The 72,089-nt window shown below is 38.6% G+C and overlaps 4 protein-coding genes and 1 long non-coding RNA gene across 6 annotated transcripts; 2 read left to right on the top strand and 3 right to left on the bottom strand.

The window, feature by feature from the left end:
• The first annotated feature begins 5,062 nt into the window (after positions 1-5,062).
• LOC145057502 (protein PAL OF QUIRKY-like) lies at positions 5,063-6,904 on the top strand. The gene has a single exon (XM_079005365.1). The coding sequence runs from the start codon at positions 5,303-5,305 to the stop codon at positions 6,713-6,715; it is 1,413 nt and encodes a 470-aa protein (XP_078861491.1). The 5' UTR covers positions 5,063-5,302; the 3' UTR covers positions 6,716-6,904.
• Positions 6,905-7,610: 706 nt separating this feature from the next.
• LOC145057500 (putative pentatricopeptide repeat-containing protein At5g52630) lies at positions 7,611-10,197 on the bottom strand. Its single transcript, XM_079005364.1, has 2 exons — positions 9,940-10,197; positions 7,611-9,784 (listed from the first exon to the last, which is right to left on the bottom strand). Exons 1-2 carry the CDS (start codon positions 10,030-10,032, stop codon positions 7,694-7,696), a joined length of 2,184 nt encoding a protein of 727 aa, XP_078861490.1. The 5' UTR covers positions 10,033-10,197; the 3' UTR covers positions 7,611-7,693.
• A 2,169-nt stretch (positions 10,198-12,366) lies between these two features.
• LOC145057499 (serine hydroxymethyltransferase 2, mitochondrial) lies at positions 12,367-16,367 on the bottom strand. The gene is made up of 15 exons (XM_079005363.1): positions 16,132-16,367; positions 16,001-16,051; positions 15,801-15,887; positions 15,308-15,429; positions 15,143-15,219; positions 14,809-14,933; positions 14,619-14,711; positions 14,436-14,528; positions 14,117-14,314; positions 13,835-13,939; positions 13,672-13,737; positions 13,508-13,585; positions 13,150-13,261; positions 12,941-13,051; positions 12,367-12,756 (listed from the first exon to the last, which is right to left on the bottom strand). Exons 1-15 carry the CDS (start codon positions 16,225-16,227, stop codon positions 12,608-12,610), a joined length of 1,563 nt encoding a protein of 520 aa, XP_078861489.1. The 5' UTR covers positions 16,228-16,367; the 3' UTR covers positions 12,367-12,607.
• Positions 16,368-24,871: 8,504 nt separating this feature from the next.
• LOC145059183 (uncharacterized) lies at positions 24,872-26,028 on the top strand. 2 transcript variants are annotated; one of them, XR_013686666.1, is made up of 4 exons: positions 24,872-24,997; positions 25,089-25,500; positions 25,745-25,823; positions 25,966-26,028. It is a non-coding gene; the product is annotated as an uncharacterized LOC145059183 (long non-coding RNA). The 2 variants fall into 2 exon arrangements; XR_013686665.1 differs by lacking the exon at positions 25,966-26,028 and having other exon boundaries at positions 25,745-25,892.
• An 11,574-nt stretch (positions 26,029-37,602) lies between these two features.
• On the bottom strand, positions 37,603-39,483 carry LOC145060461 (uncharacterized). Its single transcript, XM_079008120.1, has 4 exons — positions 39,273-39,483; positions 38,878-39,029; positions 38,327-38,793; positions 37,603-38,239 (listed from the first exon to the last, which is right to left on the bottom strand). The coding sequence occupies exons 1-4, from the start codon at positions 39,481-39,483 to the stop codon at positions 37,603-37,605; spliced, it is 1,467 nt and encodes a 488-aa protein (XP_078864246.1).
• Positions 39,484-72,089: the final 32,606 nt, after the last annotated feature.

Below are 72,089 nucleotides of genomic sequence, written 5' to 3'. Positions count from 1 at the left end.
GAACAATGTCGATAGCCAAATCTTCCCCAAAGTTGACATTCAACTTGCGAAGACGATTGACATACCTATGCATCTTTTGCAAGTGCACGGTAAGAGATTCTCCACTTCCCATTTTAGTAGTTATCATATGTGTTATGATCTCATAGCGTTCTTGCCTCGTGCTTTGGTGGTATCGCTCCATCAAGTCTATATGCATCTCATAAGGATACATGTCCTCATAGGACTTTTGGAATTCGGAGTTCATAGTGGCTGTCATGATGCAATGGACTTTCGTTGCATCACGCTCATGTGTCTCAAACACAGCCATTTCTTCGGGAGTAGCAGTTTCTGGATTGATCTTTTCGAGCTTCTCATCAAGAACATACTCCTTGTCCTCGTAACGAGCGATCGTGCGAATGTATATTATCCATTCGCTAAATTTCGATCCATCGAAAGTCACTTTTTGACAAAGGCTCATTAGCGTGAATGAGCTCGCAGCAGCGTTGTTTGCGTTAGACATATACAAATAGAAAGGAACAAAGTTAATTAGAGTTAAGTCCCTAATTAACACCCAAAATGGAAATTTAGGGCTAGGACCCAACAACATTATTTACATATTAGAAAAGGGATATCGTAATCCAACATGCAAATAATTTTGGAGGTAAGTGAATGACGATTCACTAATTCTTCACCACGAAAAACATAATCTTTAAGTTTTAAATGTATTGAGAATTCCTAGATTTTAAGATTCATTGAACTTTTCAATGGCATGTTTAAATCTCGATATGCCCCTCTAGTTTGTGACTGGGATACCGAGGATCACAAAGCGGGTGTGAATAACCATGCAAATCTACATGGTGCCTTCATTGTTACAATCACCTATTCGATGTGCTGGTAAACCACACACGCTCCATCAAACTATGACAAACAATGAATCACCCTTTGCCACCTTTGCTTATAACCAATTAGTGTGCCAGTTAACCACACACGCTCCACTAATATCTAAACAAGGGTGCAAAGTGTAATTTCATGGGATTGCATCAATTCACTTTTCCTAAAGTAACTAAGATTGGGAATTTTATAAAATAGTTTAGTTACTTTATAGTTTCATTATACTTATTAATGAGAAGAGTTTTGCCCTATCCTACCCGTTCGGCTAACGACCCTCCACCAGTCAAGCAAGCGGTGGGTGTGAGTGTACACCCATTAAGCGTCATTTTATAGGCAGCAACCTTATACCCACCTTATAGACTGGCTTCGTGAATGAGGTCTACTAACAGTAAGACTAGCATCTTTAATCATATATATATATATATATATATATATATATATATATATATATATATATATATATTAATCTTGTAATAATATATTAGTATAGGTTGAATTTTAAACTTGTAAAATTCTAGGGTTTGAAATTTAAATTATTTAAACTTTTAATCACAAATCTAAATTTCAAAACTTGAGGACAAGTTTTAAACTTTTCAAAACATAAGGATCAAATAGCAAATAATGTAAATCAACAATTAGATTATCTCAATTTGATCTTATTCAATATTACTTGCAAAACAATTCACCAATTCAATTCAAATAATCAATTATTATCACATAAGGAAATTATTATTCAACTAATTGGTAATTATCTTTTGTTTGGTCAAGAATATACTCATATATATGGTTAAAATCGGATTTTAATGACCCAAAACAGTTAAGGCAAGTTTCCTCAAGTAAAACAGCAAGAAATCCCGAAACTCCCTTTTTCTGACGCTCGAACTCGCCGAGTTCCCACTATGGACTCGCCGAGTTGGAGCTACTCGCCAAGTCCACAGTGGAACTCGCCGAGTTCATTAGGCAGAGGACCAAAAATCGAATTTTTCAAGTAACAAGCAATCAATCAATGCATCAATTCAATAGAAATCAATCAAAGCTCTGATACCATTGTTGGGTTTGAGCAACAAGAACTTTCCTATGTGCACATGCAACCCCTAATTGCTTGGATCTAGGTTTCTCTAATTGAACATGCATTGAATCCAAGACTTACAATACTAGATCTAATGTAAACAAGTGATTCTAATCATATGAAATCGGATCTAGAACAATACCTTGGATTACTTGCTTGATACTTCTTCTTCTTGGAGCTTAGAGTCACAATTGTCACTCCTCTAATGGCTTACAAAAACCAACTAGCAAGAAGATGATTTGAGAGAGAGGGAGGAGGGTGAGAAATCGGCCCTAGAGTTTCTTGCCTTGCATGAGTGCCGATTTCCCTCACCCTAGGGTCCTATTTATACTATAAGCTACTAGGGTTTCACCTTTAACCCTAATTGAATAACTTAGGCCCTAAGCAATCCAAGATCCTCCTAGATACTAGGCTTGGACGAATTCAAGGTTCCTAAACCCTAAATTTCGTCCACCCTCTTATCCATAAGGATACATAGCCCAAAACAGAACTATCACACATTTGACAGTTTATGCCCCTTTATTCAATTAACCTCTTATGTCACCAAATTAATTCTTAATTAATATATGACTTATATTAATCAAATAACAATATTTTTCCTTTAATATATTATTCTCATAATATATAAACAATAATATCTCTTCTCTCTTAACAAATCATCCTGTCAAGTTGCTATGGTGAAGGCAACCCAAAAGGACCATGCACAACTGGGTCAAGTAATTACCAAATATGGTTACAGCCTTAGACACTAATCCAACAACACCCACAATTATGTTCATTGATTAACTTCATCCATTGGTCTAGATCTGTGCATTCTGGCACATAATAGTTAGTAAAAACAAAATAACCTAAGCATATATATATATATATATATATATATATATATAGAGAGAGAGAGAGAGAGAGAGAGAGAGAGTGAGAGCGAGAAAGAGAGAGAGAGAGAGAAAATCTCCTGAAAAATACGTAAACTTTAACTTTATTAATGAAAAAGTCGTCCATAATTTTTTTTCTTTTGCATTTTAACCCTAAAAACAAACATTAGCCATGTATAGGGATTCTTTTACAAATGCTCATCGGTTTCAATGGTTAAATTAAAAAATAATAAAAATAATAAAACAAATGTGATATTTTGTTAACAAAGCTAAAATATAAAGATTTTTATGTAGATTTCCCTTTTGAATATGTTTTGTAAAATTAATCTATAGTTAGAAGCTATAATTTTTTTTTTGTAAGAAAACATTTGATAGAAATAATTGTTTGTTATTAAATATATAAATTTAGATAAAAATCAAAAAAGCTAAAATCTAAAATAAACTAAAGTAATTTATTTTTTGGAACCAAACTTTTCTATTTTATAGAACTAAGGGGCTGTTTGTTTATCTCTTAATTTCATAATTAAGAGCAAGGTTCTAAAAGGCGTGAGACGTGGCGTGGCGGCAAGGCCAAGCCTCAAGCTTAACGAGTTATGGCGAGCCATAGCGTTTTTCAAGGCGTGATGTAAGGCGGCGCTTTTGTATTAATTTATAATTATATTACCGCATAAATATAAATTTATATCAAATATACCTAGTTTTTAGAAGTGTTATGTCAACAACTAATAATAAAAAGTTAATAAAAAACACAATACTTGTATCTCCGATTAGAAAAGGTATAAAAAAGAGCAAAAAAACGTGTCTCAAACGAAAAAACACGCGTCATAACACGCCATAACGCGCCATGACACGCCATATCACGCCTTGCCACGCGCCACGCCTAACAGCAACGTTATGAAGCTTTTCGTAACGGCGACGTCGCGCCTCACGCCATGGCGCGCCTTTTAGAACACTGATTAAGAGGTAATGTCTTAAACTTTCAGATTCAGACCGTTTGTTTGTGTATTATTTTTCGCTTCTTAAAATTAATAATACCTCTTATTTTTTCAGAGAGTAAACCAAGTCTGAAAAAAAAAAAAAAGACGCGCGTTTAAGGATTCCTTTTTTGCCCTAAACAATCGACCCCTCTTCTTTTCTTCCCTTGCGTCTGCTTGCTTCGCGTATTTCTCCTCATCATCGGACGATGCCAGACGCCGCCCACCCTAATCCCCGACGACGCTACAGCAACGTCGCCTTCCTCCGCCGCCTCCATCTACGTGTCGTTCTTCTGCCAACCGCAGCAACCAACAAAAAGGTATTCTTCAGTTTCTTCTTCTGTTTCTTCATTATTTCCCTCGAATTCACTGTTTCTTCTTCTATTTCTTCCTTCTTTGCCCTCATACTTGAACATAAAAAACTGAAATTGATAGCACACTGTTTCTTCTTCTATTTCTTCCTTCTTTTCCCTCAAACTTGAACATAAAAAACTGAAATTGTTATGCTATCAGTTGTGCATTTGATGTGTTGGATCATGTTTGTTTTTTGTAGTGATTTTAACAACAAAGTTGTCCCCCATGTTGCCCCTCTAGTCTTGATTTGCTATTATAGGTCGATTTAGGGGTTGGAAATTATTGATCAATTGAAAGAAGAACAGGGGAAAGAGAGATCAAGAAAAACAATAGAGGGGTATTTTTGTCCAACATTCTGCTGGGACATTTGTTGTGATGCTGGAGAAAAAGTATGGATGTATTTGTTTAGCTTGAACATTTGTTGTTGTTGTTTTTGCTGATCATTTTTTTTCTAATAGATTTGTTGATCACACCAAGATATTTGTATGTTTTCATGGATTTGAAAGAATTTATATTGTATTTTGGATTTGTGTTTAATTTGAATTTTGTATGATGTTAAATATAAGAAAAAATGGTCATTTTTGTAAACATAAACATTGAATTCAACAAAAAATAATAGAAAATATAAAATGATCATTTTTGTAATTCAGCATAGCAATTCAGAAGTTCCAACCAAACAGCATATTAAAAATTCAGATCTTTAAAATTCAGATCATTTTAGAAATTCAGACCTCTTAAAAATTCAAAGCTTAAAAGTTCAAATCCTGCCAAGCAGTCCTAATTCTAAAAACTAAAAAAGTGAGAGCCAACAAAATCTTTCAAAAGCTACTCACCGAACATGCAACACGCCGATCCTTATAAAGATCCCTATCCTAAACAGCTAAAGTAATCAAATAGCAAAAGCCCACAGATTGAAAAAGTTACACTTTCAGTCCCTGAACTTCCGCAGGTGGGTTCCACAATAAAAGCTATAATTATAAATTATAATTATGCACTATGAAAAAAGATACACCTATCGCCTTGGCTTGATCCTATCCTCCTCCTGATCTCCACCACCTCCACCTCCAATGGCAGCCAATTACGTTAATTTCTCTCCGTATAACCGTTAGGAGGCGACCACCACCACCCTCCGCCATTAAGATTCCGTCAAGATCATACAAAAAATGGAGAATAATTACTCATATTCTTCATATCCAGACTCCAACACCTCCACTCCTCGCTCCCGGGAAGTCGATTGCGAAACCGCCTCATACGACGAACAGCTCGCCAACAACAACCCTAACCCTAACCCTAACAATAATGCTTCCAATTACAAGGTCAAGCTTATGTGCAGTTATGGAGGTAAGATACTGCCACGGCCACATGATAATCAACTCACTTATATCGGCGGAGATACCAAAATCCTCACCGTGGATCGTAACATTAGGTACGCTTTGATTTTACAAAAACTTGGTTCGCTTTCCGATTCAACCGATATCTGTTTTAAGTACCAATTGCCCGGGGAAGATCTTGATGCGTTGATCTCGGTTACGAACGATGAGGATTTGGAACATATGATGACCGAATACGATAGGATATTCCGATCTTCTGTTAAGCCGGTGAGGCTTCGGTTGTTTTTATTTCCTTTATCTCCGTCGAGTTACGGTAGCGGCGGCGAAAGTAAGACGGAGCAGCAGTGGTTTGTCGATGCGTTGAACGCCGTGCAGATCTCGTCTGCGCAGGCTTCATCTCCGGCGTCGGAAAATCCTGATTTTCTGTTTGGATTCGATAAAGGGAATGCGCCGGTACAGGCTCCGTCAAAGGTGCAGGATGTCGCGGCCGTTGTCGTGCCACAGGCGAACGTTTCAGAAGGCGCTCGTCCGGAATCGGAGTGCGGTTCCGAGGATAGTAATAGCAACCGTCTCGTGATCTCCGATCCGGTTGTGTCACCGACGGTAGAAATCCAGAGACAGATTCAGGAATCTCAAAGGATGCAGATTGCCGCTAGTCACGAACAAGCTATGAATATCGACCCCAGGGCTTATTACGGAGACTATTACACTCAGAAAATTCAACCGGCACCGGCGACAGGTCAACCGCGGTACTGGCAAGAACAACGACATATGACAACAGGTGGTTACACTATGTCGGTGGCGGGAACCGACTCTCCAGTTTACCTAATTCCATCGTCGAATGGTGTTTATTCGTCTCAAGCTCCATCCCCGGCACCGGCGGCGCCTGCGGGTCAGACACTCCGACCGGCAACAGTTCAGGTGAATCAAGGTCAGGCGTACTATGGGATGCAGAGGATGGTTAATCAACCTGAATTCTACCGGGAACAGCCGATGTACAGCACAATGACACAAACTCCAGTTCAACAACAAAAGATCGGAACATATCAAGAAGCAATCGGAATGGTGAGACCACAGGCTGAGATGGGGTATGGTCAGGTAGGTATTGACGCCACCGGCCGGCAGGTTTATTATACAACATCGCAGGGAGGAATGCCCACCTCTTACCAACCGGTGGTTGCCGGCCCTGGTTTGGCCGTTAATCAAGAGGGTAAGATGGTTGTGAACCCTAATAAGGCTCCCTAGAACCCGAAGTACCTGATTCATTCCTTGTTTTTAATTTACTTGATCTTATCATGATCATGGATTCACGGTTAATAACTAATATATAATAGGTGTATGTGCCTGTTGGGTGTGCCTATATGTTCTTTGTTTTGCACTTTCTTTGTTGTATATACTTTTTTTTTTTTTTATCTATTTAACTTTGAGAGTTTACTCTTTGCCCGATGAATTAATTGCATGCATCTTTTTAGAAAGGCACAACCACTGTATAAATGTTGTCCTTTGTTTGTAGATTCAACTCTAATATGAAAATTGATGTTCTTTTTAGAAGCAAGACATGTCCAGTAATTTTCCTTTTGAGCTTTTCTAGTTCTTCCTGGACCCCTTTTTTGAGCTTTAAGGCTGTCTTTTGTACAGACATGTGTATGAGTAGTTCCAACGTTATTCCATCTTTTTCTGCAAGATTGAGACATTAAATTTTATAGCGTTTTGTTGTATAAATTAAGATAGAAAATGGTTATTATTATGATTACTTTGAAATTTCTTTATTATGATAGTTTGTACCTTTGTTAAAGTTATATCATAAATATATAAGAAAATAAACTGTTACATTAACTAACTAAACAAGCGTCTGAAACACAAACATGCAGTGGAAACACGTAATAGACAATGAAAACAGACTTATCCACCACCTAGTAAAGAATCAACTGTTACAAAAAATTCATGAATGATGTCATTTAGCTAATTTATACAGTTTTATAGATAGTTTATCAGCAGATTAGACATATAGCAACTTCATCACAAAATATGACAAAATTTAGTGAAGTCACTTGATTGGATTGGTAAAGCGAAGTTTTTGGTTGTTGTATGATAGCCAGATGAAATAATGGCCATACAAATATGGTGATTTTAGTGGGTATGTCTTAATTTTGTGTCTTAAAATTGAACTAAACAAACATACAAATCGTGAACATTCTATATTCCGTACACCACAATCCCAAATCACAAAAGACTACCAAAATCCCCACATGAACACTTCCCCTTAACAAATCTATGAAGTCTTTTACTATCTCTCACTACAATTTCCCTCTCAGTCAACATGGAAACAATCTTAACAAAATTATGACACTCTCTACACATACTCGTACTCTTAACCACACGTATCACTGCTCTTTTTTCCATCTTCAACAAACCAAACACCACAGCAAACTTTTCACTATGATGCTCTTCATTTTCCTTCCATTCATATCCAAGATTTCTCGATTTCTCAACCAAATCCTTCAACAAATCTTGAACCTCTTCACATTTATCGTCACATCTAAACGAAAAAACCTTATCTTTAATGCTAACCCAACTCCAATCTTTCAATTTCATAACTTTTTCATCTTTCATCAACTTCCTTAACCTCGATACATCTTTCCATCTTCCCGCTGAAACGTACATGTTCAAAAGCATAACATACAACTCGGGATCTTTAGGGTTTAAATCAAGCAACTTTTCAGCAGCATAAAAACCCATTTCAAGATTCCCATGACTTCTACAACCAGCAACAAGTAATGACCAAATGAACTCATTTGGTTCAAATTCCATCTTGTTAACAAACTCAAAAGCTTCATCTAACTTCCCTAATCTCACATACATATCGATTATGCACCCGTAATGATCCATAATCGGGTCAATTTTGTATTCGTGTTTCATCATTTCAAAAAAAGTCAAACCCTGGTCAACCATTCCCGCATGACTACATGCTGCAAGAACACCAACAAATGTAACTTTATTCGGTCTGTCGCCTGAGATTCGCATGTCGCTAAAAAGATCCAACGCGTGTCGTGAAAGACCATGTTGAGCAAATGCAGTGATCATTGAAGTCCATGAAATCAAAGTTCTTGTAGGCATTTCAACAAACGCTTTACATGCACCTTCAATTGTCCCACATTTGTTATACATGTTGACTAAAGCTGTCCCCACAACCACATCGGATAAAAACCCAGTTTTTATGGCTTGACAATGGACTTGTTGACCTTGTTCTAGAGCTAAAAGATTGCTGCAAACTGTTAAGATGCTAGAAAAGGTGAAAAGATCGGGTTTTAATCCAGATTTTTGTAGTTTCAAGAAGGTGTCAAGTGCTTCAAACCCGTTTCGGGTTGCCAGAAGGGTATTTTCGGAAACTTCCATCATCTGGGCGTGGCCCGCAATCATCGCGTTCCATGTTACTAAGCTTACGGTTTCCAATCCTTCAAATAGCTTCTTGGCTTCGGTAAATGATCCGGCTTTTAAGTATAAATACATGATGGAATTGGTAACAGGAGTGTTGGATTCATATCCGATCTTGATGGATAATGAATGGATTTGCAAACCGAAATCTTTAGCTTGGATTGTAGAACACAAGCTTAAGACGCTTGTTAAAATGAACTCATTTGGTTCAATTCCATCTTCAAGCATTCGAGTGAATAGATACAAACCGGAATCAGGATTCCGATTGTCGCCACAAGCGGAAACGATTGTTGTCCATGAGATCACATTCCGTTCCCGGATCCTCCAAAATGCTGTCATGGCGGAATCCAGGTTTCCGATGCATTTGGAGTAAAAGTTACAGAGTGTATTCCCGATGCTTGTTTCATCTTCCAGGCCGTATTTAATGACATACCCATGAACTTGTTTTCCCAATTTAAGATCTAATAACGCAGAACAAGCGTTTAAGATAACTCCGAGTGTATAATTTGTGGGATAAGATCCGGTTTCCAACATCTGTGAAAACACTCGGATGGCTGTTTCGGGTTGGGAGTTGTGAACGTAGCCTGACATTAAAGAAGTCCAAGTTACAACGTTTCTTTTAGACAATTTATCGAACACCTTGTGTGCGGCTTCCATGGCACCGCATTTTCCATAAACGTTCACTAGCGATGTCATCACGAATAAATCTTCTTGTGTACCGGATTTGATAATGTGAGCATGAATCATCTGGGTTTCTTGAAGTGAGTTCTTTTCGACGCATTGTTGTAGAAGTGGAACGTAAGTTGAAGATTCGACTTCTCTGAAGTCCAAAGTTAATGCGTCAAAAGCTTTATCCGGATAGCTTGAGCTAAAATTCCTCTGCTAACAAGAAAGATAATGAACTTAGCAAACATGGTTTGATGCAATTCGAAAATCAAACCACTGTACTTTCATCGTCCTGCTAACGAACTAACCTACTGTTATAAATGTAAATTAACCACAACTGTGATAAATGAATTATAAGAAAGCTTTACCTTTTCAATCGAAGGGAAGTTGGCGGTGCGTCTCTTGAACTCTGATTCGAGTTTGATCGTGTTGCCGATTACTACTGAAGGTAGAGATGCCATGAAAGCTAAAGATTCTACTTATCTATGAAGGAATTCTCATGGTTTTATTTGTGCGATCTTTTTTACATTCAGAGTTATGTTGAATTGGATGTGCGAATTTCACGTTATCTTCATCTATGTGTGTTTGGATGAAAATGGATTACGGGAAACAGGGGAGGGATAGAAGGAGAGGGGAATGAGCGAGTCCAAATGCCCAATCCTCATTATTTTGCATGGGGTCCACCGACCAACTAGATAATTAAAAAAAATCAGAGAAAACTTTAAATTTGTTCCATTTGTTTGTCAAAATTTAGGGTCTGTCATCTAAAATTTATATATAATATTTGTACGAGTCTTTGTATTAATTTCTTTTTAATTTCAGTTGTTAGTTAAAACATGTGTCACTTATGTGAGGATATTTATGACATCTTATATCTCTTCTACTCTATTAGCATTATTAGGAAACCATCACTCTCATACCTCTTAGGATTTATCACCCAAGTTGGGACTCAAAATTTCATCCTCATCTTTTTCATTTTTTAACCCTAGTTTCTGTTTTCTACTTTTCGAACTAGTTGGAATTGAAGCTTTCCAACAAACTTTTTGGAAGGATAATGGTCGTGACAGTGTGGAATTTAAGACCTCTAAATCCATACATTGAGGTTGAGAACATATATGGTAATGCCTCTGTTGTTGTTTGTTTATATTCATGATTTCTAGGGTTAGAAAGTAACATATATGACAAGCTTTTGAAACCATTTTCTTTTTATTTTTTTTATAGAGGATCATCCACAATGTTCTCCATGGAACATCATCACGAAGGTAAGCTCACTTGATTCCCTTAAAGAAGGTACAAGAAGGATGAATTCGCATCATTGACATATTGGACATCGATGAATTTTTTGTCCATGAAATGGACAATATAATGGAAGAACTAGGTTATCAAGTATCCCACTTGCGAGAACTAGGTAGTGATGATGATGTGTGTATCCTATCTAATTATGTTGCTCCAAATAAGCTTATAAAAGTGTATACAGAGCATCAGAGGATCTTCATACTAACCTATTTCATGTCTCCTAATAACTCTCATCATGTGATCATTAGAGACTTAGATGAGAGTGAGTGCCTCTTCAAGGGACACATGAAGTAGAGGATGACAATGAGATGGTGGTTGAGGAGAGGGACCAAGTAGGACAATATACCATAGTGTTGAGGGATGATATACGGCCAATTGCCAGCCATGAATTAATGAGGCTTTGAGGGACAATGTCTAGGGGAGGAGCGTCATCATGCAACAAGAAATTGTTCCATGATGATATTGATGTCGGTGAAAATGATAATACACAAAAAGGTACACAAGAAAATGCTCAACAAACAAGAAACAAATTGAGTAAATGTGAACCAATGTTCCTGCTTAATTTCATGAAAACCATTTTGGTTTTAGGAAATAAAGCTCTATAAGAGATAAAAAAAAATGGACAATAAAAATGTTATAAATGATACAAAAAAATATATTTAATATAATATACATATAAGTACAATTTACACAAAAAAAACATATATTACCAGATCCTTAACCTCAATATTTTTATATAAAAACATTTGGCCAAAATATTCAGATGTTCACAAAAAATGGAAATATTTATGAAAAATAACAAGGTGCAAATTGTATAATTAAAGATAACGCCCTAAATCCAAGTTTCATTATCACTATACCTAAGACGTGTTTGGCACAAAGTTTTTGGAAACATTTAGGAGCTTTTAGCTTTTAGCTTTTGACAAAACGTTCTACTTTAAACAAAAAGCTTCGTTTGGCAGTACGAGCGTTTAGCTTTTAGTTTAAACAAAGCTATGTAAATCTAAAAGCTACTTCATGCAGCGTTTAACAAAACTCTACTGAGGTTTTGAAATCAATATCCATAATTACCCTTTATATATTTTTAATCAATTGTCATTTTATGTAATTTTATATATTTCAAAAGCTTCGAGCTACTTTTGCCAAACATTCATATAACAAATAAAAGCTACAGCTTCCCACTACCAGCTACCCGCTTCCAGCTAACAACTACTTTTACCAAACATATCTCTAGGTGAATTCAGAATTTCCCTCAACAATATTTGAATCAGATAAAAATGTATATTCAAAAACCATGTATTTTTCCTATAAAAATGTATGTTACCAAAAAAATCCTAGTACATTTGCTAGATTATAAACAACACAAAGTTAACAAATAACAAAATATAATAATAATCCTAGCAAGAACTACAATAGTTTAATAAATTTCAATTTTTCTATAGTGTGCATTTATTATTACTATACGTGTGATTATCGATAATAACAATAACAACTTGTAATAAACTCATAACAAACAAAATCTATTTCTTATAAAAATAAAGAACCGAACCACCATCCATTTTACACAAACTGACGAACAACAAAAACATGAACTTCGATTACGGCCAAACCTCCAAAACGAATCTTAGCATCTCCCGAGGTTCCATGTGCACAACTTTAAACCACAAACAGGTTTGACAAACAACCTTAAATACTCCAAAACCAGAATCCAACCGATGGTTTTTACTATGTTTGGATTTGTTAATTTTTGTACTTCATTGTTTCCTTCTCAAAACCAATTGTTGGGAATTGTTTAGCATACTCCTCGACCTCCCCCCGAATCTTTATAATTTCTGTTTGAAATTTCTCATCCCCGTTCATAGTTGCAACAAAGTCCTTCAACTTTGTTCCTGGTATCAATTTCATATTTTCAGAATCTTTTTGTTCACTTAATATAAATTAAAAAAAAAAATAAAGGCGTTTACGTCTTTTGCACAGACGAGAGATCTCTGTCTGAATGTCAAATGCAATATAAAACTGTCATGTTCTGTCATTGTCACTGATATGTTATGGGGCCTAGGCTAAAAGTCAAACCTGTGGAAGCAGCCTTAATTTTCAAGGCCAATTTGACAGAAGCATCAAATAACTCGGCAACTTTAACAAAATCATCCTCAAGAAATCCTCTAGATGTTAGAGCAGGAGTTCCTGAACAAAAATATTTCTTCTAATTCAATAAAAGATTCAAAATTTGTAAATATCTAACGATATAAAAGCATGATTTGAAGATGGTGAAATTTATTTACCCATACGAATGCCGCCAGGTACCATGGCTGACACGTCACCGGGAACAGTGTTTTTGTTGGCGGCAATATGCACCAACTCCATAACCTTTTCAACTCTTGACCCGTCAATACCCTGTATCCACAAAGAAATTACTAAATTGCCCATGAAGAATGACAAATATGGGCAAATAGATAATATCACACTAAGCATCAGTTGCTATGTGGATTGGGTAGTGGGCCACACTGTGTACCTGATTAACATCTAACAGGATGTTTTTATGGGGCAAGGACAGTGTGGGCCATGTCAGGTGTTGTTGGAATGATAACCTTTTTTTGTAGAAATAATGCAATTTTTAATTTAATTTTAAGGTGAAACTACCTTGTTTCTTAAATTTACCAAGACCAAATGATTATCGGTTCCACCGGATACAAGATCATATCCCTTCTCTATCAAACTCTGCAATCACATTTTAATTTCTTATTATAAAATATAAATTAGATGGAAATTGGAATGAAAGAAAAAGTTAATGTATTTAGTAAAACCTGTGAAAATTTCTTGCAATTGGCAAGAACTTGTTCTTGATATGCTTTGTACTCTGGAGTTGTAGCCTATAAATTAAACAACAAATATAGTAAATGAGAGTAAATTCAATTGGGTTAATAGAAGAGACAAGTAATGTTCAATTATTAATGAATAAAAATAAACCTGTTTTAATGCAACAGCTAAACCAGTAATTGTATGATTGTGTGGACCCCCTTGAAGTCCTGGAAACACTGCTTGATTGATTTTATCTTCAAACTCATACATCACCTACACATCGACACATATGTAAAAGCTAAATAACAACCTACTTTCATTACTTTTCTTATTAAGGCATTGTATTTTTTAATTTTTTTTCTTATAAAACATTATACTCTGAAAAATCTATCCAATTATAGCAATGAAAATTGTTTTGTATTTGGATTAACATTGCTATAATAAACTTACTTCTTGGCCTTTTTTATTTATCTCTTTTAGTCCCTTCCTGAAAAAGATCATTGCTCCACGGGGCCCACGTAGTGACTTGTGTGTTGTGGTTGTCACAATATCTGCATATTCAAAAGGTGATGGCAAGACACCAGCAGCAACCAATCCACTGATATGTGCCATGTCAGCTAATAAAATAGCTTTTTGTTTGTCACAAACCTGTCAAAATAAAAAAGAGGGATTTGAAATATTATTTTATTTTGTTATGTTCTTGTGAGGGCCTAAACGGAAATATGATATCTTTAAGGGTAAATTAGTCATTTTACATGAAAAGATTTACCTTTCGCATACGGGCATAGTCATAAACTCGAGCATAGGCACTTGCACCAGCTACGATTAATTTTGGCCTAAAAAGCACAGCACTTTTCTCCATCTACAACATACAATAAACTTTTTTCATAAGGAAAAAAAAAAATAATCTTCACAGGAATACAAAATATCATACTAACTCTTATTAACTTACTTGATCATAATCAATATAACCTGTGCTTTCATCCAATCTGTATGGCATTGTCTCAAAAAATATTGAGACAGCTGAAATCTTCTTTGTGTCAGTCTACATAAAAAAAATCAAAATGAGATGCTTTTTAAATATATCTCATACAATATGTGACCAAATTTAGCTCATTTTATTTATGAACTTTTCATTTCACCTGATAACCATGTGAAAGATGTCCACCATGAGGGAGATCTAGGGCCATGATTCTCTCATGAGGTTTCAAAAGTGCAGTATAAACTTGAAAGTTAGCAGGTGATCCGGATAATGATTGCACATTAACTGCAAAAAAGATGGAAGCGTTTTAAGCACAAAATGTAAAATTATCTAATGATCTTATTCTGATTCATCCCTAAACCCCTAAAACCTAACTACAGGCTTTGTAAAGATGCCAGAAACATTTTTAGTTCGCAAGATTGAGTAATTTTGGACAAATTTTATTGAAATGTAAATGGTCAAAAAAGTCAATCGCTTGGGATTCAATGTATTACCTCCCCATTTTGAAGGATCCAAATTGAAAGCTTCTAATGCACGCTTCTGACACAATCTTTCAGCCATATCAATGTACCTTTAAAAAATAAAGTGTAACACAAGAATGAATATAAATGCCACTTAATTATAGGGAAAAATCAAGAATTTTAAGTGGACTTTCATACTCGTTTCCTCCATAGTATCTAGCACCAGGATAACCTTCACTGTATTTGTTGGTCATCACTGATCCAACAGCTTGCATTACTGACAATGAGGTGAAATTCTCTGAAGGTATGAGTTCGAATCCCTATATAGACACAGAGTAATCAAGTTCAACCATATAAGAAATTTAACACGGATGTTATGCTATCCATGCTGCTTATTGTGGTTTTCATATCAAACTATTGCTCATAATAGCTATATAATTTATGTCATTTTGGATGTGAAACAGATTACTTTCGATCTTAACATTCAACTTGATTAATGATTACTAACTGTCAATCGATTGAGCAGAAGATCCAATAAGAGATCGGTGATGAATTACTGAAAAACAAAAGGTAAGCTTTCTTTCTTAAATATAAAGTTTGACGCTCAAAGTCAAAAGGAGGCGAATTAATAAGAAATCGTTTCAACTGTAACTCAAATAAACAGAAAAGATTAATGGAAGTTTAAAGTTACCTTCCATTGCCTAGCTTTTTCGAGCTCAATAATGTCGGCAATTTCAGGATCAATTTCTTCAAGTGGAGCATTCAATTGCTTCGTCCACTGTCGACAGAAATTCACAATATCACAAAAAGAATATCAAACCCTAGATGACAAAATCGAGATCTAGTAACACCGCAAAAATGAATCCAATTGAGTAAATGATGAGTACTGACATTAACACGTGATACTTCGATATCATGAGCTGCTGGATTCGGCAAAGAAGACTGGACAAAACACATGAATACATTAGATTGAAAAGAGAACCAAAACCCCATGAATTACAAGAATGGGTGGAGAAACAGACCATGCAAGCGAGGGAAGATCCATTGGAGGGACGACGGAGATAGTGACGCTTGATGTGTGAAGAACAGAGCCTTCGAAGTGCGATTGCCATGACCATTTTCACTTGGATGTGATTATGGGTATTGGATAAATGGATTGGATCTACCCTCAATTGGTTTCTTTTGGAGGACTTGGTGAAGATAGTGAGTTCGTGAGTGGGTTGGTGGATGACGAGGTAACCTCACCTAAAATAAGAAAGCGATTGTCGTCTCCTTTATCATATTCGTCATTAATAAGTATCAAAATGATCATATATATCCAAATTAAAATAAATTTTTACTCGCACTTTTTTTTTAAATAGTATCTTAATTTTATACAACAGCAACAACCAGACAATTGTGGATAGATTGAAATGAGGGAAGGAGAGATAGATATCAACCATTATGTTTTCATAAGGAGTAGAAATATCTAGCATGTGCAACCGGTAACTATGGAATAATAGAACAAGTGAAAGTAAAAATAAAGAAAAAAACATGAACGAATCAAATTGGAGCATATAGATCCGAGAACCTATCAAAATGAGGCACAACAAAGGAGATTAAGTTTATGTGAATTGTAAAATAGTACATGGATAAGTCACAAACATATGTTCAAGAAGTATGTATTAACGGTACATAACAAACAAAACATAGAAGAGGCAATGTTATCCATCTATCCTGATGAATAGTTTCTGCGTCTTCCTATATGATGGCATGTCATCAAAAAGACCAAGCTCCCTGCTCCTCCAAGTCTAGCCTCATACTATCCTCCATTTTCTTCTAGAGTGTCATATCTACCTCTTACCCTTAATCACCATTGATTCTACCCTCGTTACCATCGTCGATGGAAGTCGTTGTGGTACATGTCTATATCACCTCAATAGTTATTCCCTTATTTTTTTGTGATTTTGCACTACTCTTATTGAGTTTCTTATAGTCGTACTTACTCCTAACGAGTTTATTATAGCCATATTTAGAATCTTAACGAGTAAAGTTTCATCGCAAGTCCACCCCATCATCCTAGTTTCTACAATTTTCATCTTTCTATCGTGGTACTTCTATGCCGACCAATAATGGAATGCATACAACATGGAAAACCTAACTACTACCCTATAAAATTTCCCTTTAAGTTTCAACGTTTCCCTCTTATCACATAAGATTCTCGGTGTCGTTCTTCATTTTATGTTGTCTTTATGTATTGGGTGGCTATCTACCTCCACTCCGCATTCCTTATGTATCATGGACCCTAAATACTTGAAACTATCATTATAGTTAAGAGTTTGGTCCCTTAAACTAACATATACTCCTTTGGTACCCCCCCCCCTCCCTAAAATTACCCGAAATATATTGTGTTTTACTAGTATTGATTTACAACCTTTTATCTTTTAAACTCGCCTTCCATGTATTGAGTCGATAATTCTCAACCCTAGACTCGACTACCAACACAATGTTAGCGGAAAAAATAATACACCAAAGCACTTCCCCTGGATCTTATAAGACATCTCGTCCAAGATCAAGGAGAATATGTATAGGCTAAGATGCAAACCTTGATGAAACCCGATTTCAATCCTGAAGTGGATATATGTCTATGATGGGATCCGAACACCATTCGTACATTGACAATGCAAATCGTGAATAGGCCTGGCATATGTCCTAAGGATTGTTCTAACCTTCAAGGCCCTCTATATCTCCTCAAATTCAACTATCACATAAGTCTTCTCCAGGTCAATAAACACCATATGTAGATCCATATTTTTCTATATATATTTCTCCATAAGATGTTTAAGGAGGTGGGTCGCTTTAATCATCGACCTCCGAAGGACATATGTCCTACAGACCCCTTTAGCATCCAAGTATCTTGATTTTATCATTTACTTAAATCACACAAACTCTATAGATTTGATAAATAAATATTTTTCTGATCTTATTACTACTTGAAACTAGGGGTGTTCAAAAATATATGTATCCGAAAATTCGATGTGAAATCCTCTGAAATGTCAGATATTGTAAAATCGAATATCCGGTTTTTCATATTCGAATACAGATACCACATTTCTAAATTTTTTAATATTTCGGATATATGATATCTGAAAAGAATACTTTTTAATTATATTTTTTTAAATATATTTTATGTCAAAATATAATAGATCGGGAGAGTTAGGGGACTTCGATGTGGTTTACTAGCTTTAGTTATGCCTTTTCATTTAGTTTTTGACTTTTTATTTTAATTGTTATTTAAAATATTTTTATGTAACATAGTATATTTCATATAATTGGTTATGTAACATCTGGTTTTGAAGTACTTCCATTGTTGATCCTTATATTGAAGATGTATTGCATTTTGGTCCCTAAGTTCAATAAAATGTGTTAAGGGAGCCCTAGTGGCATTTTCGCGTAATTTGGCCTTCGGAGTACGCCATGCGTACGTGGTGTATGCGGAGTGTACTAAAGCACGCCCTAGTATGCTGGGCGTACTTGCAAGTTAAGGAAATCCTAATTTTTAGGGTGTGTCTCATATTTAAACACTCGTATGGCCTCATTTCATTCACCTTAACTGCCTCCATCTCTCTTAAATGTTTGTGTAACCATAATTTCACCTTGAGGAGCCTTTTCAATCTTTGAAGTATGCTTTTGGTGCCTTAGAAGAAGAAGGAAGGAAGTCAAGCTCATCTTGAAGGAGTGGAACACTTAGATTTGGGATTTCTACATCATTTGCAACCATTCTAAGGTATAAATCTTGAAATTTTATCCCTCTAGCATATAGATCTAGATTTGGATGTCTTTATGGAGCTTTTTGGTCCCAAAATGCTAGATCTTGAATATGGTATGTTCTTGACCTTGATTTGTCTTTTAGATCCTAGGAGGGGTCTTAAGTCATAAAAATGGGTTCCAGAAGGTCTTAAAGGAATAAGACATTGTGTTAAGAACTTATTGGATATGCTAGGTTATAAAGTTGGAGACTTCATGACTCCTAAGAGTATTTTATCCATGGATCTGAAGTTTGGACGTGCTTCTCAAGTTGAAAGGCATGACTGATGGGAAACTTATTAGTGGAACTAGTTATAAAATGAAGAGAGTGTAAAAAAATGTAAAACATAAGAGCCAGGATGACCAAGACGACCACTACAAGAAAAAAGGCCTTTTACGACGCGCAAAACACGACGCTCTTTGATTTATGTTACGCATTAGAGAGCGACATTAAAAAAGTGTCATCTCTTCAAAAAATTTAAGGATTTAGGTCGCGCATTACTGAGTGCCCTTAAATTAGTGTCTCATGTAAAAATATTAAAAACACGGAGGGCACCTATAATAAAAAGGGCGTCCTCTACAAATGTCGCTTTATAATTTTAATAAACGCGCCTCCTTGATAGGTAAGGGGGGAAACTAAATCCCCCAAAATTTTGAACACCCGCTTCCTCTTCCTCTCTGCTCTCTACCCTCCAAAATCGACTTCATTCTCTCCCTTCTTTCTCTCTGCAAACCCCTTCCTCTCCGATCGACTTTCACTTCCTTCTATGTGCAAACCCTAATCAAACATAACACATTTGAAATAGTAATGGTGTTGTGACTCCTCAGGCTAGAACATCGGCGACTACACACCTATCAAATAATATCTCTCATACTCGTCATAGAAGAATGACATATATCACCATTGGTACATAAGATTAGATATCAACTCCTCAGGCTCACCGTTCCACCTCTTCCCCACCCTAATACATTTACTAAGACTCCTCAGGTTTACAAGCCCAAGGTTTGATTGCACTAAGGTATGAAAAGGACGCTTCTACCCTGCCCTATTTCTTCAGTCATTCAACAAATAAGGGGGCACGCAATTTCTCATTCATATCTCGACTTCATCTTCTCAATCAAGAAAAAGGATTATGATTTTTCCCTAAATGTGCGATTTCATCTAGTATTGTCAATTTCTACTTTATGCCTCTGATTTTTTCCTGTATCTACTTCTCATCTCTGTAAACAACTTTATTTCACGTTTCAGCTTATAGCTATTGGCTTAGAACTAGCTGCTGTTTGGGAAGCTATCTATCAACCACATGTAACAGGTATCCAATTATTAATATATACAACTAGGTTACAAAAATAACTTCTTAAAATCAAGAACCAACTATTTAAACTAACGTTATATAGTCTCTTATATGTGATGTAAATAAGCTATTGAGGTAGTTTTTGATCAATTTTAATTCTTTTTTTTTCTAGCTATTGAGCCAATTCAAGATTACAAAGAGAGATGGGGTTTGTCATTTTGTTTTCAGTTTTAGTCTTAAGTTCGTATTCCTACCCTTATATGTTAACTTATTTGCTGAATTATATGTTTTGAAAAGAAGAATGGAGTTGTATGCTCTCAAAGTGGTGATAATTCCAATAAATAGATCAAAAAAGAAAGGGGAGGAGCTATGCACTCCAACTGTTTGACGAAATGCTTGAAAGAGCCATCTCACCTAAGTCAGACCTTATAACATCACCTGACGTACACATGACTGTGAATTTATGGCCCTCACTAGAAATTTACTCTTTTGCAGTTTTTTACCTGCCTAGCTAATGAATATGAAAGAAGGCATATTGCAGCTTCCTCTATTGCAAGGTAATTTAATTCCATATCTATTGAGGTAGTTTTTGATCATTATGAAAGAAAGTAACAAATTCATTTTCAATCTATTCATTAAAGTGTAAATAAGCTTACTAAGATAAAAAATGATAAAAAATTAATGCTAATGTTTCCTCACCACAGGTCAACTCTATTTTATAAATTTGAACTTATAAGTCAAACTTTCCATTTATGTGATTGTACACTCACTTTTCACTTTCTATTCCTCTATCAGACATTAAAGTGCTTGGGTCAATTTGTTCAGAACTTTCAAAGCCTAACAAAAAGTCAGTTCATGGGTAAGTTTGTCTTTTTTTTCATTGTCCCCCTTTTCCAAATCAGCTCTGTTATTGTTCATAAAGCTTAAAAAGACTGCTTTTTCCCAGAGGTTTTGGTTCCATTATGGCAAACATTCTTCTAAAAAAAACTGAATTTTTTAACACATGATCATGAGACAAGTATCTTTTTAACACATGATTTTATATAATAATAATACTAGAAACCAGCCCATCCAGCAGGTCGTGAAGCTGAATTACTTTCTTTGTTTTTGAACTCCTCCCCATAACTAGAACGCCCGGAATTAGTGGTGATGATAGGGATATTAGGTGTTGTGTTTACCTGAGAGTGAGAACTAGCAGAGGCAGGAACCGTTGTGAAGCTTTCTTCTCCAAAACCCCATCTGGTAGTGCGGCCTTCAGCTGCTTGCTTGTTCTGGTGCCCATTGTTTCTTATAATCGTATTCTAATAGATTTGGAGTTTTTTGTGGGATTCTCCTCAGGAAATGCCTGCCATGAATTTTGTTCAGGGGAATCTTTATCAAATAATCCCTTTTCAACCTCCCAAACTCTTCCATCTTTCACTTTCTGCTATTAAAACTAAACAAACAAATTAATACCATTCTTTTTGCCTATAAGAAACCAACTGAATTGAAGAGGAGTAACCTAATGTTAACGGTACAAACATGAAAAAGAAACAGCCCCATAAAGTTGTGTAGATTAAGTGTTTTACCCATTAACTCTATTAAGTAAAAAAGAAGCACGTTAGTGTCTCTTTATGCAAGCTTAACCTTAAAGCTTAACCTTATCTTAAACTTAAAGCTTCTTACTGCTCCTAAGTTAATTTACATTTATGCCCTTTGTTTTCTTTTTCATTACATACAACAATGAAGTAACTGATGTCTGTTTCTTTCTACTCATACATATGTCTAGTTCACCATAAAACTCCTTCATTGTAGCAATATCTTTTTTCCTTTCCTCTTCAAGTGCTTCTTTCTCCTCCTGAAGTTCAGTTACTTTCTTCAACATATCTTGTCCTCGTTTATTCTCTTTAAGTATTTGCTTACGAAGAGACTCCAACTCCAAATTTGACATTTCCACTTGCGTTCCCAACCTTGAAACATTACTTTTCAAAACTTCAATTGCATTTCTTGATGCTTCAGCACAAAGTCTATGATCCTCATTGTTTTGAATTTGATTGTTGTTGTTGTGCTCTGGGATTTTTATTAAATCAGCCATACTTCTATCTGAAAGTGAACCCATTGACCAATATGTGTTTGATCTTTGTTTTTGATGAGGTTTTGAGTTCCTTGAAACAGTTGTATTTTGATTAACATTAAAAAGCAATCTATAAGAAAAATCCAAAATTTGTTGTATTTAGTGGCATATATATTATATAATGTAATTAATCTTTCTTTAGCAAAATCAAGGATATTCTCGTTTTCACTACTATCACGTAATTGATTCTTCAATCTGAGTGATTCAGACCTCAGAGACTCATTCTCTTCAGAATCCCTGAAACTACCCCCAAAAATCGATGAATATTAGTACATTGATTCATGTTAAAGAAATTTAAAATTGATTATTAATTAATTACCTCTATTCATCCGTTCGTTGCATCTTTTGGATGAACACCTGTCCCATTTCACTATTTCAAAAATATTAATAAATAAAATATCAACAACCTTTATAGGTTATATATAAAAAACTTACATGTAAAATTGCACCAGAGTCTGAAGCTGTTAAGGGGAGAGAGTTTTAACGCCATTGTGAATTTGGCAGCAACTGAATGTACATGATTCACATTTCACATGAAATAACATTTTTTTTTAAAATTTCTATTTAACATGTTATTATGAATTGTACTCAGGGTCTCCTTGTGTATTTTTGCAAAAGCTACCTTCCTAAATAAGATGAAATATTGACATTGGTTCATGAAGATGGAGATGAGTGGCCAAGAAAGTACCTCCCTAGGAAAACAGGACTTGGTGGAGGATGGAAATTGTTTGCTGAAGATCATTAACTAGTTGATGGCGATGCATTAATTTTCCAACTCATAAAACCCACAGTTTTTAAGGTTATTTTCTTAATCTCTATTATTTAAATTTCAAATCTTTATTACTCCATTATCACTACAAGAAAAAAGGCCATTCTGTTTAGCTCCTTTTACCTGTTTACTTTTTTTTCTGTCCACTCATTGGTTTTTATTCTTCTTTTACCCAGTTCCAATGATCTACATGATGGATTGCACAGAAAATGACTGTAGTTCACTACTCAAGTCATCAACTAAGGTACTTGATATCCCTTGATTTTGGCTAGTGTATGTATTTGTAAATTCAATTAAAAGTTTTGATATGTGTATATCATGTTCCATGTTAGAGGCATGGGATATCATGTGTACATCTATGAAATGTTGACTACATGTTCATCTCAATGGTTTACTTAGATTTCATGTCTTGTATCTGTATCAGTTCTTAGTAGAACTTTTTTTTAACAATGGAGAAGGATGGATAAGCCAAAAAGGAATCACGGGTGGCTATGATTCTGTTTTCCATCAGATCTATAGTCATATTGTAAAAATCATACCTTGAGCTATAGAACTCAAACGGACCCCAAACCAGTTCCCAAAGTTCACAAATTGAGTTGGCTAACTTTCTTAAGCAGCCCAACTTCACTGGTAAGGACGTTATCTATGTGCAAGAATGGAATGTTTGTTGTTAGGTCTGATCCGGGTCTGTTCTGATATGTCATTTTGTTTTCATCATTTATTAGGCTTGGAAAAGGATCCAGAGTGATTCCAAGTTTCTATATGTTCCTGATATTATGAATTTAAGATCTGGAGCAGATGGGGTGTTATTTCCAATTATAAATTGGTTAGAATTGATCCAGACTCCAGATCAGTGGGCAGTCACCAGCTTTTACTAGTGTTGTGATTGTCCACAATGTGAATTTTATATCCGGAGCTTGGGAAATTCTTTTCATTCAATTCCAACTCTGAGACTTTCATTTGTATGTCCTTTACTTCTCTGAATTTTGGTTTGGACGAATTCTACTCACAAGTTGGGTAGAATTGGCCAACCTCACTTGACTGTCTTGTTGGAGATAGAAGTGATACACCTTTTTGTAAAATTCATATTTAATTCATCCTTTGGAGTTAGAAGGAGTTCTTTATAGTTCTGGAATCCTGAACAATCATAGTTTTCTATAAAATTTAGTTAAAGCTATGTTTCTGTTTTAGATTTTGGAGTAAATCCATTTTGAACAGCAGGTCTGTTTTAGAGACCTTGCTGTGATTACTCTTTTCTCAACTCATAGCTTCATTACTTCTCCTTTCTAACCTTTAGTCCTTCTAAGATGGGTTTTAAAAGTTTAAAATTTTTGCAAGTGTGCTATTGAAAATGAATAGCTGTACAGCTCTTTGTTGTATCTCAGTATCAATGCATGTTTCATATCTGTCAATGTGTGTGAAATTAAATATTATCAAATTTTGCATATACAAAAAAAAAGTGTAGCTCCTATTTATTATAAACTCACTTGCTGAATATTGCCCAGATCTGGTTTTGTAATTCGGGATCTGGTGGTTGAGAGTGCATCAAAATCTTTGTGTATGTTGAGAGAAGAATAGATATTGTTGGAGTCCTGTAGAAACAAAAAAAAAATAGATGATGATCACAAAAGAAAACATAGATGTATAGAAATAGAAATACTCACGATACAGTAGGAAGCTTCTCATGTATAATGACAAAAATGTCCTTTGGGCTACACCCAGGTCGTCTGGCCATAAGATGGCTGTATTCTCCAAGCAGATAAGCGCTAACCTGCATAATGACATCAGCATACAGTTGTCTATATTTGTGTAGGAAATATAAGATATAATCTACATACCTTCACCATTGTCTCATGTATTGCAGGCTTATCAAGATATTCTCTAGCTTTGAGAGCTGCATAAGGCTAATGATTAAAAAAAGAAAAGTGAGTCAGTAGTAAGTCCTATGAACTTTAATAATGCAGATACCAATCTACATTCTACAATACCAAATTAATTAGAATATTCATGAATCAGAATGGAGATTCTAAAGATCATCATCCAAATGCACCAAAATTTAGAGTAAGATCGAACCACTATTAATGAAGGTATTCTACTGGGCTAGGATGCTTGTTGTTTGGATATGGAGCCATGGAAGAACTTGGACCCTTCCGTGTTAACAGTGATGGAAAAACACTCTACCCCAACCACTATGCATGGAACAATGGTAACAAAAATTCCTTTAATTACTATGTCTCATTCACATCACTTATAATCTTAGTCCCTGTCTTGCTGGTGCATGCCTAACCCTATAAAACCTTTGCTTTTGAGGTACTAACTGTTTTCTCCTGGAATTTTTTTTGCCTGAGATTTTTTGCTGCCAGCTATCCCTTCGGGACCACTCTTATGTATTATGTTAAAAGCACCAATTCAGAAATTTGCTGATTATGTAAGTCAGCTTTCCTCTTCCTTTTTGCTTTTTATTATTTATGCACCCTTATGCCACAAATCTCTTTATTTATCATACTAAATATGCAACCATCCCTTATTTTACTCCTAACTTGTTGTATAATTCATTCATGTCAGCTGCATATATGTTGCATAAAATAAATTGGTAAAAGTAGACATGTGAATTATGCATCTGTTATCTCAAATCTTACATTTATTTTTATTTCTGTTATTGTTTTTTCCAGCTTTTAGGTGTTGGTGTCAAGCTTGTTGGCAATACAGTGTGGAGTACCCTCTTTCATCAATTCTTAATAGTGATGTCACGTGAGAAATCATTTTTCTTTTTGTTAAACAAGTCTTTATTATCATGTATTAGGTCATACCATGGGTAAAAACAGCCTTGACCCTGGTTCCGGGGTTGTCACAAAATACTTGACTTTTTAACTTTGTTTGTGGTTTCATTTAGTAATAATCCTTCTGAGGGGGTGTTTGTTGGGCTGCTTCTTTCAATGTCATTAACAACAGTGGTAAGTAAAATCTTACTACTATGAACCTCTTTTGCTTAAACCTACCTTATTGACCTGTAGCTGATTAAACATTAAATTAATTATGCAGGTTTTGAAGTTTTTGATGGAAAAGAATAGTGTTAATGCTCTTCATAGAAAAGTTTGTTGGTATTTTAGGAAATTTGGCTAATAATTTAGTTAATTATATAAAAAATGTTGAAATCTTACATTTGTCTACTATTGGAATGATTATTTGTAGTATTACATTTGTCTACTATTCGAATGATTATTTGTATAACATTAACTTTTGTGCAATGCATTGTATTATTTGTATATGGTATTTTATTTTCCATTATGTGACATAAAATGCAAATTTAATATGAAAATAAGTAAATCCATAAATAATTTTTTTTTTAATTTAAAATTACGATACGCAAAAATGTGTGTCATCTTCATTTATGACATGGCCTTTCTTGACAGGGGCTTTCTTGATACGCATTGCGTGTCATTAACACGCGCGTCGTAAGGTTATGACACGCGAATGCGTGTCGTCTTCCTTTATGACAGGGCCTTCCTTGATACGCATTGCGTGTCGTAACCGCGCGTCGTCTCTAGACGACGCGCAAATGCGCGTCGTCTATCTTTATGACATGGCCTTCCTTGACACGCATTTGCGCGTCGTCTGAGCCATTTACGACGCGCAATGAGCGTCGTAAAAGGCCTTTTTTCTTGTAGTGGACGATGCCAGGTAGGAAGAGTAACTACGACACAGACAATAGTAGATGGAGATTGACTGGCGAAGGGAAGTATAGGGTAAAGATCTCCAATACTATCACATTGCTAAATAAACGCACATGTTTTAAAGTCTTTCGCAGTGAAAACTAAATGGTCAAACGTAATGGAGACCGAGTTATCAATAATGAAGTTTCGCATAGAAACAAGGTTTCTAACAATTTTTTTTAGACAGGTACATTATTTAAAGCAAGATGGTTGTGTGAGTGCGGAGAAAAAAGTATGACCAATATGAGTGACAGGTAATATAACACCATTACCAACCATAATAGATTTAGAATTGCATGGAGTTAGGGAAAGCATGTTACCTAAATTAAATGAAATGTGCGAGCTAGCCCCGCAATCCATGTGATAGTTGTTGTCAGATGGTGGTTGAATCGACATAGCTTGAAAGACATAAGTCAAATCCATGAACTGTTGAGGAGTGGATTATGTGTGACTGTCGAGGAAGGGGACCAAGGTTGGAGGTTGATGTGTATACATTGAGGATGGAAGTTGCGAGGCGTGAGGTTGTTGGCTAGCAGGAAGGCCAAAGCCTGCTGAAACATCCCAAGAATACGGTCCAAAAATTTCATTTTTAAATCATTAATTAAACTAGAATTAATAAAAATCATTTATCAAAACATGAACCATAATATCCCTAGTATCAAAATAGTATATCCATATCAATCACATGTCAAATAAATAAGAGTAAAACATCACAAGCTAAACATAAATGGTATGTGTCATGCAGTCATCCCGAGCTCTTCCCCTTGCTACCAGAAGTACCTGAAACCAAAACTGAAAATCGTAAGCACAAAACTTAGTGAGCTCCCCAAAATATCACATACCATACACATATCATATAATCACATAAAAACATATCGTGGGCCTCGCCCTACTACATCGGGCCCCGCCTGGCATCAGACCGCATCCGACATCAGGCCCCGCCCGACATCGAGAAAAGCTCAGCATACGTATGAGCATAACTACTAATACACATCAACATAAGCATAATCACCTAATCATGGACATATAAACATTCCTCGGGCGGACATCGGACCGAGATCCAGAAATCATACAAACATTCCTCAGGAACCGCACCGGTATCGGACCGTAGTCCATAAACATACAGATACAAACACATGCAAGAATCATAAAGACATCAAACATACAAACATTCATCGGGTACCTCCCCGACATAGGATCGAAACCCGGAAAACATATAAACCTACATCGGGCCTCGCCCGACATCGGACCTTACTCTGGAACATACTAACATACATAAACGGGCCGACATTGGTGCCTTCAACCCATTCCTACAGGAGAAAACTCACCTCAAATGTCGAGTGAAATAGTTGTACGTCTATGCACCTGCAACCGGCTCTACTCACGTCCTATATAGAAACAACCCCTTAGATACCATTCCTTTCTCAAGACCCCTTCACGGGTCAACCTTGGTCAAACTCAAAGTCAACGCTTGGTCAAAGTCAAAGACAACACTCCGAGTTGACTCAACTCGTCAAGTCATCCCCCTGACTCGCCGAGTTCCCTTGCTACTCGTAGTTGTGATAACGCGCGTCAACTCATCGAGTCCCTCCTCAGACTCGTCGAGTTCTACCCTTTACAGAATCAGGACAAATCGTCTCAACTCGTCGATTTCCTCTATAAACTCATCGAGTTCTTCAGTCTGCTTCTTCGTCTCAATGGATTAAGCCCCTAATCTTCAGATCTAAGCTTCATACTTCACATACATACTGAAAATGTCCTTTTAAGGGTAGAGTTTCCAAATTTACCTGTTAATACCCTTACTTAATGGGTTTAGCTGAAACCCTAATTCTTTAGGACCTAAATCTTGGTCCACAAGCCATCAATACTCCAAGCTAAAGCATACAAACTGAGATTTGGACCCTAGACACTACATCAACACGTAAAGCTTCCACCTTTCTCTCCATGCATGACCTTTTGGAGCTTAAAAGGACAAAATGACATCCTATAGCTTGAATGGGGCTTCAATGGCCATAAAGTTTGAACCTTTATGCCATGAAAGCCCTCCATGGTTCCAGATCTGATGGTATACTCACTTGGGACGTCCATTTCCCAAAGGTTGTGCTTTTTGGACCATAAATCCAACAAAATGATAATAAGAAGATCTAAGAAGTTACTAAGCAAGTTTGAGATTTGCTTACCAGGAAATGATGAGAATGAAATGGAGTCTTTGGATCTACTAGCTTCTTCTTGAATCCCCAAGCTTCTCCTTCCTTCACAAGCTTCAACACACACAAAACTTCACTCAAAAATGGATCAGAAGCTCACAAATGCATTAGGGTTTCTGGATCTAGGGTTTAGGATTTAGAGGCTGGAAATAAGGCCAACATGTGGGGATTAAGATGCTTAAATAGGGTGCAAAACCCCGAAATTAGGATTTCACCCCCTGCCAGCCTACTCGTCGAGTTGAGGGCTCCTAACTCATCAAGTAGGTTACTTAAAACTCGTGTCTCTTCTGATCTCTACTCGACGAGTTTGGGGCTCCCAACTCGTCAAGTTGCTCTACAAAAATGAATAAATTATAATTTAAATGTGTACCAGGAACCATGCATTACAATTCTCCCCCACTTGTTTCAGACTTCATCCTCGAAGTCTGCTGTCTCGAATAACTCTGGGTAATGCTCCCTCATCTCCTCCTCTAGCTCCCAAGTCCATTCTGAGCCCTTGCGGTGCTGCCACCGCACCTTCACTAACTCTACCCTCTTATTCAACAGCTCATGCGTCTTCCTGTAGAGAATTGCTACTGGTCTCTCAATGTAGTTCAGGCTGTCATCAACATGAATATCCTCTAAAGGCACAATCGTGGAGTCATCCACTAAGCACTTCAGCAGTTGGGAAACATGAAAAGTGTTGTGGATCTGGATGAGCTCTGCTGGAAGATCCAATCGATATGCCACCTTGCCCACCTGGGATATAAACCTGAAATGACCGATGTACCTGGGGCCCAGCTTGCCCCGCTTCCTGAACTGGATGACACCCTTCCAAGGGGACGCCTTTAGGAGGACCATATCTCCCTCCTAAAACTCTAGGTCTGAACGACGCTTGTCGGCGTAGCTCTTCTACTGACTCTGAGCAGCCTGGAGTCTGCTCTAAACTAGCTAGATCTTCTCCGTCATCTTGAGTACCACTTCGGTACTCCCCATGACCCTCTGACTGACCTCACCCCAACAGATAGGGGTCCTACACTTCCCCCCATAGAGCATCTCGAAGGAAGGTCGGTCTATGTTAGCGTGGTAACTGTTGTTATACGACAATTTCACTAACGGAAGATACATATCCCAACTGCCACCGAAATCCAATACACATGCGCGTAGCATGTCCTTGAGAGTATGAATCGTCCTCTCGCTCCGCCCATCCGTCTGAGGATGGAAAGCGGTACTGAAGTGAAGACGAGTACCCATCTCATCGTGGAGCCGCTTCCAAAATCTGGAAGTAAATAGGACGTCTCGGTCTGACACAACCGATATTGACACTCCATGACGTGCCACCACCTCGCGTACAGAAATCTCAGCTAGCTTCTCATCCGATATACTCTCCTGGATCAGGATGAAATGAGCACTCTTGGTCAACCGATCCACGATGACCCAAATCTAATCTACTCCACATGCGGTCCTGGGAAGCTTCGTGATGAAATAGATAGTGATATCTTCCCATTTCCACATGGGAATATCCAACGGCTGCATCTTGTCGTAAGGCCTCTGGTGTTCGGCCTTGACCTTCCTACAGGTCAAGCACTGCTCTATATACCATGAAATGTCCCGCTTCATGCAGGGCCACCAATAATCAGGGCGAAGATCCCGATACTTCTTCGTCACCCCGGGGTGAATGGAGAATCTCGACTTATGCGCCTCCTCCATAAGAACCTGGCGCACTCCACCCCAATAAGGAACCCATACCCTCCGATTCAGGGTCAACAACACCCGATTGTCATAATCAAATGAGGCCACCTGGCCCATGATCCGCTCACACTTCTGGAGCTCTTCCTTCATGCCCTTGACCTGCGCCTCTCGGATCCGCTCCAGCAACGGAGTAACCACTGTCATCCTTATACATATGTCTCGTATCGGTGCTGCAACCGCCTTACGGCTGAGCACATCAGCCACCACGTTGGCCTTCCCTGGGTGGTAGAGGATCTCATAGTCGTAGTCCTTCACCACATCTAACCAACGGCACTGCCTCATGTTCAGATTCGGCTAATCCATGAGGTACCTCAAACTCTTGTGGTCTATGTAAATGGTATAACAGATCCCATAGAGATAGTGATGCCAAATCTTGAGGGAAAAAACCACCAACCCCAGCTCCAAATTGTGCGTCGGGTAATTTGCCTCGTGAGGCTTCAACTACCTCGAAGCGTATGTTTTCTCGTGACCTCGCTACATCAGCACTGCACCCATACCCATGATCAAAGCGTCACAGTAAACCACGAATTCATCGACGCCCTCTGTCAAGGTCAAAATCGGTGCCTCATACAGCCGTTGTCTGAGAGTTTCAAAGGTTGCTTGTTGCTTAGGCCCCCAACGGAATGTCACCGACTTCTTGGTCATTCGGGTCAGTGGGATAACAATCTTAGAGAAATCCTGGATGAATCTCCAATAATAACCCGCCAGACCAAGAAAAATCGAAATCTTAGATGGAGACCTCGGAACCTCCCACTGCATCACGGCCTCTATCTTTGTCGGATCGACCATAATACCCTTCTAGTTGACAAGGTGCCCCAGAAACTGCATCTTGCGCAACCAAAACTCACACTTGGAGAACTTTGCAAAAAGTCTATCCCTCTGCAGTGTCTCCAGCACCTCCCTCAGGTGCTCCTCATGATGCTCCTGAGTCTTGGAATAAACCAAGATATCATCTATGAAGACTATAACATACCGGTCCAACATCGGTCTACACACGCGGTTCATGAGATCCATGAACGCGGCTGGAGCATTGGTGAGCCCAAAAGGCATTACCACGAACTCATAGTGAACATAACAAGTCTGAAAAGTTGTCTCTTATACATCGTCGTCCCTGACTCGCATCTGGTGATAACCTGATCGCAGATCGATCGTGGAGAAACAAGATGCCTCCTGAAGCTGCTCAAACAAATCATTAATCCTTGGGAGAGGATAACGGTTCTTCACTGTTACCTTGTTCAGCTCCTGGTAATCTATACACATCCGATGTGACCTGTCCTTCTTCTTCACAAACAGGACCGGGGCTCCCCATGGCGAACTACTCGGCCTGATAAATCTCTTGTCCAACAGCTCTTGCAGCAGTGTAGACAACTCCTACATCTCGGAAGGAGCCAACCAATACAATGCCTTGACTATCAGAGCCACACCAGGAACTAGGTCAATCCTGAACTCGACCTGCCTCTCTGGAGGCACCCAGACACATCCTCTGGGAACACGTCTGAGTACTCTCGTACAACCGGTACATCATGCACCGTCGCCTTACCCTTATCCTCGGTATCCACAACATAGGCAACATAACCAACGCAACCCTGCTGAAGGTAGCGCCTCGCCCTCACCGCCGAACACAAATTCGGTCCACACTACGACCTCTCGCCGTGAATCACTAGCGCTCCCCCACTAGGAGTACGAACTCTCACTAGATGCTACTCGTAGTCGATCACTGTCCCATTGGGGCTCAGCTAGTCCATACCTACAATAACCTTATTTCCTCCCAGGGGAGTGGGGACCAAATCCACGGAAAACTGTTCGTCGAACAACTACAATGTACATCCCCGATGAACCCTCGCAACCCGAACGATCCTATCATCCGCTATCTCTACATCCAGTGGACAGTTTAGTTCCCCCGAAGCTCCAACAAATCTCTTGATAAGTGTGAGTGGCACAAAAGATCGGGTAGCCCCCGAATCGAACAATACCAGAGCTGATATACCATTCACTAAGAACGATCTTATAATAAAACACGTAAACATAAGCGACAATCAATACAAATAAAGAGATAAGGAGAGAATACATACCCGTCACAACATCGGGAGCTGCACGTGCCTCGCAGTAAGCTGGAAAGACCTACTCCTCGTCGTAGGTGCCTCTGCCCGACCTTGAAGGCCATCTATAATCCTCAACACAGCAGGAGTGGGCGCCGCCACCTGTCCTGCTGTTGCTAAACTCGGACACTGAGCCCTCTTGTGGCCCCTCTGATTGCACTGAAAGCAAATCAGATATGTAACTGCTGTGGTGGGGGTGGTAGCAGTACAATTCTTGCTCATATGACCAGTCTGGCCACACTTGAAGCATCCCGAACTCCCCGTCTTGCATGTCCCCTCGTGCATCTTGCCGCACTTGTCACTCCGGCTACGACCCTGTTAGCTCCTTGATCTATGATCTGATACCTTGGGCTTTTTTACCGAACTACCTGTCTGAGCCCCATCTGGTTTCCTCTTCCTCTCCATCTCCAAATCCAGCTCACTTTTCCCGAGCTCTCGCAATCATATCCTCCAACGTCTTGCAACTGGATCGGCTCACAAACTGTTGTATGTCTCTCCTCAGCATCTCATGGTATCGGTCCTTTTTCATCTCCTCGTCTACCACATACTGCAGAACAAGAAGGGCCCTCTCCCTGAACAAAGTAGTGATCTCGACCACCGTCTCCATAATCTGCTGGAGGTCCTTGAACTCCCTCGCAAGTTGTTGCACCTCAATCACATGTGCAAACTTGGTCGTGAACCTGGCCGATAAATCACTCAAAGTCATTGCATCAATAGCGACATCATCTCCAAGAGCTCTCCCAACCTCCTCAATAGCGACATCATCTCCAAGAGCTCTCCCAACCTCCTCCCACCAATCTCGTGTCATATCCTTCAGGAGGCAGGAAGCAAGTCTGTAATACCGTGAAAATTTACAACCAATTTAAACTTTTCAAAAACAACCCATATTCATTAAGTTATTACAAAAAGGTTTTCAATTCATTTGTTATCAAAGTATCCCAGAAACATCAACATAAAACTGAGGAGCGGTACGATCTCGCCTTCGCCTTGCCACGGTCTCCTAAAGTACCTTAAACAATACATTGAAACTGTAAGCCCAAAAGCTTAGTGAGTTATCCCCAAAAAAACCAACCACAATACCACACACATAACATATCATATCATAAATAGAACAACCATGCATATCGAGTCTACAGTGTGACTGTTCCGCCTGTACCAGGCCTTCAGTCCACCCGGTCCACTCTCTCTCCGAGTCTACAATGTGACTGGTCCGCCCGCACCGGGCCTTCAGTCCACCTGGTCCACTCTCCCTCCGAGTATACAGTGTGACTGGTCCGCCCGCACCGGGCCTTCAGTCTACCTGGTCCACTCTCTGAGTCTATAATATGACTGGTCCACCCGTACCGGGCCTTCAGTCTATCTGGTCCACTCTCTGAGCCTCGGTACGTCTGGTCCGCCCTCTTGGGGCCTCCAGCCTATCCGAACCGCTCGCCGGGCCTTCGGTCTAATCGGTCCGCCCTGGGTATGTTGGCCTACAGCACAAAGCAGGACCCGCCTCAACCCAACCCCAGTCCAACAACCATGTGCACATAAACATATAATCATATAACAATTCACATCTAATTAAACTGATCTAGCAGATCACATATCATAACAACATCTTAACCAGTATACCGACCTAACCGATCAGTAACATAGCACCATCCTATATACCAGGATACCAACCTTAACCAGGTCTCTAACATACACCATCCTAATAACCAGGATACAGACATGGCAAGCAATAACATATCAAACAGATACCCGAATTTCAATCCGATAAAGGGCCAGCCTTGATGCCTTAGACCCTGTTGATATAGTGAGGATAACTCACATGCAACTGCCGACTGAAGAATAAGATTACTCTGCTCCGACCACCAACACGAACTCCACCACTGAACATTACCAAATAACCAAGGGTTTTTGTCATAAAAGCCCCCAAATTTACATAAAAAAACCGGTTATGCCCAAAATCGATTTTTTTTTGCCACAGATGCCTAACATTTGCCCCTCATGTTTCATTTCAATGTTTTTTACCGGTTCCCCTTTACCAACCGGTTACATCCACCTTTTTAACCCCGAAACATAATCGTCTTCCGTTAACATCGATCCAAAGTTTGTCCCTCCCTTGTCTTCTATTCTCTCCCCCGTCTTCTACCCTAAGTATCTGTAAAATGTCGACTTCGTCTGCCAAATCAAGCTTCTAAGGTGGTCCAACATTGAGAAAGAAAAGAATAGTTAGATGTGGATGTGGAGATGTGTGCAAGGTATCTGTTGCTCGAACACCTGAGAACTATGGAAAAAAGTTTTACAGGTGCCCTAATTACAAGGTAAACAATTTGCCCTAATTTGTAAATTTCTTGAGAAACCTTGAAATGGTACAATGAAGAAACCTTGAAACAATTTTCCCTAATTTGTAAATTTGCCCTAATTTGTAAATTTGACCTAATTTGTATGTAATTCATACAAATTATTGTTTTTTCTAGGTGGAAGAAGAGGACTGTGGTTTTTTCAAATGGTACAATGAAGAAGATGGCTACATTATCGACCCAACTCACACAAAGCAGAAGCAGGGGCAGGGGCAGGGGCATGAACAGTTGAAGACTTTGGTAGAAATAATTGTAGGTCTTTTGGTTCTTATTTTTGTAATGGTGACAATAGTTGTTTTGAAGATGTAAATCATTTTGGATTGGCTTTTGGTAGAATGTTTGGGTTGACTTGGCTTTTGGTAGAATATTTGGATTTATTTTAGTTGCAAATGGAAGTACAATGCTGAAGTTGGCTAGTAACTGTTGTTTTGGATGAAGATTAAATTGCTAAATGGTAAATGGTCTTACAAATTATTGTTCATAATATACATTAAATTGCTAAATGGTAAAGTACAATGCTAAAATTGGCTAACTGTAGTTACAAATGATACATAATATATATGCCAATGGTATGGATCATACAAATTATTTGTGAAATGCAAATGGTAAACTACAATTATGAAATGGTATAATGTTGTGAAATGGTAAAGTACAATGAAATGGTACAATGCTGTGAAATCGTACAATGCTGTGAAGTGGTAAAATACAAATTATCTGTGAAATCTAAATGGTAAACATAACAAACATATGGTTCATAATATGCATTAAATTGCTAAATGGTAAAGTACAATGGTATGAGGGGATGGTATGGATTAAATTATCTGTGAATGGTTCATAATATGCATTAAATTGTTATATGCCAATGGTATGGATCAAAAAAACATAATATAAAATAACAAACATAACAAACATATTATAACCATAATGAGGGGATTCATTACATCATATTCATGTACCAATACAAAAATTACAAAAGATCAACTAACATGTACCATCCATCCATTTGTACCAAATTGCCAAAAATATATCCCAAAAAGGCAACCCAAAAGGTACATGAAAACAACTGGATGAAAGGTGCACTTAGTGGGTGTATAAACTAACATGTACAAAATGTACCAAAAAGGGCTTCCTGTGCAAATGCCCAAGTATACCATTCCCACCTAAATCCCCTATATACATAACTAACTACTCCAGATTCACTGGATTTGAACATGTGGAACCACCCCCATCTTTATCAAAAACTGCCTTTTTAAGCTTCAGTTTAGTGATCCTCTCTGATGGCTTTCTTTTCCTTGTCTTGGGCACTATTAGATGACCTTCATCATCAACCACATTCCCATCATCAACAACCTCATTATTTAGAACATCACCAGCAGCCTCATTCCCATGATTAACACCTTCACCTTCAAACACATCACCATCATCTTGATTTTAAACACCTTCATCTTCAATCACATCACCATCATCTTGGTTTTCAACACCTTCACCTTCAATCACATCACCATCATCTTGATTTTCAACACCTTCACCTTCACCTTCACTCACACCACCATCATTTAGAACATCATTTACAAATTTAGCTTCACCTTCATCAATATCAGGCTCATCCTCATTTAAGTCCTGATGCAAGAAATAACAAGGTTAATAAATAACATATATTTAAAGTTAAAAGGTTAATAAATAACCATCTCAACTGGTGGAGTGTCATCAAGTTCAATTTCCAACCACCCCATGCTTTCAATTTCAGCCATGGAATATCCTGCTTCAAGTAAATTTGCTATGTCTTCAACACTTATCTTAATTTTATCTGGGAGAACATCTGATGCATGTCCTTCAGTGAATTCAGGTTCTACACCACCTTCATTCACCAATGGAACATCAGATGCATCTGATGCATTTCCAAAACCAAGAATTTGATCAATTGCATCTCCAACTTCATCAAGACTTTGTTTTAGATCTTGGGCAACCTTTACTGGAACATCAACTACTTCTTCTTCTATCACCATAATGTCATCTTCCTCTTGTATCACCTCATTCACCGAAGGAACATCATTAACAGCAGGAAGTTGAGCAACATTATTTGGAATATCATTAACAATTGGAACTTGGTTATTGACCAAATGAACTTCTTTAAAAATTGGCTCTGGCACCTTCACTGACACCTCAGTTTCTTCCCCTTCTATCATCTCATTCACCAAAGGAAGATCATTAAGAGCAACAGCTTGAGCAACCTCATTTGGAACCTGGTTGTTGACTTCATCCTGAAATTTGGTTGTTAACTTCCTATTTGGCCTTCTTACAACCAATTTCTTCCTTTTAACATCTGGGAAAGTTACTTCACTTGAAATGTCACCAACTCTGAAACTTGGGCCTTTTAAACCTAATTTCCACATTTTCTTGCCAGTGTTAGAACTTGAAGCATGCAGACTGCCCTATTGACCTGCTTGTTGACTAGGTTGAGTGGTTATAGTTGATGTCACAAGTGGTTGACTGCCCTGTTGACTTGCTTGTTGACTAGATTGAGTGGGTATAGAAACATGTGGATTGGATCCAACTACATCACATTTCCTAGGCCTCCCAATCTTCTTTGGTGGCATAGGAACAAGTACCTTTTTCTCATTCTTGCAGCCTTTTTTATTATGCCCATACTCAAGACAATTAGCACATCTCACTGTCCTTGGGGGTTTCACCCTTGAAGTGGAACTAAACTTACTCTCTTTCTCACTTGCATGCCTCCTTCTTTTTGTTCTGGGCCTACCAGGCATTTTCCTACCAACAGGTGGCAAAGGCTTGTTGTATCCAGTTAGAGGCCACATATTACTCCCATTCACAGGACTGATGTTTGTAGAGTAGCATTCCTTGAATTTATTCAATGAAAAGTAGTCACTAATATATCCATCTGGAGTTTGATGGATATAATTAATGACTGCTATGGCATGGACACAAGGGATTCCAGACAAATCCCATAATCTGCAAGAACAAACCCTACCATCCAAATCTACCTTGTAACTAGCACATGCTCTTCTCACTTCAAATACATTTCCTAAGCTATGCACTACTAACCAAAGCCTGCATGAAGACAAAATAGTATGTATTAGTCATTATATATCAACTATAATGACAATTAGGAAAAGAAACAATTATTTTGTGTCTTACCTAAAGTTCTTTCCAAAAAGATTCATCTTCTTAATCACCTTTGGACATATATTACCTTTCCATTTACTGCATTCATCATTCATAAAGGAAAACATGTCCATTATGTATATCCTTATCTCTTCAAGCATTGTAATCAAAGGTTTTTTCGTAGCTTCTACAATTATGGAGTTGAAACACTCTGAAATACCATTCTCCACTGCCTCACAAGCAAACCCTACACTCATGTAAGCTCTACACCATGTTTTGGGTTCTTTTGACATTAGATACTCATATGCACTAGGGCTTATGGTCTTTATTTTTTCCATGTTTCTCAAGAAGTCACCTTCAACACCAGTCATTGCACAAGCCCAGAACAGCTTCTTCAACTCCAATCCAGAGAAAGCTTTATTAAAATTTGCATAAATGTGTCTAGCACATTGCCTGTGCTCCACATGTGGCAAAATAACCTTAACAGATTCAAGCAAACCCTGTGAATAGACATATTATCTTAGTATTTATAACCATATTGAAATAATCAAATTAAAATATACTATAATTATAAGGGAACTTACTTTATGTTGATCAGAAATAACAACCAAATCTACACCAGTACCAAGGTCAAGATCATCCTTCAGAAGCTCCAGAAACCAGGTCCAATTATCCTTGTTTTCCACATCAACAACATCCCAAGATATTGGGAACACTTGGTTATTAGCATCTCTACCTATGGATGTGAGTAATTCACCTTTTACCTAACCCTTTAGGAAGCATCCATCCAACCCTATTACCTTCCTACACCTTATTTTCTAGCAAACACTTAAAGATTTGAAACATATGTAAAACCTTTTAAAATAATTCTTATCATCTGGATTGTTAGTAACACCAACTTTGCATGTAGACCCAGGGTTTGATCTTAATAACTCTTGGGCATAATCCCAAATTCTTGCATAGTGTTCATTTAATTTACCCTCAATCAGGTCTTTTGCCCACTGTTTTGCCCTTCTAACCTGTCCTATAGATACCACACATCTATATCTTTGTTTGATGTCACTGATCATCTCCCTAAGTTTAACTTTGGGCTTATTTGCTATCTCATTTACATAGTGTCTTCCAATCCATTCCGGGGTAACAATAGACCCAAATTTAAACACTCTAGAACAAAGATGCTCAGAATTCATTGCTTTAATCTAAAAGGTTCTGTCATTGTACATCCATGCTGCATAAAGTCTAAAAGGGCATTTATTATCTTCATGTCTCTTACCACATCTTGCAACAATTCTTCTATTGTCACTTTTCTGAAAGTATATTTGGTGCCCTCCATTTATTGCATAGTTTGTCACACATAATTTCAGTTGTACATGTGATTCGAACACGTCCCCTAACTTAGGTTCCATCTTATCCCACCTAACATTTGGATCGTGTATTCTGTATTTGTTAGTCACTTCTTCCTCTACCTCCTCATCATTTTGCAAATCATTACCATGGTCCACTCGATCTTTCATCTCATCAGTCATACTTGCATTTCTAATGTTCACATCACAAAGTAGAATGTTAAGAAAATGATCCTTACATTTATCAAGCCTTAATACAAACTCCTGTCGTGGTTCATGATCCATGTAAATCCCGTGCAGCTCAAAATCCATCTCATTTAACCCAGAAAATGGCTCGTAAATTCTAGCAAATGGGTCGTCGTAACCATCGTCTGAAGAACCCATTTCTAACCCCTGCACAATTGCAACCATTATCATGAAAAGTAAGCAATTAATAGAGATGATTTCTTGTAAAAACCATGATCAGACCGTAATTTCTTACCTGTTGAAAAACCCTAGCTTCAGAAAATGAGAATGCTTCACCAAAATGGAGTTTAAAGTTTGAGTTCCTATTTCCTATGTCTGAAGAAGTACTAGCAAGGGAGGGTGGTAGGTGTCTCAATGTTGACAGAGTGTTAATGGAGGAGAAACGGAGGAGACAGGCTTAACGATGTTACCGGTTGGTTAAGGGGAACCGGTAAAAAACATTGAAATGAAACATGAGGTGCAAATGTTAGGCATCTGTGGCAAAAAAAAATCGGTTTTGGGCATAACCAGTTGTTTTATGTAAATTTGGGGGCTTTTATGACAAAAACCCAATAACCAAAACCAATAAAATACCAATAATTACCAAAATATCCCTGGAAGTCAACTAGTCAACCCTTGGTCAAAGTCAAGGTCCTCAGTCAAAGTCAAACTCTCTGACTTACTCTACTCGCCGAGTCACCCTGCTGACTCGTCAAGTCCCTATGCTCTGAAAACTCCCATATCGCGACTCAACTCGCCGAGTCACCCAAAGACTCGTCGAGTCCAAGAATCTATGAGTCCCATCCTGCTCAACTCACCGAGTCATCCGCTCGACTCGTCGATTCACGACTCAACCAGAAACGGCTAGGGTTCAACGACCAGACTCGCCGAGTCCAAGGCAAATCTTCAACAAACTCGTCGAGTTTTTCTTCCAATTCGTCGAGTTCCTGCCCATCATCATACAGCTCGCCGAGTCTACCCATGTGACTCGTCGAGTTACTATGCGACTCAAGTCTGATATCTAGCCCGACTCGCCGAGTCATCTCCCAGACTCGCCGAGTCCATACGTAATATCTTCATTCAGACGATCACAGGCCATTCCATTGCTTCCAATACATAGATCTGGACTCCTAGGGCCAGATCCACACGTAAAGTTTCCAACTTTATGTGCATTCAAGGCTCAACAACCTCTAATCAAGCTAAAATGAAGGTTTAAAGCAAGGACACTTTCAATCAATCCCCAAAGCTATCACTTTCCAGATTCATGAGTCAAGACCAGTCTAGATCTGTAGTAGCAACCACATATATGAACCCAAAACTCAAAAAGAGACTCATATATGACAATTTGGCCCTAAAACTTCATTCATGAACAATCTAAGCACAACAAAGTCAAGGAAACAGCTTTTTACCTTTAATATGATGCCAACAAGCAAGGAAATCAGATCCACTTCGCTCCTCTATGATCCCAACAACTCTTGCTTCAAGTATCCTTCTTCTCCAAGCTCCATAAAACACTTAAATCCCTCTCACTCTCAAATTAGGGTTTGGAAACGATGGGGAAAGCTTCTGGACATCAAAGGGGGTGCTAAAGAGGATGGGGTGGGGCTTAAGGTTCCTTATATAGGGTGCAAACCTCAGGAATTAGGGTTTCCCATTTCAGCACGTACTCGTCGAGTCTACCCTCTGACTCGGCGAGTCCGGTCACTTAACATGTGCCCGGCACACGCTTAGACTCGAAGAGTTGTAGCTCCTACTCGCCGAGTTCCTCTCTTCCAAACGCACACTTTTACCCCCCTAAACTCTTGATTCTGACTTTGGGATGTTACAATTCTCCCCCACTTAAATTAGGCTTCGTCCTTGAAGCCTGCAGCGACACATTTCCAGATAATACTCTCATAATGCACCTCCTGGCATCAAACGACCTAGGTTCCTCCGAACACTGCTATCAGACCTCTATAAAGTCCACCTCTTCCCTCGCAAAGTTACAACAACTGATTCAAGTTGACCACCGGCTTCTTTCTCTGATAACAACCCTTATTAACCAATGATCACCCAATGATACTTCGATCGAATTTCACTGCTGGGACTCATCCCACTTCCATTCTAAATCCAACTCTTTTCTTTCCACGCTGACAGGATGACACCTCCTTCAGCTCCTGAGCAACTCCCATGAGCTCTCCTCTGCACTCACATACTAATGCTGAACCTACTCTAACATCCTCGGGCTAGAAAAACCCGACATACTGACGATACCTCCAAACATCCCTAGGATGAATTACTGCTACATACATAACCTCCTGATCACAATCATATTGGAAACCCAAGGCTCCATCCTTTTATCCCTTCCGAACTCCTCTGGTTCTATACCACCAGAAATTCATCTGCAACCTCAACAAACACCCAAATCGGATGTGCTTCCATACCACTGGTACAATCACAGTGCTCAACAACCGTAATTGAAATACTCTCAATCATCCATTCTCACTACTGCTTTCACTTCCGTGAACCAACACTCCCTTCCGGAGTTACATACCTTTCCCTTTCCTTATCCAAGGAAATCTACTTGCCAACCTTGCCAATTTGGACAAGTGTCACGGTGCTCACACCCCACTTTACACTATCCCTTGTAGAGTAACCGCTACTCCATGCATCGCACATGCTCTGAATCTGCTCGCAAGGACTCTCGGGTCCATGCACTGCCTTCCACTAACATGATCAATACCCGGGGCCAGACCCACTGCTCGCTACTGCATAGCAGCATACTCAAATCACTTTCCTCATACAAATCTATCAACACTTACAGAACCTTCAGCATATCTGGACCGCCCTCCAGGGCCTTCAGCCTGTCTGGACCGTTTTCCGAGCCTTCGGCCTGACTGGTACGCCCACCGGCCTGCTCAAACTATCATACATCATTCCGAACTATTCCTCCTGGGAATATCTCCCATACATACTGTTCTAGCCCTCTAGGGGTTCCGAACTCTAACTCTATTCCATATACTCAGATCTCGGCCTGAACCTGGGCCTCTCAACAACCAATCTCCTTTTCTGAAATCCTTGGTCTGTACTCCGCTCCATCGGTCTGTCACTTACTCATACCATCCCACACTCTTGGATGACTGAAACACTGCTGGATCCCAAACAGTTAATCAAACTCTAAAGCTTATCGACCCTCCTGATAATTTTCCAATTTTCCCCCACTTAGAGCCCTGACTCATAACCACCGGTGACCCAACCGGCATCACTTAAACAACCCTACTCAACACATTCCCCTTATTCATGCACTAATTCCCTCTAAAACGAGCAACCTCCACAAAATCACTCATTCGACATCGAACATCTCGAACTCTAAGGGAGTTCGACTCTCCTCTGAACACTTCTCAAATCGCAATTGCTATATCCGGCAACAAGACCATACAACCAAATTCTGACCATCGATCCCTTGGATGCTAACCATTAACAACTCCTTACTACTATCTCTTTCAACCAACCCGAGAAACACGCAGAACGGAGAATAAAATACAACACCACAAAATAACAAGATAACCAGACAACAACAAAACGAAAACATACCCGCAACCGCATCCGGATCTGCTCTGACCTTCTCTGCTGTGAGCTGAAAAGTGCGCCCTTGAGCCCTCAGAGGCTCCACTCCACCCTGGCCCCCGCTAGTAGTCCTCAAAGTGGCAGGTCTGACTGCCCAACCTGGAATCAACGGTCTTGGACCATTTCAACGCCGGCTGCGACTGCACCGGGGCCTGCCTCTGTTCTCTCAACTGTAACTCAATCTCCGACTCACGCCGCCGAGTGGCCTCCTGCAACTCCAGTAAGGTCTCGCACCTATACGTAGACACGAACTATCTGATATCCCTCTTGAGCATACTCAGATATCGAGACATCTGAGCCTTCTCTAAAGCAAACTCAGGGCAAAACATCGCCCTTTCCGTGAACATCCTGGTGATCTCCGTCACCGACTCTGAATCCTGCTTCAGCTCTAGGAACTCCTGAGCCAACTTATCTTTCTCAACTTGCGGAACATAACGAGTACTGAACATCTCCCGGAGCTGATCCCATGTAACCACAGCCCGCTGCGCATTAGAATACGATCCCGTAGTCAACCTCCACCAATCCTTTTCCCCGAGCCTTAAAAGGTTCAGAGCACACCTCACCCTCTGATATGCAGGGCATGAACACGTGAAGAAACAACTCTCCATGTCCGACAACCACCTCATAGCAATGATCGGATCCTGTACTCCATCAAACGTAGGGGGCTTCGTATTATCGAAGTCCCGATACTGAAAACCCCGATCGACTCCTCCACCTGCCACTGCTACAGCCGCTGTAGCCACCGCGGCAGCCGTCTCTGTAAGAGCTGCATAGCGCTCATCAAAATACTCGACCATGGCGGTCTTGATCGACCCAAACAGTTCCGGCAACTTGGCCCGGAACATAGCAGAAACCTCATCATGCAGGATCTCACGAATCCTAGTATCCAACTCACCTGTGCTCATCTGACCAATAGCCTCGGGCAGTACTGACCCACCCTGACCGCCCTCTCCTGTTCCCAATCCTGATCCGGATCCGCTCCCAGCATGCCTCGTAACTACCATACTGCAACTGTCGCAAAACATCAGACACTTCCCACTAACCCGGGAACCAACCCCCAACCCAACCCTAGGGGTTGTGACTACCTTGATACGCGTATGGGTCCTGTGCTTTCAGTAGTACGGGCCCATACTACCTTCCACACCTACCCATATTGATATCAAGTATCACCACAACACTCTAGCGATAAACGTATACATGGCAACACTCAATCCTCACCTCTAGAGGAACTGCTGACTACCCCACATAATAGGGAACCCTAGGCTAGCAGGCATCATATAATCAGGCAATTCCATCATGCAATTCCTGAAGATCCCTAGCCTAGTACTAGCATGTTGTTCTAACATATCACATAATCAAATAACTCGTATGGTATTTTAGGGTCTACTTACTGGCTCTGGCTGATCGTTCCTCCGCATCCTCCTCTACTTATTTTTGAAAACCATTTCAATTTCACTTTGAAAACTCTCCTTGATTTGAGACTGGATTCACACGAATGTTCTTCCAATTCACTCAAACCAAGGCTCTGATACCAACTTGTAACACCATGAAAATTTACAACCAATTTAAGCTTTTCAAAAACAACCCATATTCATTAAGTTATTACAAAAAGGTTTTCAATTCATTTGTTATCAGAGTATCCCAGAAACATTAACATAAAACTGAGGAGCGGTACGATCACGCCTTCGCCTTGCCACGGTCTCCTGAAGTACCTGAAACAATACACTGAAACTGTAAGCCCGAAAGCTTAGTGAGTTACCCCCAAAATACCAACCACAATACCACACACATAACATATCATAGCACAAACAGAACAGTCATGCATATCGAGTCTACAGTGTGACTCGTCCGCCTGCACCAGGCCTTCAGTCCACCCAGTCCACACACTCTCTCTCTCTCTCTCTCTCTCTCTCTCTCCAAGTCTACAGTGTGACTGGTCCTCCCGTACCGGGCCTTCAGTCCACCTGGTCCACTCTCCGAGTCTACAGTATGATTGGTCCACCCGCACCGGGCCTTCAGTCTATCTGGTCCACTCTCCGAGCCTCGGTACGTCTGGTCTGCCCTCTTGGGGCCTCCAGCCTATCCGGACTGCTCGCCGAGCCTTCGGTCTAACCGGTTCGCCCTGGGTATGTTGGCCTACAGCACAAAGAAGGACCCGCCTCAATCCAACCCCAGTCCAACAACCATGTGCACATAAACATATAATCATATAGCAATTCACATCTAATTAAACCGATCTAGCAGATCACATATCATAACAACATCCTAACCAGGATACCGACCTAACTGGTCACTAACATAGCACCATCCTATATACCAGGATACCGACCTTAACCAGGTCTCTAACATACACCATCCTAATAACCATGATACAGACATAACAAGCAATAACATATCAAACAGATACTCGGATTTCAATCCGATAAAGGGTCGGCCTCGATGCCTTAGACCCTATTGATATAGTGAGGATAACTCACCTGCAATTGTTGACTGAAGAATAAGATCACTCTGCTCCGACCACCAACACAAACTCCACCACTGAACATTACCAAATAACCAAAACTAATAAATACCAATAATTACCAAAATATCCCTGGAAATCAACTGGTCAACCCTTGGTCAAAGTCAAGGTCCCCAGTCAAAGTCAAACTCTCTGACTGACTCTACTCGCCGAGTCACCCTGCTGACTCGTCGAGTCCCTATGCTCTGAAAAATCCCATATCGCGACTCAACTCGCCGAGTCACCCCAAGACTCATCGAGTCCAAGAATCTTTGAGTCCTATCCTGCTCAACTCACCGAGTCGTCCCTCGACTCGTCGATTCACGACTCAACTAGAAACGGCTAGGGTTCCACGACCAGACTCTCCAAGTCCAAGAACATACTCGCCGAGTCCAAGGCAAATCTTCAACAGACTCGCCGAGTTGTTCTTCCAACTCGTCGAGTTCCTGGCCATCATCATACAGCTCACCGAGTCTACCCATGTGACTCGTTGAGTTACTATGCGACTCAAGTCTGATATCTAGCCCGACTCGCCGAGTCCATACGTAATATCTTCATTCGGACGATCACAGGCCATTCCATTGCTTCCAATACATAGATCTGGACTCCTAGGGCCAGATCCACACGTAAAATTTCCAACTTTACGTGCATGCAAGGCTCAACAAGCTCTAATCAAGCTAAAATGAAGGTTTAAAGCAAGGACACTCTCAATCAAGCCCCAAAGTTATCACTTTCCAGATTCATGAGTCAAGACCAGTCTAGATCTGTAGTAGCAACCGCAGATCTGAACCCAAAACTCGAAAAGAGACTCATATATGACAATTTGGCCCTAAAACTTCATTCATGAACAATATAAGCACAAAAAAGTCAAGGAAACAGCTTTTTACCTTTAATCTGATGCCAACAAGCAAGGAAATCTGATCCAGTTTGCTCCTCTATGATCCCACCGACTCTTGCTTCAAGTATCCTTCTTCTCTAAGCTCCACAAAACACTTAAGTCCCTCTCACTCTCAAATTAGGGTTTTGGAAACGATGGGGAAAGCTTATGGACATCTAAGGGGGTGCTAAAGAGGCTGGGGGTGGGGCTTAAGGTTCCTTATATAGGGTGCAAACCCCATGAATTAGGATTTCTCATTCTAGCACGGACTCGTCGAGTCCAGCCTCTGACTCAACGAGTCCGGTCACTTAACATGTGCCCGGCACACGCTTAGACTCGACGAGTTGCAGCTCCTACTCGCCGAGTTCCTCTCTTCCAAACTTACACTTTTACCCCCCTGAACTCTTGATTCTGACTTTGGGATGTTACAAAGTCGAACCTTGTCCCCCTTGGGACATCTGCTGGTGCGAATGGCGTTAGCGACATCTACCAACCACCTGCCACTAGCAATGGGGTCCTGAGCCCCATGATAGTCAGGAGCTCCACAAGCTCTGAACTCCCTAAACGTCAGCGTGCGTGACCTCATCATGGCCGCCACCTCGGTGCGGAATGCACTCAGTCTCTCATCCAAAAGCTCAGAGATATCCACCTTGATCGTACCGAAGATCATAGGATTCTGGTCAATAATGTTGCACATGAACTCAGATGAAATGAACTCTCTCATCTGCTCATCTAGCTTCCCGGCTCTAGAGCCCGAGCTTGATCCTTTACTAATGCCTGAACTGCCAACTGGTCTAGTGCGTAGCGTCACCATACTGAAAATACACCATAATAAACATCAGAATACTCATCATACATCGAGGGATCACACACACTACAAGTTCCCTGGATTCATCTCAGCCTTCCTTGGCTCGAGTACGGATCCTCTGCTTTTAGTAGTACGGGCCAATACTACCTTCCACGTATATCCGTACTTTCCTCAAGAACTGCTTTGACTTCACCAAGTCCCTTCTACTACTACTGTTTCACATGCTAATCTCATCCTAGGTTTGCCCTAGGGTAATCACCAATCCACTCTCCACCATCAGTTGCATAAGAAGTCCCTGTTATTCCCCCTAACTAGCTCACGAATACCATTACATATCTCTAAGACCAAATAATTCTTCGAATGAGAGGTCCTACCCTTCAACGGTTGGACTCAGACAAGAGCTGCGAAATAGAGCTGAACCTAACCTTCTGAAACTATTTAGTCCTCATAATATGTAACTTAACATATTCATTTATTAGTTACTTAAAGATAACTAGAACTCCTAAAAGCACAAAGCAACGACCATTCGAGCATTGAGTAAACATAATCAAGCATATTCTACTTAGGCTATCATATCACTGACTAATCAGTACTAGCATGCAGTTCATAAATCTCATATACATATAACAGGCACATAAGGAATCCTTCCTAGATCCTTAGCCCTAATCTATCATGCAATTATCATAACTGTATCATATCATAAACTTGTATGGGTAATTTCGGAGTACTTACTTGAGCTCGGTTGATTGCATGCACCAAAACCTTTTATACCAAATCCTCAGTTTGAGTTCAGACACACCCGAGAGTTGCGTGAATCCCTCAAACCAAAGCTCTGATACCAAATTGAAACATCCCAAAAATATGGTCCAAAATTTTCATTTTTAAATCATTAATTAAACCAGAATTACTAAAAATCATTTATCAAAACATGAATCCTAATATCTCCAGTATCAAAACAATATATCCATATCAATCACATGTCAAATAAATCAGAGTAAAACATCCCAAGCTAAACATAAATGGTGTATACCATGAAGTCATCCCGAGCTCTTCCACTTACTACCAGAAGTACCTAAAACCAAAACTGAAAACCGTAAGCATGAAGCATGGTGAGCTCCCCAAACCACCACATACCATACACATATCACATAATAACATAACAAACTATCGTGGGCCCCACCCTGCTACATCGAGACCCGCCCGATATCGGCCTTGCCCGACATCGGTGTAATATTCCAATTTCCAGGAATGAGATTTTAGGGATTTCAAGCAATTAAAGAATCCTACTCGACGAGTTGGAGGCCCCAACTCATCGTGTAGAGATTAGTTAGGCCACGTGATTTATGAAGTCTACTCGACGAGTCAGAGGACCCCAACTCGACGAGTAGGAACTGAATGAGAAAACCCTAATTTCCTGGGCTTTACACCCTATTTAAAGGGTCATTATCCTCCCTCTTCCTCCCTTACCGTCTCATTGAGCTCAGAAAACCCTAATCGTGCCTACTCTCAATTTTTGTGTGTTAAGAAGCTTGAAAGGTGGATTTTGTGAAGAGAGCTTGAAGTCTAAGGAGCTCGGAGCAAGGATGTGAGGAACGTTGATTAGGCCTTTTGGGCAGCGGAGGAAGGTAGGTGCCTTCAGGCCCGAAGGAATGGGCCACTGACGAGAAGACGACAGCGTTGATAGGTTATCGGAAGCATTCCAGTCATAGGTTGTGGGCCTAATGTTTGTAAAGATTCATTCCTTCAGCTTGAGGTGTTCTCGGGATTGACGCGTTGATGGAGGCCTGGCGAGTCGTAAGTCTGTTGGTTGGATAAAGGAAGCAGTAAGGACTGAGGGGAGTATCAGTCAGGTATCATAATGAATCCGGGGGAATGTTCGCCCCGTATTCCTGCATGTTCGCAAGTTGTTGTTTGGGATCGGATGTAATGTGGAAGTTCTTGGTTGATCATCTTCTTTCGTCGCTTCGAAGATTGGCAATGGCATGGTAAAGAGTCAAAGGTTATACTAAGGTTTTGGTGTATCATATGGATTCGGATTGTGAAAGGTTCGCTATCGACTTGTTTTAGGGTCTTCTCTTCATGATTGGTGGTAGTATAAGTCAGAAACTTGGGGTGGATTCATGGACGGCCATTTCAGGATGGCTTATCGTGGAAACTTGCGTTGGGGATCGCCAGTGTATCCGTGTGAGGCATGCACTCTGGAGGTTAGTGAGGTAACTGGGGGAACCTTTTGGTTTGTGGGGTGAATCGCGAGTTACAGGCGAAAGGTATGATGTCATCAATAGGAAATCGAGGGTTGCACGGTTAGAACGTCCCTGTCTTTCAGGTTCTAAGAACCAGGTTAGATCTTCTACTAATTATCTAGATGTGAGGGTTGAGGCGGTCCTGCTCTATGCAGTAGGCCAAGATGCCCGGTGCAGGCCGACTGTAAGTCGTAGGCACGAAGGCCAGGAGGAGCTGAGGCGGTAGGCCGACAAACGCTGAGAATTTCAATATGGTGGTTGATTGGATTCGACATATTAATCTTCCAGCCCGAGGCTGATCGGCCCAGTCATAGGTGCTTGTGTTTATGCGTTAGTAGTTGATTGTTACTGTATATAGATTTGGGAGCTAGAGGAAGCATTATCATGTCAGCACAGAAAGGGTTCTTCTCCTAGTTTGCCTCCCGTAGTCCATGTTATCTCTGGAAATTCAGTCATTGAATGAGTTCCCTTGAAAGAATATATAATCTCTTCTCCAACAGAGAATTATCGGTAGCCACGTATGATCCATGATTGTGTTATGGGAAGGACTCTAGGTTTTCGGGGTGTGATTTGCCTCAGGAAGAAGGGAATTTGGGTTACCAATATATCGGGCCATTCGGGTTTTTGGCAAGGTTGGCAAGGCAACGTATTGACTGGGTCTCCCGGAGGAGTTCAGTCAGATTCATAGCACTTCCTATGTCTTGCAGTTGCGAAAGTGCGTGCCGGGCAAGGATTTTGTGGCATCATTAGGTTATCTTCGGGGTGATGAGCGCCTGAACTACGTCAAGAGGCCGGTGGCCATTTTGGAATAAGAGGTAAAGGTTCTGCGTAGCAAGGAGGTACCTTTGGTAAAGGTATAAGTGGCAGCATCAGAGGGGATCCGAGTAGGTTTTGGAGTCGGAGGCTGGAATACAAAAGTATTGTCCGGATTTTTCCACTGCAGCAGGCTTCGAGGACTAAGCCTAGTTCAAGTAAGGGAGAGTTATTGTTGGGTTTTGAGCATTCTAACACTCCTAAGTGTACATGCAACCCTAAATACCTTGGATCTATGTTTTCTCTATTATACATGCAAATAAGAACATCCAAGGTATTATCCTAATCTAGCATACAAAAAAACAATGAGTGTAACAGATAGAATACATACCTCTTTGATGTAGAAAGTCTTCATGAAGCTTGAGTGCCTAGCCCCAATAGTGTGGAAGCCTCAAATGGTATCACACAACACCAAATACACTTAGAATAACTTGAGAGAATTCTACACTTCATGAAATCGGCTAGCCCTTTTACTTCATACACTAGTGGCCGATTTTGGTCAAGAATAAGATGCTTATATAGTTAGGGTTACACCATGTAAACCCTAATTGACATGGCCTTTCATTTCCATGATCCATGGGTACAAATACACCATGGAGCATCCATGGACCATCCTATGGGTTTTAGCCCAACTTGATTATCCATGGAGCATTAGCCCACTATACAGGTATGGATGATTTACACAATCAACCCATATATTTAATTAGTCTTCTTTTGATCACTTAATTAATCCTAGATTAATTCTTGATCAATACTAATTAAATAATCTCATTATTCTTATTATTAATATACTAGAACTTATAATATATTAATAACCATAAGTGTCTTATTTCTCTCATTATAGTCTATCCAAGTGCATGATGTCATGCAACCCAAATGGACCATGCCGGGTCGGGTCAAGTCTTACCAATTATAGTTATGGACTTAGACATTAATCCAACAGTCTCCCACTTCGATAAGTCTAAAACTAATATTGCGTATGACTTCAGGAACCAACTGGCAATCGTAGCTCTCAAAAGCTTCTGTCGAACTCTGACCTTGTAGATGAACTCTGACCTTTGTCAATGACTTGTCCATTAGATAAGGGATCATATATTCCTCCATTCTAGATATCATATGGACTGAGACATGGATTATAATCATTCTCTCTGTCCATTTGTTGTTTCCCGATTTCCGATTTATGACGACTGACTAATTGAACAAATCAAATCAGTCCTGGCCCGGCCGAGCACTTCCATTTGTCATCATCAAATCATCGAGGGGCCCACAGATATCGCTTTTATCCCGAAGGTAAAAGGAATGGATAAACTTCGACTCATATGGCTTGTTCTACTACTTGTTGAATCATACACAAAGGCACGTTTTATAGCACCAAGTTACCAAATGCGTTTTCGTGCAATCAATGTACAACCAACTCATAGTAACAACTCATATCTCTAGGTTTGAAGAATATAAGATATTATCGTCTCATGATCACTCGTGATAAAATCCATGAAGTGATTCCAATGAGCGCGGGTTGAATCCAATACTCAGAACTTATGAGCACTCATGAGCGTTGTAGCCCTTTGTCCAACACCTTAGACCTCTACAAGCCAACCCATGAGAGTCTTAATTCATATCTACTTCCAACATATGACCGACAGTGGATGGTTTGAATAACTCAGTCATTCCGGAAGAATAACCTGGTTTATTCGGGAAGTCAAAACATGCAAAATGAAACACAATAATAATTGAATCCAATATGGTATCAAAACCTATGAACATAAATAAAACACCTTTTATTTATCACCATATAATTACACATTATTCATTGTATACTGTTTCAGCTATCAACTTTATTCTTGAATTTAAAACAATAGTTGTCCCATGCTCCAAGCATGTACACTATGTTTTCTAAACACTAGTCATGCCACACACCAAGTATGCATACTATGTTTGTCTATGATCTTTACTTCGTGAACTAGATCAATTGAACATAACTTCAATGATTCTCTTTTCACACTCCCAAATCCTTACCGCAAATGCAAGAATTCCAAATTCATGCCATTTACTGAAATCTATTAGATTCTAAACTTATATGCATTGATCCTCTTGTAATGATTATGTACAAAGTCATAAAGACTTGACAACAACCATTACAGAGTATTCCAAAGGAGATCAGCTCCTTGGAATCATCCTTCTTGCATTAAGTTTCCTTAATCTTACACAGATTGAAAACTTCTAACTTTGAAACATTTCCATATTCCATTTTGACTATCACTTCTGACCAAGAGTTGCCTCCTTACAGATTATGTCAATATGGTCCTTCTAGAATTATCACTATACTTCCAACTGTCCTTGAGCAACCAATCTTTGGTAAACCTTAGATTGTCCTCGACAATTGTTTAATCCTTTTAGTCAGATCCAGTTCTAAACCTTTTCCCTTCTTAATGCCCCAGGCATTTGGAAAATTTTAGAAAAGATGAATATAGCACATGTAATCGATCCTATATCCGAAGCATATGGGACACGATTCATGATGTCTCACATAAAGACTAAACCAGTCTTTTACTATAATATGTCCATTCCAATTTGCCAAGTTCTCATAATTCAGATTATGAAAAGGGATGCCGTAATCATAATCGAATTTTAGAACACAAATAATGGACCCATATACAGAATTTCCTTATGTTGAGCCATTCCAACATGAAATTCATATATATTTCCTTGACTAAATGATTAAAACCTCAATCTAAGCTTTTAGATTTGAGATGAAGTATAATTTCCTCTCCCTTAATTATAGCAAAACAACTTTTCCCAATTGAAACCTTTTGTTTTCTATAATTAACATTGCTAACTTGCAATACTTATCATAATTATCATGCTCCCACTAACATGATGATTGTTAGCATAACACTTATGCTCCCACTAGCTTTGACATGTACTCAGAAAGCTCGACTTCTAGAAATCAATACTTTATTGACTTTCTTTCCAAAGTTCAGATTTCTGATACTAGATTGTTTTGATAAGACTTTATCAAAATCATACACCTTCCCTTAGATAGCACACTTGTGTGTCTAAAAAATTATGAAGAGGGATGCCGTAATCATAATGGTTAGACCTTTTTTGCCACTTCTCACAAGTCCAGGTTAGTGTGCCGGTTACCCACACACGCTCCACTAACGAATTTGAGAATGCAAATATCACAATTGCTATCTAGCTAAAATCTACTTAGTGAAAGTGTTTCCTCACCATCATTTTCATGAATCGGAGAGAAACCTTATGACACTTAGATTTAATGGTGTATGTGTTCTTATCCATGTGAATTATCAAAACCATAGTCACAATACAAGGATAATGACAAATCCAAACTTATATGGACTGAACTCAATCTTAATTTCTTGCCACCTGGCAGCTCAAGGGCCTGCCATTGCTTCCAAGTTGTTGTGCAACCAATTGAGAACTCTGAGAACTCATATGAAAACCAACTTTAACTGGAATGGGCACAGAATATGTCAACACGATAGGTTATAAACCTCAAGTCGTGTGCTAGAGAAGAACTTCAGGTTTTATTCTTGATTAGTTCTTGAGACTTTCAAGACCTTTAAGACTCCCACTATCCTCTTGACCTATAAGACTCCCTTGTCAAACATCCAAGAGATAGTGTGGATTCTAATCAAGACAAACACTTCACACAATTGGCCTTAGTTGGTCTTTGTTTTATCCAAAACATCACAACTTACCAAATTCAAATGTACAAGAGTAGAAAACTTTTACTCTTACATTTGACAAGTGTTTTTAAACCTTCTTTAAGACATGTCACTCAAGTTACAATCTTGGAGTATGACTCTAAGACTTGTATTGGAACGAAGTATGACTCATCTTCTTGATTTAACCATTTCAACAATTCAAGTTCCTCTTCTTAGTCATAAGAATGCACTAAGATTTCCTTAGAGAACTAATTGTGCTATGGTTTCTTAATCATTAAGATGATCACAAAACTGATACTAAAGTACTCTCCCATCTTTTCAGATTTAAGAAACTTTTATCCTTCTGCCTAATTTGATTCTTCTTATTCGCTCTGCCATACATTGGAACCTTTTCCAATGTCTTAGAGTTACACTTAAGCTTGTAAGTATAATCATATTTACTGAGCTTTAGTAAACTATGTCGAATAGTCTTATCAATCTTTTGTGGTGGACTTAATCAGTGCACAAGAATGTGTACTCGATCCCTTAGTCCTTTACTTGACTCACACATCCATGTGACCGAGTAATTAGTCTTAATTTTTCCAATACTTGAAAGTTCTCATTCATCATGCTATACAACTTGCATGATTCCAAGTTTCGGTCCAACTGAAACTTGGGTGATGAGAATCTTTCCTTATTTGGTAAATTTAGACATTACCACAAATGAAAGAATCAATTTCATATTTCCACTCTTGCTATTATTGGAATCATATAAGCAACAATTTTTCCTCAAATGCCATTGTAAGGATATTTTTAAAATAAATAAAATCAAAAATTTTCTTTTATTTTAAAACTTTGCGGAAAAACTTATCCTTACAATCCATATGAAAACTTGTTGTTATCTATTCCTAAGCAATATCTCATAACTCCTAAGAAGTAGCTCAAGAATCCGATCTTCACCCTACGCAATAGAAATCCATCTACGCCATCAGATTCAACATATTATTTCTTTAAGTTTCTTCACTTTTCTGTGATTCTTAAAACACCACCATGCGACCCAGTCACATCATGTAATAAGAATCTCAGAATAGAAACTTAGCAGAGTTAGATAGTGGACTTTACCTGAAGTAGAGTCAAACTTATTGACTTTAGCATCCTTAGGTAAATTTGGCAGCTTCGTGACCAATGCCCCTTCCTTTGGCAATATAAACATATGGACCCTTTGATAATGGTACATGGGACTATCACGGACTTAGCTTTTTTCTCTTTACCATTTGGTCAACCAAGTTGACTATGGCCGATCCCTTTCCATTGGGAAGAGAATGCTTTCCGGGATTTCCTATGTCACTATTGTCATTGTCCATCAAGTTTTAAAGAAGTTGATCTTAGATAAGATCATTAAGGGTCTTGTCATAGTCTGTTTCATAGGTGTTCCAAAAGAACTCACTATGTGACTTAGAAAGTAGTTGAACTACCAACTTTCTCAAGACTTTGACACCCAACTCTCCCGGCTTGTCAATATGTGACTACATCTCCAAGATGTGACCACACCTAGACCTTGCCTTGCCAATTGGGCTTGAGTGACCTTAAAATTTTCAAGAACTTGTGGGTTGGGGAGAATAATTGGAGGAGGTGAATGAAGTATGATTTCCAAGGGACATCATCTTCATTTAGGAAAGCTTGTTTCAAGAGATTTGGGAAGATCATAAATGTCTAAACCAAACATGTTGTGGGAGATATTCAAGATAGTTGAATTTTAAAGTCCTTAATATGACACCCAATATGAAATATTAAGGCTAGGATCCAACAAACTATTTTATAACTTAGAAGAGGTATGCCGTAATCCAAGCTATAAAATATTTGAAGGTAGGTGAATGACTATTCACCAATTTCCACCAAGATAAACGAAATGTATTATTAGGTTTTAATTGGTTTTGAAACTCCTAGATCTTTGAGATTCATTGAACTGTTCAAAGGCATGTTTCAATCTCAAGTGTGCCCTTCAGGTTTTGTGACTGGGATGCCGAGGATCACAAAACAAGGTGTGAAGTAACCATGCAAATTACTTGGTACCCTTAAGTGTTTACCCCTCAATCGATGTGCCGGTAAACCACACACGCTCCATCGACACTATGATAAATATTAAGTCACCCTTTACCTACCTTGTTAAGTCCAGGTTAGTGTGCCGGTTAACCACACACGCTCCACTAACGACTTAGACAAAGTGTAAAGTGTAATTTCATGGATTAGCACCTTATTCACATTTTCCTAAGTAACTAAGATTGGGTATTATTAAGAGTTTAGTTACTTAGTATTTATCATTAATACTTTTAATGAAGGGAGAATTATAGTCCTGTCAAACCCGTTCGGCTAACGACCCTCCACCAGTCAAGCAAACGGTGGGTGAGAGTGGACACCCATTAAGTTGCCATTTTATAGGCAACAACCTTATACCCACCTTATAGACCGACTTCGTGAATGAGGCGTACTAGCGGTAAGACTGACTTTACTCTTATACATATATATATATATATATATATATATATATATATATATATATATATATATATATATTAACTTATAATATTATAAAGTATAAGGGTTGAATTTTAACTTTTTAAAATTCTAAGGGCTAACTTGGAATTAAAGTATTCATAAGTGAAAACTTTACAAATTCCAAAACTTGAGGGCAAGTTTTGAAACTATTCAAAACTAATTAATTCCATAACTTATGTGTTTAAAGTAGTTTTAATCCAAAAACTCTTCAAGTTCCATAACTTGAGGACAAGTTATGGAAGACTTTAAACTAATAAAAGAATTAACTTTTCTTTATTTCATAACTTATGAAATTAATTAAGGTTACACTTTATTTATTTATTTATTTATTAATGAAGTGACTCTTGAACCTCCATAACTTAAGGACAATAATTTTCATCTTTTGTAACCATTGCCAACTTTTATGAGTTTTATGAAACTTAAATGTGACTTTTCATATAACTTGAGGACAAGTAACAAAAACACATTTTAGAATCAACTCTTAGATTAATTTGGATTAAAAACAACAATTTCACATAACTTCTATTAATCTAAGCAACTCATATACACAAGATAATTCAAATCAAACTTTTTCATGTAATTAGTCTAAACCTTAAACTAATACAAAACATGAATCTATTGACAATTATCTTTGAAATTGGATTAGCATGAACATTACCACATCAAAAACAAGTTTATAAGTCCAAAAACATCTTAGGGTAATGTTCCTAGTCCAATTCCAGCCAAAAAAGTCGAATTTATGCTGTCTGGGGGGTCCAACTCGTCGAGTGCACGAACCAACTCGGCGAGTTGGATGCTTTTTGCCTTGGACTCGGCGAGTCCATTCATGGACTCGGCGAGTCTGCTGGGCAGACAGCATCAAAACTCGATTTTTCAGCTCCAGTTGCAAGTATAACAAGAAAACAAGCCTAGGCTCTGATACCACTGTTGGGTTTTGAGCATTCTAACACTCCTAAGTGTACATGCAACCCTAAATACCTTGGATTTATGTTTTCTCTATTATACATGCAAATAAGAACATCCAAGGTATTATCCTAATCTAGCATACAAAAAAACAATGAGTGTAACAGATAGAATACATACCTCTTTGATGTAGAAAGTCTTCATGAAGCTTGAGTGCCTAGCCCCAATAGTGTGGAAGCCTCAAATGGTATAACACAACACCAAATACACTTAGAATAACTTGAGAGAATTCTACACTTCATGAAATCGGCTAGCCCTTTTACTTCACACACTAGTGGCCGATTTTGGTCAAGAATAAGATGCTTATATAGTTAGGGTTACACCATGTAAACCCTAATTGACATGGCCTTTCATTTCCATGATCCATGGGTACAAATACACCATGGAGCATCCATGGACCATCCTATGGGTTTTAGCCCAACTTGATTATCCATGGAGCATTAACCCACTATACAAGTATGGATGATTTACACAATCAACCCATATATTTAATTAGTCTTCTTTTGATCACTTAATTAATCCTAGATTAATTCTTGATCAATACTAATTAAATAATCTCATTATTCTTATTATTAATATACTAGAACTTATAATATATTAATAACCATAAGTGTCTTATTTCTCTCATTATAGTCTATCCAAGTGCATGATGTCATGCAACCCAAATGGACCATGCCGGGTCGGGTCAAGTCTTACCAATTATAGTTATGGACTTAGACATTAATCCAACAGTTATAACATCCTGATTTCCAGGAATGAGATTTTAGGGATTTCAAGCAATTAAAGAAGCCTACTCGACGAGTTGGAGGCCCCAACTCGTCGTGTAGAGATTAATCAGCCTACGTTATTTATAAGGTCTACTCAACGAGTCGGAGGACCCCTACTCGACGAGTAGGAGCTGAATGAGAAAACCCTAATTTCCAGGGTTTTACACCCTATTTAAAGGGTCATTAGCTTCCCTCTGCCTCCCTTACCGCCCCCCTTGAGCTCAGAAAACCCTAATCGCGCCTACTCTCCATTTTTGTGTGTTAAGAAGCATGGAAGGTGGATTTTGTGAAGAGAGCTTGAAGTCTAAGGATCTCGGAGCAAGGAGAAGCTTGTAGATCTAATTTCTACTTCATCTTAACATCATCTTGAAGGTAACAAGTCGTTACCTTGGCTTCTCTCTAGTTAGATCTCTTCATGCGAAGGTTTCGAGCTCTTTCTACTTTGTTGTGGACTCATTTCTGGTTTTGGGCATGATCTCAAGTTGTAACTTTAGATCTGGACTCCTCTAGCCCATTATAGTCATAAAGTTGTAGTCTTTAGCAAGTTATGGCCTTCTCCTTACCTAGAACATATTCTTTAGCTTGGTTTTGGCCCTTAAAGACCTTACATGCACGTAAAGTTTGCAACTTTACATGGTAACTATGCCTTAGGAGACTAGAACTACAATTTGGAGCTTTGGGGTAGCTTAAAAACGTCTTAATGAGAAATTGACTGAAGGGCCTCGACGAGTTGCGTGGTCAACTTGACGAGTCAGTTGAAGATTGGTCATTTTTGATTTCTGCATGGACTCGACGAGTCAGTGAGATGACTCAACGAGTTAGTTAGGGTTTTTCTTGACATTGGACACCGCACGGACCCTACGAGTTGTCTGGAACCTCGGCTAGTCAACTAGGGTTTTCACAAATTCTCGAGTTCTAGAAGAACTGACGATTCAGTGGACTACACTCGACGAGTTGGGTCAACATGGACTGTTGACCTTGACCGTTTACTTTGACTTTGACCAAGGGTTGATGAGTTTGACTTGTGGGGGTATTTTAGTAGTTTGGAAATTTATGGAAGTGGGTCATTGGTGGATGTCGGTGTGTGAGTTGGATCTATATTTGGGGAAGTTCGACATTATCATCCCGAGCTACTTGTGAGGTGAGTTCTTCTCACTATATCGATAGGGTCTAAGGCACCAATGTCGGCCCTTTTCGGATTTGTATCTGGGCATATTGTATGTTGCTATGCTAGTGACCTGTTAGGTCGGTATCCTGGTATATAGGATGATGTCATGTTAGTTACTTGTTAGGTCGGTATCCTGGTATATAGGATGATGCTATGATTAGTGATCTCTTCGATCAGTTTAACTATTATATATGCTAGCGTATGATATTTATGTGCACATGATTGTTTCAGTGGGGGTTGGGTTGCAGCGGTCATGTTTTGTGCTCTAGGCCAACATACCTAGGGCGGATAGGATAGATTGCATATTCGGTTAGGGCGTATTAGTCAAGTCGAAGGCCCGACAAGTGGTCCGGATAGGCTGAAGGCCTTGAGAGGCGGTCCAGACGTGCCGATGGCTCGGAGAGCAGTCTAGATTACGAGGCGGTCTAGTCAGGCTGATGGCTCATTATGCATGATTTTTGTTTATATGATATTGATATGGTTTGTATGGTGTTGGTATTTTGGGGGAACTCACTAAGCTTCAGACTTACAATTGTTAAATATGTTTCAGGTACTTCTAATGATCGCGGGAAGGCGAAGGCGTGATCGTGCACCTCCTTATGTTTTTATGATTTGATTATGTGTTACTCTGACATTAAACCATTTTGAAAACATATTTGTAATAATTATCGGTTTTGGAATGATTTAAAAATTTTTAAATTGACTTGATTTTTATGGGTTTTACAGGTTGGTATCAGAGCCTTGGTTTGAGTGAATTGGAGGAAACACTCGTGTGTCTCCAGTCTCAAACTAAGGACAAAATTTTAAAATGATTTTTTTTCAAATGGTTTTCAAAATATTTAAGGAGGATGCAAGTGTACGATCAGTCGGAGCTAGTAAGTAGACCCCAAAATACTTTACAGATTATTTGATTTTGTGATATTTTAGGACAGTATGCTAGTACTAGGCCAGGGATCTTCAGGAATTGCATGACAGAATTGTCTGATTATATGATGCCTGATAGCCTAGGTTTTTTTTCCTTATATGAAATTGACATCATTACTGTAGTTGCTTAGTGTATGCATCACATAATTAAGATCTTATAACATGAGAATGTTTGGTTTGGCCTTATTTCCTGTTCTTGTCTGATAAAGGGCTTAGGTTAGGATCAGGTATTCGAAAGTATATAGCGTCCAACGTATGTATGGCTAATATACACAAGTGGTGCAGGGTTGGTGGAAGTTTCATGGGTGAGTTGTGCGGGGTCAGTCGGCCAGTTACGAGATACTTAGCCTTCCTCTAGGAGTGAGGATTGAGCGCTCGTCATGCATATGTGTAATGTTAGGGCGTTGTAATGATACTTGAGACAAATATGGGAAGGTGTGGAAGGTAATATGGACCTATACTACTGAAAGCACAGGACCCATACATGTAACAAGGAAGTCACAACCTCTAGGTTGATTACTGGGGGAGTGCCGGTTATAGGGTCACAACTAGGAAAGAGGAGGAGGGACTTTTCAGCAAAGGATGAAGAGTCGGAGGCTGCTGACCTGGGTACTGGAAGTTGGGAGGGTCAGGAGGTGTATGGCAAGTGTGGGGGAACCCACAAATTTGCTTGTCACAAATACAACTGCTTCAAGTGCGGAGAGAGAGGGAATGTGCAACGGGATTACAAGAAGGATCAAATATGCTTTCATTGTCGCCATCCAGGTCATTTCTGGTCCAACTGTCCTACATTGGGGGCGGAAGGAATTCAGATTTCAACGATCATCGTTCCTCAAGAGGTCAAAGTTGAGCCGCAAGAAATATGTAGTATGTAATTGGAAACCCCCATTTAGTAATAATATTATGGTCAAATTGTCCTTGATCGGTATTTGCCTTGCCTTGGAATCTCGTTGAATATGGGTAAGCAACACCTGCAGGTTAGTTACTTGTTTTGTCTGATCTATGTGTTGCGGAACTTCATGAGTCGTTAGGTCGTTAGAAGTGTCAGGAGAAATTTATTATCAAAGGATTGTAGGTAGTTAGAGTTCATGGATTCATTAGAGCTCGATCAAAGTCAAAGTTAACACTCCGAGTTTACTCAACTCATCAAGTCATCCCCTTGACTCGCCGAGTTCCCTTGCTACTCGTAGTCATGATAAAGCACATCAACTCGTCGAGTCCCTCCTCAGAATTGTCGAGTTCTACCCTTTATAAAATAGGGACAAATCGACTCAACTCGTCAAGTTCCTCTATGAACTTGCTGAGTTCTTCAGTCTGTTCCTTCATCTATATGGATTAAGTCCCTAATCTTCATATCTAAGCTTCATGCTTCACATACTTACTGAAGATTTCCTTTTAAGGGTAAATTTTCTAACTTTACCCGTTAATACCCTTACTTATTGGGTTTAGCTCAAACCCCAACTCTTTAGGACCTAGATATTGGTCCACAAGCCATCAATACTCCAAGATAAAGCATACAAACTAAGATCTAAACCCGAGACACTACATCAATTCGTAAAGATTCCACCTTTCTCTTCATGCATGGCCTTTTGGAGCTTAAAAGGCCAAAATAACATCCTTCACAAGCTTCAACACACACAAAACTTCACTCAAAAATGGCTCAAAAGCTCACAAATGCATTAGGGTTTCCGGATCTAAGGTTTGGGACTTGGAGGCTGGAAATGAGGCCAACATGTTGGGATTAAGATGCTTAAATAGGGTGCAAAACCCCAAAATTAGGGTTTCACCCAAGCCAGCCTACTCGTCGAGTTGAGGGCTCTAAACTCGTCGAGTAGGTTACTTAAAACCCGCGTCTCTTCTGATCTCTACTTGACGAGTTTGGGGCTCCCAACTCGTTGAGTTGCTCAACAGAAATTAATAAATTATAATTTAAATGCGTACCAGGAACCAGGCGTTACATCTGCTAACACAGATGAAGGATGTTGACTAAAAGGCTACTGGGGCGACACCTGTGGATCGAAGGGAGCGTCACCTGCTGAGAAGCGTGTTGTGGATGTTGGGATAGAAGAACCTGCCGAGGTAGGAAATGCTAATACACATGATTAGGAGTTTGTGGTGCCTGGAGCTACTGAAACTGCTACATCGAGGCTGCTGATCCGGAGGCGTGAGAGGTAACCGAAGTGTGACCCAAGACCCTAGTAAACTTTTGTTGTGAATCTATTTGCCTACAATGAGAGACATTTTTATTAGATTTCCTTTGTGTATTCATGGTGTCGGGAGAACAACACAACCAAGATGACACTCAATACAATTGAGAGATAAACAAATAAGGGGATGCTCATGATGTACAATGACGAATGTTATGGCAAATAGCGATCACAGGGGTCGATGGAGGAGATCATACAACCTGATTGAATAGGGACGGTCAGCTTAAGAGCACCACAGTGGAGCATGATGACAGCAAACAGAAGGTGTGTGAACAACAAAGTTCGACAGACACTGTAATTGATGGGCAAATGTGCAACGACAACAAGAGAATCGAGAAGGAGAGTGCAACCGACATGAGGTTGCTTGAGCAAAAATCTGTTGTTCCTTGGCAAGGATCGACTGATGCAGGAGAACACAAGAAACAAAGGGAACATGGGAGAGGAGGGTGGATTCGACTGGAAGGCTGATGGATGGAGTCGGCATGCACGAGAGAGGGACAATGAAACCCTAGCTTGATACCATGTTAATTAAGTGTGGTAAAAGTTCTCTTGATTAGGCTATATATATATATATATATATATATATATATATATATATATATATATATATACACACACACACACACACACACATATATATATATATATATATTAGTATATTATCCATGAAAAACACAATTACAAAATTAATTAAACTTTCATAGTAAACACTCAAAATTATTAATTAAGAAATATTTTTTAGTTGTATAAAATTATAATCATTTATTTAAATAAATACATGTGTTGGGATTAAAAACCTAATTGTGATTCGATGAACAAGTTGTGGAAAATAAGAACAAACACAATAAAGAAGATATATCGAATGATCACTCGATTTATTCAAAACATGAGGCATAAATTAGACTTTTAGAATAGACTAAAGAATATAACTCTACATAAGAAACCTCACAACATGGCGGCTACATTTTGCGTCACTCTTAACCCTAATTATGAATAATACATGACTATTTATAGGAAAAGACAAGTCTTGGGCTTTTAACCTACACTACATCAATGGGGCCCATTGCCATAATCCATGGAGTACTTTCAAACCCTACAATCTCCCACTCAAAGTATGGAATGGATGAAAATGCTTCAACTTCCAAAACAAGCATCTAGAAAATAAGAAAAGATCTCGCAATGAGGAATATTTGAAGCAATCCACGAATCTTGATTCTTCAATAGTCTTCAAAAACGGGTTCTACAATATATATATATATATATATATATATATATATATATATATATATATATAAACCAAGCACTGATGTAATGTCTTTAAACTTCATTTTCGAATGTAATTCCAAAAATCTTCAATAAAGTCAAACCCGCCATAAAAATCCATTTCAGAATTAAGAAACCGAATCACTTCTTGTCTTTGAAAAACTTCCCCTCCAAGTCACAATGATCTTCAAATAAGCTAATAATATAAGCCACTAAAACTTATCATGTAACAACCCAAATTTTAAGATTCGTAACACCACTTGATCGAGAAAATACTAGAAGTCAGAGATATAAAAAGTCCTTAGAAGAGCTCGATGAAGAACTGCTACTGTAAAGGATACTTCTCTGTAAAAGCTTTAGAAGAGCTCGATGAAGAACTACTACTGTAAAAGCTACGTACCTTCATAATTCTACCACAAGCTTCATCAAAAACCTTCAAATTTGAAAAGTCATAAATCCAATTTCGAATGGCCATACCAAATTCTCCCCCGATTTATAATAAAAAAAAATGTCATTATAAAGCCTTCAAATGGTCATGAGAATGATCTTGAATGGATAAAAAATTACTATGCTCCCCCGCGACAAAATGATATAAACGATGAAGTATAAAAGCCGAAATAGTCGAAAAAATTTGAAGTTCTCACGAAAAACGACTTTTCGAACCGCCAAGACTTGATGGAATCCTTAAATTTCTGTTCACGAAAAAAAATATGTACGTTAAAAAATCCAAAACTGTTCACCAGCCCTCAAATTTGCAAACTTTTCGTAAAATGGGCTCAAATTTGCAAACTTTTCGTAAAAGGATGATCATGTGTAATAAGATAAGCAAAGGGCAAAAAAAGTTTTTTGTGGTGAAAATTAAAAATGGGATTAAAGAATTATAGAGATTGGAAAATTTGGTGTAAAAATAAGATTAAAGTTCAAAATTGTCTTTTTTAGGATATGTCGATTTTAGCAGGTTTGTTCTCATTAACTGAAAGAATCGTGACTATGGTTGCCACAAGAATAGAAAAGATTGGTTTGATCTTCTCAGGGATTGGTGCAATAAAATTATAAAAGGGTATTTTCGTCCTTTTATGGATATTGATGTATTAAAGATTTGGTGTAACAAAAATCTAATCATATTTGTGTCAAATTTGATATTGATTGCAAGTTAGTGTGTATTAGTTTCTTTGGAATTAAAAAAAGCAGAGGTGGATTGAGTTGGTGCGATAACAAGGTTAAAGGGCGATATGGACTTTTTGTTTATTGTTAACTGTGATAGGGTTGCAAAAGAGTGTTAAAACTTTCGTAAATTTGACATGCAATGGAGAGAAGGAATCAGTTTGATGTTTTGAAGTTTTGGTGTGATAATATGGAAAAAGGGCAATATGCTCTTTTTTGGATAACGTCAATTGTGACAGGTTTATTCAGGCATGTTTAAAATTTCAAGACTTGGATACGGAGGGGGAAAAAGAATTGGTTTGATGTCTTAAAGATCTGATGCAGTAAAATGATCAAATGGTATTTCACTCTCTTTTTTGGAATTTGAATGGTATGAAAAATGGGAGCAATGAAGATTTAGAGGGACGTAATGGTCTTTTTATTGTGATGAACAGAAGATTAATTATGATGCCTCAAAGTGGAGTTGTATTTTATGCATTAGTGATTTATTTTCTAACCGGAAAATGAGATAAGTAGATTAGATATGGTATGTTTTTGGGTCTAATACTCTCATGAGATATAATGGGTACTTTTGGAATAAAATATTTTTTTTTGAATTATGGTATGTATTTGTTATACTACCATATATTTATTATTTCCTAATTGTTTATAAAAAAATTTGACAAATATTTTCATTTGTTCAGTGTTTTGGTTTTATATATTTCTCCAAAAAAATGAATAATATAAAAGTGTCAAATAATCGAATTAATCTGAATTACTTATTTGGTTCAAACCTGATTTTTTTAGTTGGTTGGTTGGTTTTACGTTTTCTGTCCATAAAAAAATATGGAATCAAATGCAAAACGGTTAAAGATTAGGATATACAGACACCTTAATTTTTCTACTAACTATTCTAGAAAATATATATTTTCTGCACTTTCTTTTACTTTTAAATTATTTTGTTGCTTTTCATCATATTGTCCTATCATACAAGTGTTTTAAGAGTATATGTACCCTCTTAAATTCATATGAGTTGGTTAGAGTTTTTTGAAACTCTTTGATGAGTTACATTAAAATATTATATTGTTCTTTGAAATTGACGTGTTTTAATGAATCTATCAAGCTGCGCTTAAGAGAAATTATATTGATTTTGCATTCTATAAGTATTGATGTTAAAGGTGACCAATCTTTGTGATTTTATATACGTTTTTAAGAGAAGTTATATTGATTTTATATAGAATGAGGTCGGTAATTGTGTTATATAATCAATACAAAAGTCATAACAAAACTTATATCTTACTAATTTAATGAAATTTTATAAATCTTTGATTTTTCATTATCATTTTTAATTATCAATATTATTTTTCTTTTTTACCCATGATTTTCACGGATTATAACCCAGTATCATTATGTGTAAATGCCTATCATATCTAGGAAACTTTATAATCAATAGACTCTTCTATTAACCATGGAAGACTCTAAAGTCAAATGATATAGGCCATATTTTCTAAAGATGTGACTTGTTCGTGGTCCCATATTTAGAATTAGAATGGGGAAATTTCAAAAATTGTGGAAGCAAATTGTTATCCATCTCAAGTTAATAGTGTAATTTTTATAACCATATTTGATATTTTATTTATCAATATTAAAAAAAAATTGTCTGGTTTGTTACCTGTTGTGTGATAAAACTCAATTATGTAGTGTTGAATGATTTCAACCTCTTAAAGTTAATGGTTAAAAGATGATATAATTATTTAATCGTTCAGAGAGCGCTCAAAGGATTTTAATTCGTTCAAAGACAAGAGACTTTATCAAACGTTGTGAATGCTAACGATTAACATCATAACATGTGACTTAAGGTTCTATTTAGAGATTATCAAAGGACTCATAGGCCAATAATAATTTAATATACCTATACATTTTTTTTACATCTTATATCCATAATTTATAAAATATATAGATAGTTACAATGTATTGGGCTCATTTTGTAATTTGCATATATAATAATTGTCGATTTTGTGTTCCCAAACATAGTAATCTAAGACTTTGAATGGAGTACAAAGGGATTGTCTTATTGTCTAGTTGACAGTTTGTCACAACTTGCAAATTTATTAGTCAACTTCATATGAAACAACGTTCAAGTAAATCTTATTGGAACCCTCGTACCTAATATCTCTTCATTTGTTATGATCGTTTTTCACTTGAATTACAAATATAAGGTCATAAATATCATTAAAATTAATGATCAAGTGTCTATGGGAATGAATGTACACTTTCACATTAGATACACATATGCTCGGTTACACCAAAAAACTCACATTTTTTTTCGTTTAATTTTTTAGGTCATATTTTTTATCGAAAAAAAATGAATATACGGTTGTTCATGATTTTTCGTCATTTTTTCATAAAGATGTATGTTGACTTATAAAAACAATTTTTTTTTTTTAAAAAAAAGACTCACTTTTTTTTGTTGTTTTTTTTCGATATGTAAGTTTATTTTTATCCAAAAAATTAATTATACCAAAAATCTTAATTTTTGAGCATTTGTTAATAAGCATCAATATAGACTAAAAAACTCAATCAGTTTATATTCACACTATGAATCTAAACTATAAATATTTCAATTTTAACATTCAGAATGTGATTCTAACTTATTATTTCAACTCTTTGATCATTCACAAATTATTTTAGTGAAATTTACATATGAATTGAAATATATTTCCATGTAATTTTATAATATTTTAACATTTTGATTACTGATAAATTAGTTTTTGTAAAATCAACAAATGGATTTATTCACATTGTGAATCTGAACTGTATATAATTTAGTTTTTAGAATTCACAATGTGAATCTGACTTACTATTATTCACAATGTAAAATCAACAAATGAATTTAATTAGAACTAGACTCTTCATTTTGTAACCTTTACCAACTTTTATGAGTTTTATGATTCTTAAATGTGACTTTTCGTATAACTTGAGGACAAGTTACAAAAACACACTTTGGAATCAACTCTTAGATTAAAATGGATTGAAATCAACTATTTCACACAACTTTTCTATTAATCTAAGAACAAGATAATTCAAATCATCAATCTTCAAGAAATTAGCATGAACATAAAAACTAATACAAATCTTGAAATTATGACAATTATCTTAGAAATTGGATTAGCATGAACATTACCACATCAAAAATAAGTTTATAAGTCCAAAAACATCTTAGGGTAATGTTCCAAGTCCAATTCCAGCCAAAAAAGTCGAATTTATGTTGTCTGGGGGTTCAACTCGTCGAGTGCATGAACCAACTAGACGAGTTGGATCATTTTTGATCACTTTTAGGCATGGACTCGCCGAGTCGGATGATCAGACAACAACCAGCTTCGATTTTTTGAGCAGTTTTGCAAGTATAACAAGAAAACAAGCCTAGGCTCTGATACCACTGTTGGGTTTTGAGCATTCTAACACTCCTAAGTGTACATGCAATCCTAAATACCTTGGATCTATGTTTTCTCTATTATACATGCAAATATGAACATCCAAGGTATTATCCTAATCTAGCATACAAAACAATGAATATAACAAGATAGAATACATACCTCTTTGATGTAGAATGTTCTCAAGAAGCTTGAGTGCCTAGTGCCCCAAGTCTGACACCTCAAATGGCTCACACAACACCAATTGCTTTTGGAAGACTTAGAGAGAAACACCACACTTCTAAAATCGGCTAGCCCTTTCTCTATTCTTACTTAGTGGCTGATTTTGCCAAGAGTATGATCTTTATATAGTGTCACAATTAGTGTAAACCCTAATTGTCATGAATTTCCATTTCCTTGAATCCATGGGTTCAAATACATCATGGAGCATCATATGGGTTTTAGCCCAACTTGATAATCCATGGAGCATTAGCCCACTATACAAGTATGGATGATTTACACAATCAACCCATATATTTAATTAGTCTTCTTTTGATCACTTAGTTAATTCTAGATTAATTCTTGATCAATACTAATTAAATAATCTTATTGATATATATATTATAACTTATAATATATTAACAAACCTTAAGTGTTATTTCTCTCATTATAGTCTATCCAAATGCATGATGCCATGCAACCCAAATGGACCATGCCGGGTCGGGTCAAGTCTTACCAATTATAGTTATGGACTTAGACATTAATCCAACACCTATAACACTTGATTCAAAGTGTTTCCATGTCCTAGGGTGTCTTAACTTGATTAATTAGTTCTTAAGTGTCTAATTAGATACATATATGTTTCTATTATATGTTAACTGTAACGACCGAAAAATTCCAACCAATTTAAACTTTTCAAAAACAACCTGATTTTATTAAATTATTACAAAAAGGTTTTAAATACAATTTATTTAGAGTATTCCCAGAATCACATCACATATAAACATGAGGAGCGGTACGATCACGCCTTCGCCTTGCCACGGTCTCCTGAAGAACCTGAAAAACATTAAACCACAACTGTAAGCCCGAAAGCTTAGTGAGATATCCCCAAAATACCAACCACATATACCATACACGCATAACATGCCATAACATATCCGATCACAGAACAACCATGCACTTCGGGTCTACTGTGTGACTGGTCCGCCGCACCGGCCAACAGTCCACCTGGTCCACCCTCCGAGTCTAGCCATATACCTCGAGTCTGCAGTGTGGTTGGTCCGCCCGCACTGGGCCTTTAATCCACCTGGTCCACTCTCCGAGTCTAGCCACATACATCGAGTCTGCAGTGTGATTGGTCCGCCCGCACCGGGCCTTCAATCCACCTGGTCCACTCTCTGAGTCTACAGTATGACTGGTCCACCCGCACCGGGCCTTCAGTCGGCCTGGTCTACTCTCTGAGCCTCGGCACGTCTGGTCCGCTCTCTTGGGGCCTACAGCCTATCCGGACCGCTCGTTGGGCCTTCGGGACAACTGGTCCGCCCTGGGTATCTTGGCCTACAGCACAAAGCAGGACCCGCCTCAACCCAACTCCAGTCCAAACAACCATGTGCACATAAACGTACAATCATATAATAATTCACAGTCAACAAACCGATCAACAGATCACATAGCATATCATCATCCTAACCAGGATACCGACCTAACCGGTCACTAGCATAGCATCACCCTACATAACAGGATACCGACCTCAACCAGGTCTCTAACACATACCATCCTAACTACCAGGATGCAAACATATCAAAGCAATAACATAACAACAAATACCCGGATCTCAATCGGACAAAGGGCCGGCCTTGGTGCCTTAGACCCTGTTGATATAGTGAGGATAACTCACCTCGAAACTGCCGACTGAAGAGATAACCCAAGTTGCTCCGACCACTGATAAGATCTCCACCACTCGCCAACCACCAAAACACTAAACTCAAAACAATATCCAACAATTACCAAAATGCCCCTGGAGAATAACTGGTCAACCCTTGGTCAAAGTCAAAGTCAACCCCTGACTGACTCTACTCGCCGAGTCAACCCGAAGACTCGCCGAGTCCCCATGCTCAGAATTTCCCCAATCCTCGACTCAACTCGCCGAGTCACCCCGAGACTCGCCGAGTCCAACAACTTTGAGTCCACTCACACACAACTCACCGAGTCACCCCTTGACTCACCGATTCACGGCTCAACCAGAAAGGATTGGGACGCTTCGACAAGACTCGTCGAGTCCAAGAACAGACTCGTCGAGTCTAAGGCTATCTTCAACCTACTCGCCGAGTTGTTCTTCCAACTCGTCGAGTTCCAGGCCATCTTCATCTAACTCGCCGAGTTGTTCTTCCAACTCGCCGAGTTCCAGCATATCTTCAAGCAACTCGCCGAGTCCACCCATGTGACTCGTCGAGTACCACCGGTTCTGAATCCATACAGAGGCTTTCCAAGCCATGCAGATGATCCAAACCATAGATCTACCCCTCCTAAGGCCACCCATCACGTAAAATGGCAAACTTTACGTGAATCCAAGGAGATCTAGGCATTTTCACTCTAGGGTTTGGGTTTGGGACAAGATAGCTCCTTCAATCGCTCACCAACATGGACTTTTATGCATTCTAACCCTTCTCCATTCCAGATCTGAGGTAGCAACCTCAGATCTAACCTCTAAACTCCAATACACCAAAGGATAAGATCTCTAACACTTCCAAAAATGATGAATCAAGATAAAAGCAGCTCAAACAATGAAATAATACCTCAAAAGGAAGCTCCAAGAGAAGATTAACCCGAATCCTTGCAAAGCCCTTTGATCCAAGCCTCTTCTCCTTCAAGATTTCTTCAACAACCACCTCTCCAAGCCTCCAAATTCACTTTGATCCTCTCACACACAATAACTAGGGTTTCTGGACTTATCAGAGAGTAGAGAGGCTGGGGGAAAGGATGTTATGTTCTTTATATAGGGCTCATCCTCCGGATTTAGGGTTTTCTCCACTCAGCGCATACTCGCCGAGTCCATCCACTAACTCGCCGAGTCGGCCACTTAACACGCGACCAAGTCGCGACCCTACTCGCCGAGTTCCCCTTCCAAATTTACTCTTTTAGCCACTTGACACCTAGCACCTTGTCCGACACTTCCATACGATCCACTCACTTCAGGTGAGTTCATACCCCTTAATTAACCTTTAAATGTTTCTAAATGTTTATAAATGATTTTATGGGGGGGGGGGGGGGGAATACAAGTTGAATCATGCTAGTTAGTACATCAATCAC

Source organism: Lactuca serriola, chromosome 6, assembly GCF_051521515.1.
Source record: "Lactuca serriola cultivar US96UC23 chromosome 6, Lser_US96UC23_V15, whole genome shotgun sequence".
Classification (NCBI taxonomy): domain Eukaryota; kingdom Viridiplantae; phylum Streptophyta; class Magnoliopsida; order Asterales; family Asteraceae; genus Lactuca; species Lactuca serriola.
This window is presented reverse-complemented; position numbering and strand designations above follow the sequence as displayed.

Coding starts and splice junctions, on each gene's coding strand:
- LOC145060461 (XM_079008120.1), bottom strand. CDS start 39,483: ATGAATTCTGAGCATCTTTGTTCTAGAGTGTTTAAATTTGGGTCTATT. Junction 39,030..39,272: donor GGCAAAAGACCTGATTGAGG/GTAAATTAAATG, acceptor TCACATCCATAG/GTAGAGATGCTAATAACCAA. Junction 38,240..38,326: donor CTTTTTGGAAAGAACTTTAG/GTAAGACACAAA, acceptor GTCTTCATGCAG/GCTTTGGTTAGTAGTGCATA.
- LOC145057500 (XM_079005364.1), bottom strand. CDS start 10,032: ATGGCATCTCTACCTTCAGTAGTAATCGGCAACACGATCAAACTCGAA. Junction 9,785..9,939: donor ACTTCCCTTCGATTGAAAAG/GTAAAGCTTTCT, acceptor TCTTGTTAGCAG/AGGAATTTTAGCTCAAGCTA.
- LOC145057502 (XM_079005365.1), top strand. CDS start 5,303: ATGGAGAATAATTACTCATATTCTTCATATCCAGACTCCAACACCTCC.
- LOC145057499 (XM_079005363.1), bottom strand. CDS start 16,227: ATGGTCATGGCAATCGCACTTCGAAGGCTCTGTTCTTCACACATCAAG. Junction 16,052..16,131: donor GATCTTCCCTCGCTTGCATG/GTCTGTTTCTCC, acceptor TGTTTTGTCCAG/TCTTCTTTGCCGAATCCAGC. Junction 14,712..14,808: donor ATCTTTCACATGGTTATCAG/GTGAAATGAAAA, acceptor TTTTTTATGTAG/ACTGACACAAAGAAGATTTC.